The 71,223-nt window shown below is 44.7% G+C and overlaps 3 protein-coding genes and 1 non-coding gene across 5 annotated transcripts; 1 reads left to right on the top strand and 3 right to left on the bottom strand.

The window, feature by feature from the left end:
- Positions 1–5,817: 5,817 nt before the first annotated feature.
- On the bottom strand, positions 5,818–13,992 carry TEKTL1 (tektin like 1). The gene is made up of 7 exons (XM_060092109.1): positions 13,423–13,992; positions 12,102–12,206; positions 7,588–7,786; positions 7,034–7,200; positions 6,803–6,898; positions 6,600–6,713; positions 5,818–6,066 (listed from the first exon to the last, which is right to left on the bottom strand). The coding sequence occupies exons 1-7, from the start codon at positions 13,990–13,992 to the stop codon at positions 5,818–5,820; spliced, it is 1,500 nt and encodes a 499-aa protein (XP_059948092.1).
- A 19,989-nt stretch (positions 13,993–33,981) lies between these two features.
- Positions 33,982–54,885, top strand: SLC1A6 (solute carrier family 1 member 6). Of its 2 annotated transcripts, XM_060092108.1 has the most exons (11): positions 33,989–34,069; positions 35,981–36,075; positions 39,428–39,639; positions 40,440–40,577; positions 42,093–42,297; positions 43,077–43,119; positions 43,541–43,884; positions 47,121–47,354; positions 48,924–49,118; positions 53,003–53,137; positions 54,329–54,885. In XM_060092108.1, the coding sequence occupies exons 3-11, from the start codon at positions 39,435–39,437 to the stop codon at positions 54,522–54,524; spliced, it is 1,695 nt and encodes a 564-aa protein (XP_059948091.1). In that variant the 5' UTR covers positions 33,989–34,069; positions 35,981–36,075; positions 39,428–39,434; the 3' UTR covers positions 54,525–54,885. The 2 variants fall into 2 exon arrangements, with proteins under 2 accessions (XP_059948090.1, XP_059948091.1); XM_060092107.1 differs by lacking the exon at positions 35,981–36,075 and having other exon boundaries at positions 33,982–34,069.
- TRNAW-CCA (transfer RNA tryptophan (anticodon CCA)) lies at positions 47,940–48,012 on the bottom strand. The gene has a single exon. It is a non-coding gene; the product is annotated as a tRNA-Trp (tRNA).
- Positions 54,886–61,064: 6,179 nt separating the features above from the next.
- LOC132486907 (olfactory receptor 7C2) lies at positions 61,065–62,021 on the bottom strand. The gene is given in 6 exon segments (XM_060094450.1): positions 61,065–61,528; positions 61,531–61,674; positions 61,677–61,719; positions 61,721–61,791; positions 61,794–62,000; positions 62,003–62,021. Coding segments are annotated over 6 exon segments (948 nt in total).
- Between the last annotated feature and the right edge of the window lie 9,202 nt (positions 62,022–71,223).

Genomic DNA, 71,223 nt, shown 5'->3' with positions numbered 1-71,223 from the left:
TCGCAGATGTGACTGAGGATCTTGAGATGGGGAGGGTATTCTGCATCACGCAGGTCGGTCCTGTGTAATCACAGGTTTCCTTACAAGAGGCAGGCAAGAGGGTCAGAACCAGAAGAAGATATAATGGCCTAAGCGAAGAGTTAGTGTCAGATTTAAAGATGCTGCTGTGCCCTTGAAGATGGAGGAAGAGGTCACAAGTCAAGGAATGCAGGCAGCCTCTAGAAGCAGGAAAAAGCTAGGAAATGGGCATTCCTTCAGAACCTTCAGAGGAATCATGGCCCTGTGGACACCTTGATTTTGACCCAGTGAAATCCAGTTTGGACTTATGACTTCCATAACTGTAAGATCTAAATTCGCATTGTTTTAAGCCCCTAAGTTTGTAGTCGTTTGTTACAGCAGCAATAGGAAGCTCACACAGAAATAAAACTGACTGAAGCGCCAGGTGTCAGAATACGGTGGGGGAGTTGCAGGAGACTGGGCGGGGGGAGCGGGTGGTGAGGTCACATTGATATGGTCTGAATGTTTGTACCTCCCCCCAACTTCATATGTTGAAATCCTAGCCCCCCAAAATGATAGAATTAGGAGGTGGGGCCTCTGGGAGGTGATTAGATCATGTGGGTGGAGGCTTCATGAACGGGATTCATGTCCTTATAAAAGAGACCCCAGGGCTCCCTGGTGGCGCAGTGGCTAGGAGTCTGCCTGCCGATGCAGGGGACATGGGTTCATGTCCCGGTCTGGGAAGATCCCACATGCCGCGGAGCGGCTGGGCCCGTGAGCCATGGCCGCTGAGCCTACGCATCCGGAGCCTGTGCTCTGCAACGGGAGAGGCCACAACAGTGAGAGCCCCGCGTACCGCAAAAAAAAAAAGAGACCCCAGAGAGCTTCCTGGCCCCTTCCACCATGTGAGGACACAGTGAGAAGGTGCCTGCTATGAGCCAGGAAGAGGGTTCTCACCAGAATGCAACCATGCTGCCACCTTGATTTTGTACTTCCCAGCCTTCAGAACTGTGAGCAATAGCTGTCTGTTGTTTATAAGCCAGGGCTATGTTTGTGTATTATGGGGAAACACGGCAACAGGTGGTCCAGTTAGGAGGTTGTAGGACCATCCAGGCAAGAGCTGATGGTGCCTTAAACTGGAAGGTGAAGGGGATACATGGGGCAGGGGATGGAGGAAAACAGATGGATTCAAAATTATTAGGAATAAAATCAACAGGGTGTTTGATTGCAAAAAATACCCCCTAGTTCTCAGCATAGTGGCTTGCTTCAGCTAATGCTACTGAATGATGTTGACTGAATGACTAAATGAATGACAGGGATGCACCCAGTGTCCAAGGGAGAAGTTGCAGGACCCAATTATGGTTTTCATGGGCCTGAGGACCTTTCACCTTCATGGACCCCTTCCTCTGTAAAACAGGATAAAAAATTATTATTTTTTTTAAATTTATTTTTTAAAACAGTTATTTATTTATTTATTTAGGCTTTGTTGGGTCCTAGTTGTGTCATGCAGGATCTTTCATTGCATCATGCGGGCCCTTCATTGCAGTTTGCTGGCTTCTCTCTAGTTGTGGTGCGTGGGCTCCAGAGTGCACGGGCTCTGTAGTTGTGGCACATGGGCTCCAGAGTGCATGGGCTCTGTAGTTGCGGCATGCGGGCTCTCTAGTGGTGTTGCATGGGTTCAGTAGTAGTGGTGTGCGGGCTTAGCTGCCCCACAGAATGTGGGATCTTAATTCTCCCAGCAGGGATTGAATCAGCGTCCTATGCATTGCAAGACAGATTCTTAACCACTGGACCAGCAGGAAAGTCCCTAAAAAATCATTTAAAAACTGCATTTGTATAACTTATATGAGGTCCCTAGAGTAGTCAAAATCATAGGGACAGAAAGTAGAGTGGTGGTTGCCAGGGGCTGGGGGAAGGTGAGGATAGGGGATTATTGTTTAATGGGGGTAGAGTTTCAGTTCTGCAAGATGAAAAGAGGAATGAATGGCTGGTGATGGTTGCATAACAGTGTGAATGTCCTTAATGTCACTGAACCAGACACTTAAAAATGGTTATGATGGTAAATTTATGTTATGTGTATTTTACCACAATTAAAAAAATTGAAAAATAACCTGCATTGGTATAAAGATAAATATAATCCAGGCTGAAGTTATAATTTTAATAATTTAAATATATATAATATTTTATATAATCATATCATATGACATACTATATTGTACATAGTGTAAATATATTATATATTATATACTTATTTTTATATAGTTATATGTTTCTTCTGACTTTAAAGAAATTAAAAAGAAAACATTTTTGTGGGCCCCTCCACCAGTGTCTGCTGTGGCCAATGCAGAAGTCAGCCCTGGGAAATTGGCAGCAGGGAGGGAATACATTTCAAACATGGTGTGCATCAGACTCATTAGAAACGCAAATTCCTAGACCTTGTCCCCTGAGATTCAGATTCTGAAGGTCTGGAGTGTGGCCCAGGAATCTGTATCATTGAAGGGCACTGTAGGTGTTCTCATGCAAATGACACCTGGACCATTCTTTGGGGGCAGTGCAGTATCCCCATGTGGGGACATCCCCACACCTTTGAAAGTCCAGACTTAACCCCTCACTTGCTGGGTGGCATTTTAAGTCTTGTCACTGCTCTATTTCTTCATCTCTAACATGGGGATGATGATATTCACCTTTTAGTGTCACTGAGAGGCTCCCTGGGTGCCCACAGCTCGACTTACGGGCAGCAGCCAAAATCTCAGCTCTGAGGGGATTCTGCAAATGCTGTTGGGGAATATTGGGTGAGCTGAAGTGACAAACTGGGTCTGTGTCAGCTAGGATGAGGGTGGCAGGTTGCAACCCAGAGGGTAAGGCATTGCATGCAAGGTGTGCATCCCCATGCAAGGTTTGCGTCCCCATGCAAGGTTTCTGGGGAAGATGGATGGACAAAGATGCAGACAAAGGGGAAAGTCCCCAGTCCCAGGAAGGACCTGGAAGGGGCTCAAAAGTCAGAAGGGTGGTGATGACTCTATACGCCAGGAGGATGGATGGACTGTGCCAATGGGCTCCCTTTCTCTTTTGTTTTGACCATTAGAGAACAGTGGCCAAGAGAGGAAGAGGGGATAGAGGCATTTATTCCCCTGGCATCCACATGGCATTTCCTTCCTTCTTGCACTTAGGAACACCAGACAGTACTTTTCTCCTTCTGACCACCTTGCCCCTTCATACTTACGAGTGGTAAATGTGGATCCTCACAATAAGTAACACCTTGGGTACTGTGTTATCCCTTGAGGTTTCCCTACATCCTGCCTACACCCCTGCAAATACAGTCCATTCTCATTACTCATGGAGGTTACGTTCTATAAAGTTGCCCAAATACTGAACCATCACTCCCAGGAGAAACACAAAAAGTAGATTCTTGTGAGCCTCTGGTCCCATATTTGTCAACTGATCCATACATAACCTTGTCTTATGTGTGTTTCTGCTTAAAGATGACTTATTTAATTATATATTGTTCAATAAAAATATTATATGTTAATGTGAGTCATTAATATTGAACTCAAGGGCAACAGCGCTATAACTTATGCCTGAAGTGAACCTGTGTAACACACGCATTTTCTCTGTAAGGCACGTGTCAGCCCTCTTGCACTTAGGAACCTGAGACAGCACTTTGGCACGATGATCAGGAGCTGTTTAAAACAGGGAAATCGCGAGCAAAAAGCCGAAAAATACAAAAGAAGTGCCAAAAAGTAGACTCGAAAAGGACGCTTGTTTAGGGATGAGACCTGAAACAGGAAGGCAGAGCCTTGCCTTGCTGTACCTTCTGGGCTTGTGTGGTCCAGACGCAAAAGTCTTCTTCTGCTCTGTGCATGCTCTCAAATGATCGGCGAAGTGCCACGGTATTGGGGGTTTCGAATAAACTTTAGTGAATTAGGTGAATTCACAAATACAGAATCTTTGAGTCATGGGGATCAGCTGTTGTTTCTTTGTTAAAATTCCTTCAAATTGTGTGGGCTCTCCGCTTCCTGTTGGCATCCTGATGGGTACAGGGAGGAAGTGCCTGAAGAACATTCCCAGGGAAATTAGAATCCCAGGGAAATTAGAACCCTAGGGAGCCCCTGATGGTCCCCAGGCTGTGGAGTCCCTCTTGAGATAAGGGAGCTGGCTGTGAAGCCCAAGGACTCTGAGTCAGATACTGCTGGTTTGAACCCCCAGCCCTACTCCTCAGCTCTGTGATCCTGGGCACTCAGCTCTCCCTTTCTTCTGTGTATTTTCCTGTCAAATGAGCATAATTTGCTCCATCTACACTAGGTTGTTATGGGGAGCCCATGGATGCTTATAGTCTGGAGCAAGAGAGAGCGAGCGTGGGGCTTCCCTGGTGGCGCAGTGGTTGAGAGTCCGCCTGCCGATGCAGGGGACGCAGGTTTGTGCCCCAGTCTGGGAAGACCCACATGCCGCGGAGCGGCTGGGCCCGTGAGCCATGGCCGCTGAGCCTGCGCGTCTGGAACCTGTGCTCTGCAACAGGAGAGGCCACAGCAGTGAGAGGCCCGCGTACCCCCCCCCCAAAAAAAAAAAAGAGAGCGAGCGAGCATGGATTCAGACCCAGGTTTAAATCCTGCTTTGTCCCTTGCTGGCTCTATGACCCTGGGCAAATGAGTTCACCCTCCTGAACTTCATTTCCTTCTCTGTAAAATGTTGACTGGGCTCGGTTGTGACCATGTGACTTTGCCAAAAGGATAGGGCGATTTTTAGCATATGCATGGCCAGTCTCATGAGAGAGGAATCATGTGTGATTTGGTCCTTGCTGTATCCCCAGCACCTAACACAGTCTCTGGCATGAAGCAGCTGCTTGGGAAATATTTGTGGCTTGAATGAACACCCCTTATTCTATGTACACTACACCCTGGAACCTCTCTGTGAGAGCAGATGATTATCACAGCTTGGTATGAAGAGTTCTGTGATGGGAGGGCGTCCAAGAGAACAGAGAGGAGAAATTGAACTATGCCTGAATGGGTGGGTGCAGTCAGGTGGGCTTCCTGTAGGAGACCACTCTAGAGCTGCATCCAAAAGGAAGATATTGGCTGCACTTGATCAACTTGTGGGCTCCCTGAGAGCGGGGACCATGTAAGCCTTGCTCACTGCTGCACTCTCAGCCCCTGGTTCAGAGCCTGGCACTTTATAGGGGCTTAATAAAGGATGCTGTGAATTTTGAAGTATCCCCTCCCCCAGGTAAATGGAGAAAAGGGCAATGGGAAGCAGGGAGGGCTCAATTCCACCTCTGCACTGGAGTTGCTTGGGGTCTGGGAATATAAACAGCCTCCACTAGAGAGAGCTCCAGGGGAAGCTTCATCCCTGTGTGTGTGTGTTTTGTCAATAAAGGCAGAATCCGAGTTCTGCTTAGACAGCAGGCTGTAGAGTTAGGTATTAAAATTCCATCTCTTCTACTTACTAGCTGCATGACCTTGGGCATCTGCTTAACCTCACTGTGCTTCACCTTCCTTAACTGTAAAATGGGAATAACAATTCACCTGCAGTTGAGGATATTTTATGAGGCCAGAGAGGAACAGTGACTTGCCTAAGGCCACACAATCTGAAATCGGGGAGCCAGGATTTGAACCCTAGAAATATGGTGGCCAAATCCATTCTATTAACTTCCAGGATACACGACCTATAAAGTGTTGTAGGGTAAGTGACCAGTAGGTGCCTAATAAGTGGTAATTATTACGTTATTTTAAATTATAATTCTGCTAGAGGGAGCTCAGAGAGAGGATGGGTCAGGAGAGAGGGAGGGCCGCTGGGCTGTGGCCGACTGGGGCTACGGTGCGCCTGTCACTTGCGGGCGATGCTGGACTCCGCGCGCGTTGGTGTGCGTGGGTCCCAGTCGTTGACCAGGCGCTGCGCCTGCTCATAGCATACGTGCGGGTGCCGCTGGCGGAGGCGCAAGCGCACCACGTTGCAGTCCACGTCCTGCCCGATCTTCTTGCAGTTGAGGCTCCAGGTGAGGTCCCTGCGCATGGAGAGCAGCTCCTCCAGGTTCTCCTCCACATGCGAGATGCGGCGCTGCAGTTTGTCAGTGCCCTGGAGACGGGGAGGGGCCGTGTTGAGAAACAGGTGAGCCCCAGCGAGGTGCTCTCTGGGAAGTGAGGACATACCTGAGCCAGGTGTGCGTGTGAAAGGACAACAGCTGAAGAGGGGACGGACCTCAGATGGGGGGGGCGCACATTTGAGTCAGGTGTGCATGTGAAAGGGCCTCGCCTGGGAAGGAGCACAGCTAGGAGAGGCGAGCCTCGAATGGGGTTGGGAGTTACACACCTGGGCCCGAATGTACTTGGAAAAGAACCTGTGACAGGGTGGGTATGAAGGAGGGGATGCACCTGCAGTTGTGGGGAGGCGCAGACCTTGGATAGAGGTGGAGCAGAGGTTGAGGGAACTTATTTGAGACAGGTGTGGGTATTGAAGAGCATCCTTCTGGTCGAGGAGTTGAAGGACTCACAGACCTGAGTGAGGGGGTCTTACCTGGGCTAAGTGTGCTTGAGAAAGGAGTCTTACCAGGGCAGGGCCACGCCTGGAGAGGGTGGGCAGGCGCGGAAGGGGGACGGACAGGGGCTTACCTGGGCGAGGCGCGCAGCCTCCGGGAGTTGGGTGCCCACGTGTCTCTGATACATGCGAACCAGAGGTCTGTCCAGTTTCTCTCGAGTCTCCAGGTGACTTTTTGACAGAGGACCCTGGCGGAGTGTGGTGTGTAGAGCCGTGAGGACCAGCCTACCCGACGCCCCTGGCCGCATCCCCGCAGACCCCTTTTCCCAAACCGTACCTTGATGAGGCCGCGGGTGATGTGCATCTCCTGGTTGAATTTCGTGCACCGGTGGATAGTTCCCCTCATTAGTCCTAAGGTCATGTTCAGTCTATCCTGGGTGGGTGGGAGCACAGGGAGAATCACATCGGCCTCCTGTCCCCTCTCCTCCTGCGTCCCCCTTCTCCCTCCTCGGTGCTATAGCATCCTAGCCTCCAGCCGCCAACTCGGAGCGGCGCCGGCGGGGCCCACCTTCAGCTCCATGGTCTCGCGCATTTTCTGCGCTAGCGAGGCGCACACGCGGTCGCTTATCTGCTGTTGCCGCTCTCGGAGGTCCTCCTCGTTCTTTGCCATATCTAGCAAAGTGTCCTCGGACTCCATTAACAGTCGCTTGGCTTCGTACAGCGCCGTGGCGCACTCTGACGGAGTGAGGAGGAGGGACGCGTGTGAGGTGTCAGGGTCTCCTTTTCCCAACCCAGGCTTTCTGCGTCCCCCTCTCTATTCTCAGGTGGTGGTGGGCCCTGGGCAAGGGGGCTTTACTGATGGACTGGGAGAAAGTCCAGGGGAGGGGCCAAGAGCGGGGTTAGTATGAGTAGCATCAGGGTGTGACTGAACGAGTCGGAGGGTGGGAAGCAGTAGTGCGCAGGGGAAAGAGCTAATCAAGAACATGCGCTCTGCTGGAGAATGGCACCCCGATCTCTTGGTCGAGGGGGGCGGTTACCCGGGGAAGGCAGCAGCCAAGAAGTGGGGGAGAGGTGAGTACCAAGGAAACCCACTATAGTGGACTCCTTTCTGTGGGGTTTTACCTGGGGTATAGGTGCCCACAGGGTCTGGAGGCGGGGTTTTCAGGCCCTGAGTGTGCGGCGTGGGAACTCGGGAGAGGTTCACCCAAGAGTGGCGGCCGGCCTGCTCCAGAATCTTGTCCAGCGGCTGGTTCATTAGCTCCACAGCTTGGAGCCTCTCCTTACAGCAGAAGACCAGAGTGTCGCGGCAGGAGGCCAGGGTCTTGGAGCGAGGAAGGAGAGAGAGGCAGAGGTCAATTGTAAGCTGGGAGATTGGGGGAAGTGACTCGTGATCTCTCAGCGAGTGGCTGCAAAGTGTTTTGCCTCCAAATTGACTTTCCCCAGTTCTTGTTGCAGCCGGAAAGGAGCGACCCATTTTCAAGTGGAAGCTCAGATGCCCAATACTCTCAGCCTCTGTCCAGAAGCCTTCAGTGGTCCCCGGGTGGGGAGTAAGGAACAGTAGGGGCTGGTGGCAGCTTTCCTGTTCCTAGTATTAGTTGCTTGGGTTCTGTGCCTGGCTCTGCTCTGGCACCCTGAGAAAGCCTCTCCCCCATCAATTTCCCCATCTGTGAAGTGGAGAGGTATTTAGCTGTACCTACACTTTGGTCTTCCTGTGCCATCTCTTCTCCTCAATTGCATTCAGGGCTCATCCCACCCCCATCCTTAGTCTCCAGGTCTCCCTTCCTCTTTTCTACTCAGTATAGAGCACCCTCAGCTGTCTTCAGAGTTCCTCTTTCCAGGCTCTACTGCATCTGGACCCCCATCCCTACCCAAATCCTACTTCCACTATTATAAAATATATTGCATTCCTTAGATATATGTGATTATTTGAAAGTCATATTAAAACAGAAGACTTCATATATATATCCATATAAACACCACATTCATCAAAATATAGAATATTTCCATCACCTCAGAAATTTCCTTGATGCCCTGTACCTCTTTCCCACTAAGCTGCTTAGTAGATTAGTTAAGGGCTCAGTAAACTACAGACTTTGGACTGGCCATCTGGTTTTGTAAAGAAAACTTCATTGGAACATGGCCATGCTGATTCATGTACATATTGTTTCTGGCTGTTTTTGTGCTCCACTGGCCAAATTAAGTATAGATCTTTCTCGAGTTATGACAGGGTTACATCCCAGTAACTGTAAGTTGAAAATAGTATGTTGAAATGCATTTAATACACTTAACTTACCAAACATCATAGCTTAACCTAACCTACCTTAAACGTGCTCAGAACGCTTATATTAGTCTACAGTTGGGCAAAATCATCTAACACAAGGCCTATTTTATAACAAAGTGTTGAATATTTCATGTTATTTATTGAATACTGTACTGAAAATGAAAAAAGAATGGTTGTATGGGCACAGAATGGCTATAAGTGTATCCATTGACTATTGCATGTAATTTATCGAATAATGTACTGAAAGTGAAAAACAGAACGGTTGTCTGGGTACAGAATGGCTATAAGCGTGTCAGTTATTTACCCAGTGGCTGACTGGGAGCTGTGGCTCACTGCTGCTGCCTGGCATCATGAGAGAGGATTGTACTGCATATTGCTAGCTGGGGAAAAGATAAAAATTCAAAATTTGAATTACAGTTTCTACTGAAAGTGTATCACTTTTGCACCATCATAAGTTGAATCATTGTAAGTTGAGGACCATCTGTAATTGTGACAGAGACTGTATTGCACACAAAGCTTAAACAATTTACTACCTGACTCTTTAAGAAAAAGCTTTTGAAATTTAGAACTTCATATAAATGGAATCATACAGTGTGTACTTTTAATGTCCAGCTTCTTTTGCTGAATATCATATCACTGAGATTCATCCATTTAGGTAAAAAATGGATTTAAAAAGTCTTTCATTCATTAATGAATTCAAATATTCATTAAGCCCTTCCTGTATGCTGGGCAGTGTGCCAGGTGGCAGGGATGCAGTGGGGAAAAATGATCCAGTTCCTGACCAAAGGAAGTGAGAGGGTCAGCATGTGCAGATAAGATTGGATAGTGAGTGAATCAGAGAAATGGGGATTATCTGAAAGGGTGCATGGGATCAAAAGAGGTTTTTTTTTATTGTGGTAAAATAGACATAGAAATTTGCCAAGTAAACCATTTTAAGTGTACAGTTCAGTGGCATTAAGTATATTCACAATGTGCAACCATCACCACTGTCCATTTTCAGAACTTTTCACCATCCCAGATAGATCTGTATCCATTAAAGGATAACCCCCCATTTGTTCACTGGTGAGAATGATCCAATAAAGAAAGAAATATTGATGATGCAGGAGAAGGGGAGAAGGTAGGTGTGGCAGGTAGATAGAATTATAGAACTGGCACAGGAAAAATGAGAGAAGTTTTCCTCAGTGGTTTCCATGCATTGGGGCCATTCATTGAGAATGAAGAAGGAGCAGGGAGTTGGAGAGATCTGAAGGAAGAGAAGGTATGAAATAACTTGCACAGCGGGACAGCAAGCCTTCTAGAGACACATGGTGAGATCTCTGGGAAAGCTCTGAGTGTCAATTTGAGATCTGAGTTCATGATTTTAAGTTGAAGCATGTCTATTTGGTGTGAGCATTTTTCTCCTGGGTTTATATCTGTCTGTCTTTTCCCACCTCCCAATTTCCCTTTCTCTCTTGCAAGCCCTTCCCTAAGGGGGCCACAGGGTCTTCTCCCTTGTCTGTTTCAGACTTCCTTGCAGGGTTTTTCAGGATCACCAGATTTAAAGGAATATGACAGCGGCCTGGGGGTGCCGTAGGTTGAGTGCAATTAAGGTTCAGCACCACGGACAGTAGGTGCACCAGCTCCTAAATCCTTTTCCCCAACTCCACTCTCCCAACCCTGGCCGGTCCCTTCTTTGAATGCCCCTATAATATGAACTCCTTGAGGGCAAGGCCAGTTCTGTACTGTTCACAACTTTGTCCCCAATGCCAAGCACGGTGGTTGGGACACCAGGGTACTGGATTAATACTTGTCAAATGGAAGAGTCAAAAGTACACACAGCCTCCATGAAACATAAGTACTCTCCCATCTCCATTAGTGATCTCATAAGGAAATCCTTGTTGCAAGAGTGAAGGATTCAGTGGGAGACCATCTCTGGCTGGAGCTGACAGAGACAAGCACATAGTACAGTGTAAAGAGCTCAAGACGTCTGAGTTGAATCATGAGGAAGTTCTCCCACTCTTGGGTACCTATCCAAAGGAAATCAGGACCTCAAAGAGAAATAGCTCCCATGTACATTTCAGCATTATTCACAACAGCCAAGACATAGAAACAATCTAAATGTCTGTTGACAGATGAATGGATAAAGAAAATGTGATATAATATAATATATAATACAGTAATATAATAATATTAGTAGTAATTACCAGTAATAACAATATTACTATATTTTATTAATACTATTACTATACTAATAATATATAGCAATAATATTAATAATTAATATATTATGTAGATATCAATATACTATAGTATATAATAATATATAATATATAATGAAATATTATTCAGTCTTAAAAAAGAAGGAAATCTTGCCATTTGTGACATCATGGATGAGCCTGGAGGATATTATGCTACGTGAAATAAGCCAGATGCAGAAAGGTCTCACTTATATGTGGAATCTAAAATAGTCACATTCAGAGAGGGAGAAAGTAGAATGGTGGTTGGCAGGGGCTGAGGGGAGAGAGAAATGGGGAGATGTTGGTCCAGTTGTACAAAGTTTCAGTTATGCAAGATGATTAAGTTCTGGGGATCTAATGTAACTATAGTTAACAATACTGTCTTTTTTTTTTTTTGCGGTACGCGGGCCTCTCACTGTTGTGGCCTCTCCCGTTGCGCAGCACAGGCTCCGGAGGCGCAGGCTCAGCGGCCATGGCTCACGGGCCCAGCCGCTCCGCGGCATGTGGGATCTTCCCGGACCGGGGCACAAACCCATGTCCCCTGCATCGGCAGGTGGACTCAACCACTGCGCCACCAGGGAAGCCCAGTACTGTCTTTTATAATCGAAATTTGCTAAGTGTTCTCACCACACACATGAGGTGATTATGGTGATTATTTCACAGTGTACAAATATATCGAATCCTCAATTTGTACATTTAAATATATACACAATTTAAATTTGTTAATTGTATCTTGCTAAAGCTGGAAAAAAAAGACACCTGAGCTGAAACCACAGCCCTACCACTGGCTAGCTCCATGCCTTGGGTGAGGCCCTGTCTTTCTGAGCCTCAACTTCCCCATCTCTAATGAGGGGATCATAGTTCTATTTCACAGGAGGATTTTAAAGACTTAATGACTGCAGAGGGCTTGGCACAGAGGGGGATGTTCATTACTATTTTGAGGCCCAACTCCATCTCTCAGAGCTCCAGTCTTTCCATTTCATAAAGTAGAAATACAGTGAATGTCAGGTCAGGGTGGGGCAGGTGTGTGGGTTGAGGGATTTGCTGTTGCTACAGTCCCCAAGGTTAGAGCAGTTTGCCCATTCGGTGGCCAAGGATCCCCCTCCAGCTCCCTTAAAGTGGCCCCAGGTATTCCCAACCTTGAGCAGGGTCTCTGATTTTTCCATATCTTTCTCCAACTTCCTCTTCATGCTCTTTAGCTCCTCTTTCTCCCAGATAAGCATACTGTCAGCTTTGTCAGGGATCTGGAAAACAAGGAGAGAATCTTTCACACCTTTGGGAAAGGGCTGGAGGGAGAGCTCTCCTTCCAGAGTAGTAGAGGGTTTGCCAACCTCATAAACTCTGGCTTTGGGGAATGGAGTTGGGGGCACTCTCGCCTTTTGGGGATCTCACTCTCTGAGAAGGCTTTACCTTTTAGGGGGTTCTCACTTGGGGTAGGTCTTACCCTCTAGAGAGCGGGGCTGGGGGCTTCTCCCTTTTACAGGTAGGAGCCTAGTGAGCTGGGATGGAAGTGACTTAACCTGGGGAAAGGTTATCATCACTTTCTGGGGCTGAGGGTCCCCCTTCCTTGGTGATGGTCTTATCTTCTCTCCCTGGCTAGAAGTGGAGGAGTCTCATCATAGGGATGATGAGGGTTTGCCTTCTTGAGGTCTTACTATCTGGATCTGAGGGCTGGGACTAGGAATCCCACCCTGTGGGTGGGGTCTCATCTCTCCCCAGGGAGGCTGGAATATTCTCCCCTTTTGGGGTGGGGGTCTGGGGTTTCACTGTAGGGGGAGGATTTCACCAGGCCTGGGACTAGGGGTCTCACCCTTTCCCCCTGGCTAGGGGCTTAAGTCTCAGGTGCAGGGGCTGGGAGTCCAAGGGTCTCAATCTTTACGCAAAATCCGCTCCTTTCCGCCTGGGTGAGGCCCCGGGAGGGGTTCTCACTCTCTGAGGCTGGTGGGGAACTTTGGTTAGGGTTTTAAAAATAAGCATTTTGAGGAGAGTTTCATCTGGGTTGGGACCAGGACATCACCCACTCTGCTCAGCTGGGGGCTTCGTGTGTGTTTTCAGTGGGATTGGGGCACTGAGGGTCTCATGCCTGTGGGAGGGTCTCACCCTCTGTGCCTAGGGACTGGATGAGTGATTTCATGTGTGGGCTGGCGGGTGTAGACTTTACTCTTTGGAAAGGATTTCATCTAGTCTGACTCAAGGGTCCGCCTTCTCTCCCTGGCCGGGAGACTGGGATAGATTCCCGCTCTGGGGCAAGGGGCCTGAGAACCTCATCTCTTTAGGAGGATCTCCGCCTCTGGCGCTGGGAACAAAGGCACCTCATCTTGGGGTATTTTCCTGTGCTCTCACTCAATGGAGCTGGGACGGGTTGGAGAGTTCTCTCTATAGGGTGGGTTTTGCCCAGGCTGAGCATCTGGGAGCGGAGGCCTGTCTTTGCGACTGAGCTGAGGGGAATGGTGGTCCCACCTTCTCAGACTTGGGCCGGTAGCCCCGCAGCTTGACGCTCTGCTGGTTAATAAGCAGTGCCTTGCGCACTTCGCTGAGCCTGTGGTCGGTAGACTCCCGCTGGCGCTGCAGCAACCGCAGCTGCCCATTGATCTGCTGCTGGGCGCGGCTGAGGCGGGCGGCAGTGAGGCGCGCCCCACGAGCGTGCGCGTGCACCACCTCGGCCGTCTGCAGGGCCCGCGCGTCGCGGTGTAGGGGCAGCGGCAGGCGCGCGTGCCAGGCAGGCGGCTTCATCTTGCCCTTCCACAACGTGACGCCCTCACCCGGCGGTGGCTTCTCCGTGGTGCTGCCACCTTTGAGCGTCTCCACGCGGAAGCGCCAGGGCAGGATGTGGGCGTCCCGGCAGAGGTGGCGCGCCATGTGTGGGTCCCGCGCACTGTCCTTGGGTTGCCACATGGTCACCGCCTCTTGCCCACAGCGGTCGGTCAGCTGGTGCGCCTTCTGTGTCAAGGCCTTGGTCGCCTCGCGCCATGCTGGAGGCCCAACACGCGTGTCCTGGCTGTGCTCAACCGGGGGTATCAACACGGGCATGGTCCCTGATTGGTGTCCTCGCCTGGCCCGAGGTCCTCTCCAGGAGGGGCAGGGACCCCCAACGACACGCAACTCCTTCCTGGCCTGAAGAGTGAGAGAAGCAGAACGCCCATCACCATGACGACCGTGGCAACAGAGCAGGCAGAGTTCCAAAAGTGGGGGAGGGGAAAGGCTACAGGGAAGGGTTGGATGGACTCTTTGCTTTGGAGCCAGGCAGAGGTGGCTTGGAATCCTGGCTCTTTGAGAAAACCGACCGCATCTAGCCCACCCCTCACTGTTGCTTCTTACCCTCCAGGAACACGGGCCTTCTTCCAGCTCTGAGGACATGCTAAGGTCTTTCCCACTTCAAAGCTTTAGATTTGCTGTTCCTTCTGTGTAGTATACTCCTTTCCACCTCCTTCCCATGGCGGGCTCCTTTTCAGTCTTCAGAACCCAGCTTAAATATTACCATCTTAGGGCCTCCCTGGTGGCGCAAGTGGTTGAGAGTCCGCCTGCCGATGCAGGGGATACGGGTTCGTGCCCCGGTCTGGGAGGATCCCATATGCCGCGGAGCGGCTGGGCCCGTGAGCCATGGCCGCTGAGCCTGCGCGTCCGGAGCCTGCGCGTCCGGAGCCTGTGCTCCGCAACGGGGGAGGCCACAACAGTGAGAGGCCCGCATACCGCAAAAAAAAAAAAAAAAAAAAAAAAAAAAATTACCATCTTAAAGGAGTCTTTCCTTAGTGCAATATCTAAGCCCTACTCTCTCCCATCACTCAGGATTTTTAGTGCAAGCCACAGCAAAGGAAAAGATGGTTTCCCGGTCAGAATCACAGCCAAAAAATACAAAGACACATGGTGGCTCCTGAGTACACCATGGCTACCACTGCAGAAATCTCAGCCGCTGGTTGGCTGTCCCTGGGAATGGCACTGTTACTGCGACCAGCAACTGAGTCAGTTCTCTATAGTACCTGCTTTTTTGCCTCCTTAGTTCCCAGGGTCCAAGGTGGCTGCATCTAATTGCCTGAGCCTGTGTCACATGATCATGCCTGAGCTACAAGGGAAGCTAGGAAAGTGACTCATGTCTGAACTTCCTGTTTCTATGGCGGAAGGAGGTCTTTGTTTTCCACCCACCAAGACTTACATGATATATAATTCCTCCAACGTAGGAAGCCTCTCAGAGTCTGGGGAAGAAAAAGAGACAATTGTCCTCAATCTCTCTCCCATAATTCTCCATCACATCACCTTGTTTGTTTCCTTCTAGCAGTGGCACCTTTATCTGGGCCATTGATAGGCATCTCAAACTCGACAGGTCCAAAACCATACTTTTGATAAATCTCCCTGATCTTTTTCCTCTGCTAGTGTTCTTTGACTTGATAGTTTACCCACCATCCACCCCAGTTGCTCATGTTAAAATCTTAGGAAGCTTCCTTAATTTTTTTGTGTCCACATCCAATCCATCAGCAAGTTTTGCCTGTCCTACCTTCAAAACTTATCTCCAATATGATCTTTTTTTTTCTCCATTGCTACCAGCGGCATTCTTATTCTCATTCACACCATCATCTACCTGGTCTCCCTGTCTACCCCCTCCTCCCTTGCCTCCCCAAATTCATTCTCCACACTACAGTCAGCACTATGTTTTAAACTAGAGCACATCACTTTCTCGCTTAAAAACCCTTCAGTGAATCTCATAGTACTTAGAATAAAATCTGAGATCTTTACTCAAAAGTGTCACTTCCCTGAACTAACTCATCTTCTATCTTCCACCCCCAGGTCCACTCCACACTGTACTCCAGTCTCTCTGGCCATCTTTGTGTTCCTCTAAAATGTCATGCTAGTTCCTACCTCAGGGCCTTTGTACTTGCAGTTACCCTTTTGGCTGAATCTCTTTCTCTCAAGATTTTTGCCTGGCTGGGTTCTTGGTCTCCTTCAGGAAGGTCTCACCTCTTAGCCAGGTCTTCCTTGACTACTCAACGGCAGCTCCCTTAGTCTTACATTCTCTTTACATAGTGTCTTCATAACACTCACTACTACCTGAAAATGTCTTATCCATTTATTTGCTTACTGAAAAATTTTTTTGTCTCCCCCACCTACCCTGGAAGAATCCAAGAGTCTCTAGAACAGGAACCTTGCTCTCAAGTGCCCAGCACAGCTCAGGGCACACAACAGGTCCTCAGTACACATGGGATGAAGGAATGGATGGCCTCAATCACATGCTGTGATAATTTTACTTGCTTCTTTTTTTTTGAGATGAAAGTTTCATAAATAAAATTAACCATTTAAAAGTGCACAATTCAGAGGCATTTAGTACATTCACGACGTTGTGCAACCACCACTTCTACCAGGTTCTAAAACATTTTTATCATCCCCCAATAAAATCTTGTTCCCAGTCCCCTCTCCCTGCAGCCCCTGGCAACCACTATCTACTTTCTATCTCTATGGATTTGCCGGTTTTGTATATTTCATTTAAACTAATCATACACTGTGTGACATTTTGTGTCTGGGGCCTCTTTCACTTAGTGTGATGTTTTTGAGGTTTGTCCAAGCTGTAGCATGTATCAGCACTTCATTCTTTTTTATGGCTGTATTCCATTATATTTATATACTGCAACTTTGTCTACTCATTGATTCATTGATGGACATTTTATGTATTTTTTACTTGTCTCCTTTGTCTACCGTCCCCATCAGACTGTGAGATTCATGAAGGCAGTGACCTTGCCTATTTTATATATCACTGAAACCCAGCACCCAGCACAGATGGTGGCTCATAGTAAGTACTCAATAAACATTTATTTAATGAATACATGAGTGAAGGAATGAATAAGTGTTTTCTTATTGAGTGACTGAGAAACGCAAGGAAGAGAAAGGAATGAATGACACTGGCTTTGCAAAATCAAAGGATCATTTAGTAATGGGGAGGAATAAGATGGAAAACTGAAGGCTCCCAGGTCAGCCATGCTGGACACCCACCAGGAAGAAATAGGGGTAGGTAACCTTTGGTGATGGAGGCTTGTTTCAAGGATTCTCAGGAATGCGGGTTTAGTACACACATTAGCCCCTGGGCCCAATGGTGTCTGACTCAACAGATCTTCACTAGAGTCAGGATAGTACCATGGTCAAGATTCTGGAGTCAGATGACTTGGGTTCAAATTATGATTCTGACACTTGCCATCTGTGTGATCTTGGGCAAGCCACTTGACTTCTCTGTGCTTCCGTTTCCTCATCTGTCAACTAGGATAATAGGATTGTGGCATGGATTAAATGAGTTAATATGAATGACGTGCTTAGCATGGTAACTGACACAGAGTAATCATTATGAAAGTGCTTACATTTCATTTTTATTAATTGAATAAATAGACGAATGAGCTATTTTAATACCAGGCCATGCAGAGAGGGTTTCACAAGAACCAGGGAGATAGCTCATTTGGGACAATATTCTGGACTCAACCATCCACCTTTGCTCTGTTCATTTAATGCTTTTATTTTCCTAACTGGAGGATTTCACTGGATTGGGTTGCTGCCTGGTGTATGGAGCACATCTATTGGGCAGTGTTTGTGCTAAGCTACCCAAGGGACACCTGTGTCAGACCTACATATGGAGGATTTTGGCTCCAACTTGGATCTTTGGTGAAATTCATTAGGGCGATGGGTGAGGGTGTGGTCTGTCCCATTCTGGCTTTTAATTGGTTCTCCTCTTTCTTGCCAATATACTCCTAGTGTGTATTACATCGTCTGAGCATTGAAATTGGTGCATACTACTGCCCATTGCTCAGTCTGCCAACTTCTCCTCATTTTCATCTTCCAACACAAGTTTGACTATATCAACTTCTAAAACTCATCTCCAGTTCCTGGCTTCGGTGGCCCGTTTTGGACACATTTTTTTTCCTCTCCTTACACACATGCCCATTTTTAGGAATAGGTGAACCATCTTCTGCACTGCTTTCAAAGTTTGCTGGTCAGAGCCTGGGTTGGAAGGTGCTAGAGACGGAAAGTTTGTGTCCTTCCAAAACTCATATGTTAAATCCTAATGTCCAATGTGATGGTATTTGGAGGTGGGGCTTTGGGGAGAGGATTAGATCATGAAGGTGGTGCCCTTGTGAATGGGATTAGTGCCCTTTTAAAAGAGACCCCAGAGAGCTTCCTCACCCCTTCCACCATGTGAGGACATAGCGAGAAGAAGCTGTCTATGAGCCAGGAAGCTCTCACCAGACACAAAATCTGCCAGTACCTTGACCTTGAACTTCCCATCTTCCATAACTGAGAAATAAATGCCTGTTGTTTATAAGCCACCAGTCTGTTATTCTGTTATAGCAACATGAACTCAGTAAGACAGCAGGTGCCTGGAAGGAACCAGAGCAGGGATGGGGTTGGCTCTCAGTCTCCAAGAGATTGAACTATGTGTGGCTGAACAGAAATAATGAAGTTTAAAAGATGCTACAGAAACACTTACATACATGAGTTGAGGGCTGGGAAAATGTTTCACTACTCTCCAAGCCCAAATACCTTCTCAAGCTAACAGATAAATGTATTTTCATGATATGAAAATAATGTATGCACATTGTGTAAAACACAGAAAATATGATGAGGAGAATAAGAATCATCTGTAATTTTACCATCCAGAGATAACTATTCTGAACATGTTTTGATTTCACTCTAGCCATTTCTCTATCTCCCCCCCTCCATATATATAGTTACAGATGTACACATCTCCCTCCTCCCAACATACTAAAGCTCAAATATTTCTAACTCAGGCCAGTGGGGAATAATATTTGTAAAATTAGCTCTCTGATTTTTATAACGAAGAATGCTTTACAGAGATTCCTTTTGGTAGCCATCTTTGGTGGGACCACCTGTTCTATATAATGAGTCCTACAAAGTGGGGAGCAGAATTCTGCCCTTGCTTTGAATAGAGTGAAAATGCAGAATGTATGAAGGAGGATCTTCTAAAACTTCTGGCTTTTCTTTCCTTTTTCTTTTGATGTTACATGGAGATGCCCTTCACTCTGAAATCTTGGCAGGTAATTATCAGAAACCCTTTTTTAGGTCCCCCGATGTCTTCCCTTCTGGGGCACCAGTTTCTACTTTTAGTAGGTGCCCCCTTTCTCTTGGAGATAATCACATCAATTGGTCTCTTGTTCCAGGGGGATATGACCTAGAATCAGTTTTGTCTTTGAGAAATGAGGTCGCTTTCCTGGGGGAGGTGTCAGGAGACTGTGGGAAGCCCCAGGCTGGGAGAGGAGGTTCTTCCTGGTTTTTCCTGGTCACCTCCTGCAGAGATGGTGACCGTGCTGGTCAGTGAGGGATAAAGACTGGTCCGTATGTCTCTAGCCCCCATCAGTCCTCTGAAATTGTCTAGGCAAAGGTTATCAATGTCCTCCTGCCACTGACCAATTCCTAGTTTCTTTTCCATCCCATTCAACTTGACCTCTAGGCAGTATTTGAAATTATCAACCACCTGTAAGGTGAATATCCTCCCCTATACTCTTTCACACTCTTCCCTTTTGCCTTTAGTCTTGGTCCTTCACTGGCTGGTTGTCTGCCATCCACCCTCAAATATTGAGTGTTCTTTAGGTGAGTTAAGCAGTCTTGAAGATGGCTCCTAGTGGTCCCCACCACTGATCTTCATGTCCTGTGTAATTCCCTCTTTTTGAGGGTGGGCTGAACCTAGTGACTCACTTCTAACCAATAGAATATAGTGAAAGTGATAGGATGCCCTTTCTGATATTAGGTTATAAAGAGATCATGGCTTCTGTCTTGCTCACTCTTTCAGAAAAGGAGAGGCCACATGGCAAGGAACTGAGGGAACTTCTGGTTATCAGCCACTGAGGACCTAAGACTCTCAGTCCAATATTCTTGAAGAACTGAATCTTGCCAATGACCCCATGAGTAAGCTTGGAAGCATATCCTACCCCCGTCTAGACTTGAGACTAGATAGATGCCCTGGCTGACATCTTGTCTGCAGCCTGGTGAGAGACCCTGAGACAGAAGACCCAGCTAAGCTCTGCCCAGATTCCTGACCCACAGAGACACATGTAATAAATGTGTTGTTTTAAGTTTTATGCTGCTAAGTTTTGGGATAATTTGTTATGCAGCAATAGCTAGCTAATACATTAGATTTCCATTCTCCATTCACTTCTCATCCATCACCTTCTCCCTGGAAAATCTCATCCACATTAGTGGATTTGGGTATCACTTATTTGGTTAGGATGACTGTGGCTTTAAGACCAATGGGTAGGTTTAGTGAGAGGAGCCTCAAGTTTAGAATAGCATCCAAATTCCTTACCATGATCTACAGAATTCCAGTTCTTTACCATCTGTTCTACCTTTTCTTCCCCCTATCCCATCACTTTGTCCTTGGATCATGAAGCCATGCTGGTGCTCAGATTCCTCAAACTTATTTAATTTCATGGTCTTTGTACTTGCTTTCTCCCTCTCTAGAATATTCTTCCCTCTCTGGAATGTTTTTCACCTGCATTTTTGTATGGTTTACTCCCTCTCATCTTTTAGGTCTCTGCCCAGGTATTATCTCCTAAAGGGCCTTTCCCTGACCACCTGAAGTATCACACTGCCATGTTGTACTGCATCTCTCCTACATCAGTTGGTGATTCTCTCAATTCCGTCCCTAAATATCAGCTCCTTGACAGGGACCTCACCTGTCCTAGTCATCACTGAATCCCTGGTGCCTAGCCCAGTTTCTGGCACAAAGCAGGTTCTTAATACTTATTTGTTGAATGACTGAATGATGGTGGCCCTACCATGCTTGGACTTAATTCATGTGTGGACCAACCAAAGACTTTCTGCTGCTTCTGCCATGGGCATTCCTGTTCTGGTTGCTCAACCTCCAAGCGTCCTTCTTATGAGGGAACCCAAATTAGGTGGGAGGCAGGGCAGATGAAGGGCCTTGCCCACTTTCGTGGGTTGAAGTGTGTCTTCCCCAAAAGATATGTTGAAGTTCAGACTCCTTGTACCTATGAATATGACCTTATTTGGAAATAGGGTCTTTGAAGATGTAATTAGTTAACATGAGTTTTTACTGGAGTAGGGTGAGCTTTTAATCTAATGACTAGTGTCCTTGTACGAAGACTATGTGAAGAGATAGAAACACAGACAAGGAAGATGGCCATGTGAGCAAAGAGGCATGGACTTGAGTGATGCCTACAAGTCGAGGAATGCCAAGGATTGCTGGCAACCACTAGAAGCTGGAAGAGGCAAAGAAGGATCCTCCCCTAGAGCCTTGGAGGGAGCATGACCCTGCCAACCCAGGGTCAAACCAGTTTGGTTTCAGAATTCTGGGCTCCAGGACTGTGAGAGAATAAATTCCTATTCTTTTAAGCCACGCAGTTTGTGGTAATTTGTTATGGTAGCCCTAGGAAACTAATATAATGGTGTCTGTCCCTTTAAGTCTGGGATCCCCTGACTACTTCTGGCCTGTCTCTACATAAGACTTCCTATCACCTGTGCACACTGGAAGCACCTCTTCAATGCTCAAAATGCAGAACCAGAGAGAATCAGCCATTTCTTCTCCTGGCTGTCTGAGCTCCTCTTCTAATTTCTAGGTTTCCCACCCTCACCTTCACCTTCCTCTCTTCTCCTGCTGGGGCCTCCTTTAAACCAAACTCACCAGATCCCCTGAGGCATGGAGCTCACTGATATGGTCCACAAAGATCTGCCTCCTTGGGTTCAGAGCAGGTTGGAGGTAGATGGAGAGAGAATGTGAGGGTCCACCAGAAAAATCTGTCTTTCCTAATGGATTGATTGATTGATTGAGTTATTTGACAAATATTTACTGAGCACCTGCTCTGTGTCAGGCACTGGGCTAAGAACCAGGAGAAGAGAGTGACAAGACAAAGTCCCTTCTCTCATGGACCTTCCCATCCAGTGGGGGAGACAGAAAATGAAAAGCTAAAACAAACCACCAAGGTCATGTCAGATAGAGGTAATTGTTTAAGTTGCAGTGACAAATCATAATAATGACAGGCAGAACAACAAACTGCCAAAATGACATATTCTTATTTTTTTTATTGTGGTAAAACATACACAGCATAACATTTACCATCTTCACCATCCGGACGTGCAGGTCCAGCGGCCACGGCTCATGGGCCCAGCCGCTCCACGGAATGTGGGATCTTCCCGGACTGGGGCATGAACCCGTGTCCCCTGCATCGGCAGGTGGACTCCCAACCACTGTGCCACCAGGGAAGCCCCATCTTCACCATTTTTAGTGTACAGTTCAGTGGCATAAGTACATTCACATTGTCATGCAACTATCATAACTGTCCATCTGCAGAACTTGTTCATCTTCCCAAACTGGAACTCTGTCCCCATTAAGCACTAACTCCCTATTACCCCTCCCCGGAGCCCCTGGCACCCACCATGCTACTCTCTGTCTTTATGAATCTGACTGCTCTAGGGACTTCATATAAGTGGAATCATAAAGTATTTGTCCTTTTGTCTCTGGCTTGTTTCACCTAGCATAATGTCCTCAAAGCTCATCCACATTGTAACATATAGGCATGATTCTAATTTTGAACTGGGAAAAATATCCCCACTTGGAAAGTAACCCACCAACATTTTTTTTTCTGTTTCTTTTTTCTCCCATCAACATTTTTTTTAATTTTTAAAATTTTTATTTTTTTATTTTTTTTGCATCTTGGAGTATAACTGCTTTACAATGGTGTGTTAGTTTCTGCTTTATAACAAAGTGAATCAGTAATACATAGACATATGTTCCCATATCTCTTCCCTCTTGCGTCTCCCTCCCTCCCACCCTCCCTATCCCAGCCCTCCAGGCGGTCACAAAGCACCGAGCTGATCTCCCTGTGCTATGCGGCTGCTTCCCACTAGCTATCTACCTTACGTTTGGTAGTGTAAATATGTCCATGCCTCTCTCTCGCTTTGTCACAGCTTACCCTTCCCGCTCCCCATATCCTCAAGTCCATTCTCTAGTAGGTCTGTGTCTTTATTCCTGTCTTACCCCTAGGTTCTTCATGACATTTCCCATCAACATTTTAATGATGATTATGAATAGGATTTTGGTGACTTTTTTGTTTCCTTCTACACTTTTTGCATTTCCCAAATTTTCTACAATGAATATGCATTACCTCGATCATAAAAAAAGTCTTTAAAAAATTTGCCCTCTGTTTATCTCTCTCTCTTCCCTGCTAGCAATGCTGCTAGGGCTCCCCAGCTCCTGGATGTGCCACTGAAGACACTTCTACTACTACAGTCTACTCATTGCCTGTTTATTTTTTTATTGCCTCTTCTAAATACCTCTCTAGACAGGAAGTCTCAGCAGGAAGCAGATATACCCTCAAACTGGATAAGTTGAGGAGAGTTTGGTGAAGGTGTGGTTGGAGAGCAAGGAAACCACGTGGGATGGCACAGTAACAGAGCTAGCAGCACCTGGTTAACAGTTGTCCATCCCTGGAAGAACATTCTGGAGAGGTGGGAAGCAAAAGCAGAGAGAGAGGAGGGAGCAGTTACTTCTAGAATTTGGAGAGAGCCACCTGCCAGGACCTGTGGTCTACAGCAGGGGTCCCTAATTTTTTGGCGCCAGGGGCCGGTTTCGTGGAAGACCAATTTTCCATGGGCCGGGCGGTGGGGGTGGGTGGTGGTCCAGGCAATAATGTGAGCAATGGGCTCCCTAGCCCGCCACTCACCTCCTGCTGGGCGGCCCGGCTGCTAACAGGCCGCGGACCCAGTACATGGCTGGGGGTTGGGGACCCCGGTCTACAGTCTAGGAGCACAGCCATCTGCAGTGAGTGTGTAGGGAGGAACCTGAGGGAAAAAATACCCTGGCCTCACTCTCCTCCATCCCTCTGCCCTCCTGAAAGGGTCTCCCTTGCCAGAATCCAACCACAAGTCAGAGAGCGAAGGGAGCCTGTTGGTATGATCCATGAGGGTCAATGTCCTATAGGACACAGAACGAAGGGAAGATGGAGAGTGTCTTAGGCGGCATTATGGAAGTTCTCCAGGGCCATTTCTCATTGAGATAGAGGTCTGAGCACAGTGCTGGGCTTCCCCACTCAGTACAATGCTGGGCACAAAACAGGTGTTCATTAATGTTGAATAAATAATCATGAACTAGAAGGAGACAGATTTTTAAATTGTAAAACACACTTAAGGTTTACCACTGTAGCCATTTTTTCCAGCTTTATTGAGATATAATTGACGCATAAGATTGTGTAAGTTTGAGGTCTACAATGTGTTGATTTGATATATTTATTTGTTGCAAAATGATTACCACCATAGCCATTGTAACTATTTTAAAGTCATAAGTTAGTTTTATTCTTTTTTTTTTTTTTTTTTTTTTTTTTTGTCTGCGCCACACCACATGCAGGATCATAGTTCCCCAACCAGGGATCGAACCCACACCCCCTGCCTTGGAAGTATGGAGTCTTAACCACTGGACCGCCAGGGAAGTCCCTAAAGTCATAACTTAGTGATGTTAAGTACATTCAAGATGCTGTGTAGGTATCACCACTACCTAGCTCCAGAAATTTTTAATCACCCCAAAAGGAAACCCTGTACCAATAAAGCAGTCACTCCCCATACACTCCTCCCTCTAGCTCCTGGTAACAACTAATCTGCTTTTTGTCTCTATAGATTTACCTATTCTGAATATCTCATATAAACATAAATGCAGGCTGAATTTTGGAGGTAGGTAACTTACACCTTCATCTCTGACTTTCTTCTCCCCTCCCCCCCTGAAATTCTGCTTGTAGTTTCAGACACTTTGCTTAGCAGGCCACTCTGGTAATGAGGGTGGGGTCGGAGTATGGGGGCCTAGCCTTCCTCTTCCCCCTCCCTTGCTCCCTCTGGAGCCCAGGGGATGAGGGGGCAGCTGCCAGCGGATAATGAGACCCCTTTCTCCCTTAATGACTCTGGGGGCTGCGGGGATGCCGCAGGCTAGCTCTGCCCTAATTAATTAATAGGGAGTGCTTTCCACAGAGGAATTAGCCTCGATTCCTCCATCTCAGGCTCCTCTTGGCTCAGCCGTGGCTCAGGCCCCACCCCACAGCTGGAGCAATCATCTGGGACAATCTGGGGATGCTCTATCAGGGCTGGCCTGCGCTCCTAATACTAGGGCCAGAGCTGGAGCCTCCGGTCAGAGTGGACCTGGGGTGGGCTCACAATCTGGCCACACCATTTATTAACAATGTGGGCTGTAACTTAACTTCTTTGAGCCCCCTTTACACCTATAAAAGGGAGCCAGTAGCCTTTCCCTTATTGAAAGAAGAGAGAGAGACACAGGACCAGGCTGAGGGTGAGGAGAATGAGGCACTCACCTGGGCTGCAAAATGTTTAGGAGAGCCAAAAGAAACTCTGTAATTAAGATAAATGATATTAGAATATTATTATTGGAATATTAACTTTGAGAAGTGATAGATATCTTTATGGCCTTGATGGTGGTGATGGTTTCATGGGTGTATACTTGTTCCCAAACTCATCAGGTTGTATACGTTAAATACGTTCAGATTTTTACATGTCATTTTACCTCAGTAAAATGGTTAAAAGAAAAGAAAAGAATAGGGCAGTGAGATGTGTGTAACTGTAATTTTGAAATAATGAAATAAGTCAGATTTTTTTCTTTATAAATTATTATTTGGGGATATAGTTAGGTTATCTTTTCCCCATTCAGAGATAATAAAGATATTCTCCTAGAAAAAAGATAAATAATATTCCAATGTGAATAATTAAAAAGTCACCCAAAATTAATGCAAAAATCCATGGTAAGCAAAATATCAAAATGTTAAAGACAGAAATCAGTAAGAGTATTGAGCTGAGCCATATGGAAGTCTGAAGCACAAGGAAAAACCAGGAATTCTGATCCTGTCTTTATTTGAAATGTTGGTATTTTGTTAATTGTGGTTTTTTGCATTAATTTTGATTTTTAAAAATATTGCATTGAAATATTATTTATATTAAATATCGAGTTTTTTGGGCACTCCTTTACTTTTCCTTAAATTGAGGTGAAATTCAAACAACATGAAATTAACCACTTCAAAGAGTACAGTTCAACTACTCAGCCATAAAAAAGAATGAAATAATGCCATTTGTAGCAACAGGATGTAACTAGAAATTATCATATTAAATGAAATAAGTTAGAAAGAAAGATAAATGCCATATGAAATCACTTATATGTAGAATCTAAAATATGACACAAATGAACGTATCTATGGAACAGAAACAGAATCACGGACATAGAGAACAGACTGGTGGTTGCCAAGGGGGAGGGAAATGTAAGCTTTTATATATAGAATGGATAAACGACAAGGTCCTATTGTATATCACAGTAAGATGTTACAAAAACCCAAAAGAACTTTTGGGCCAACCCAGTATATTCAATATGCCACGATAAACCATAATGGAAAAGAATATTAAAAATATATAAAAATATTATACCTATAATATGTATATTATAGATACAACTGAATTACTTTGCTGTACAGCAGAAATTAACATAACACTGTAAATCAACTATACTTCAATAAAAAATATTAAAACCGGGCTTCCCTGGTGGCGCAGTGGTTGAGAGTCCACCTGCTGATGCAGGTGACATGGGTTCGTGCCCTGATCCGGGAGGATCCCACATGCCACGGAGCGGCTGGGCCCGTGAGCCATGGCCGCTGAGCCTGTGTGTCCGGAGCCTGTGCTCCGCAATGGGAGAGGCCACAGCAGTGAGAGGCCCGCGTACTGCAAAAAAAAAAAAAAAAAAAAATTAAAACGAAAAAATAAGTACAATTCAGTGGCATTTGGTACATTCACAATATTGTTCAACCATCATCTCTATCTAGTACTGAGCATTTTCATCATCTCTAAAGGAGACCCACCCCCATCCCCAGGAAACCACTAATCTGCTTTCTGTCTCTATGGATTTGCCTGTTCTGGACAATTCATATAAATAGAACCATACAATATGTGAACTTCTGTGTCTGGATTTTATCATTGTGCATAATGGCTTCGCGGTTTATCTACGTTATAACATGCATCGGTGCTGGCTCATACATTTTGTACCCATGGTGAGTGCTTCACTTGCCTCAACCTCGTCCAAGCCCTGAAGAATTATAGCAGCTAATTTTGTTTTTGGATTCCAATCTTTTTTATTTTAATAACAAATGCTCTCCTGTCTGTGCTGTGATGCCGATACCATGCTCTTTATTAAAATGATGTTTTTATTGCATACTAGCAGAGGACCACGGGGCATGATGGCATTTTGAGTACCCAAGGAGAGGACCTTCTTTTTTCATTGTGTCCTTTTCTTTCTGTTTTATCTTTCTGGACCCAGATCCTCTTTTCTAAACTCATCTTTCCTTGGCTCCACCTCTGAGGACCCACTCCTCCACGCCCACCTTGGGTCCTGAGCGCCGCCCCTTCCTGCCGCTGCCACCCCTCATCATCCAAACTCATTCTCACACATCCTTTACTCTCTCCTAACCACCTGCTTTTCATTCTTGCACATCAACCCCATCAGCCCACTTCTAGCTTCTCCTGCCTTCACTCTGTGTCCCTTGCTTTTGCCTCTGCTTCTCTTTGTGTCCTACTGTCCAGTCTCATCCCTCCTGCCTCCATGTTTCCTTCAATCTCTAATAGCAGCTAATTTTTATTGACCCCTTCATGTACGCTTCATTTTAAAACCTGAGATATAACTGACATATAACATTTTGTAAGATTAAGGTGTACAACATGTTGATTTGATACATTTATATATTGCGATATGAGTATCACCATAGCATCACATCACCTAATTATCATTTCTTTTTTTGTAGTGAGAACATTTAGGATCTACTCTCTTAGCAACTCTGAAGTTTTTAATACAGAATTGCTGATGATAATCACTATGCTGTGCATTAGATCTCCAGATCTTATTCATCTTCTGGTTCATGTAACCCTCACTACAACTCTACAGATGCAAAGGCTGTGAGCATTCCCATTTTACAGATAGGAAAACTGAAGCTTGGAGAAGTAAAGCAACCTGTTGTAAGCCTACAGAGCTAATTATTGGGGGGAATGGATGGAATCCAAACTCAGGTAGCCTGATTCCAGGTGCAGTGCCCTTAATACTATGTAGGGAGAGTACCCGGGCAGTGCCTGGCATAGAGTGGGTTCTTGCTACATGCAGAATAGCTCAGGTCATGTGGATCCAAAAAGGGTAGGCTCTGCCTGGGCCCAGACTAGGCTCCCTGATTTGCTTCCCAAAGGCTTCCTAGCTGGGGATAGGTAGATTTTGAATAGCCTGTTGGAATATGTTGGGGAGAGATGCACACACTACCATCCTTGCTCTGCATCAAACTCCCCAGGCATGTCCTGCTCATAGCTTTTGCATTTGCTGTTCCCTCTGCCTGGATTGCTCTTCCTCCAGATATCCTCATGGCTCTCTCCCTTATCTCCCTTGTGCCTTTGCTCAAATATCACCTTCACACCCAGACCTTTACCCAGTAAAGAATGTTACTCCTTCCCTACCCTTCATACATTCTTTTCCTGATGATTTTTTTTCCATAGGGCTCATCACCATCTGACAACAGTTTGCAAAGTGTAGTCTTGCAGAACCCTAAGGTGTGGTATCCCTGAGATTCTTTCAGGGGGTCGTTGTGGTCAAAACTATTTTCATACTAATTTTTAGGATATTAGGATACCCTAATTTACTAGGTTACTATTTGCTTTTTTCACTATGCTAATGTATGCACTGATGGTACAAAAGCAATGGTAACAATTGTAACATTTTAGCATGGATCTTAATGGTAACATCTTAGCATGGATCCAGGCAGCAACACCAACCTGTGCTAGGAATTGTTATATTCTTTGCTGTTGCACACTAATGGTTAAAAAGTCCAACGAGGGCTTCCCTGGTGGCGCAGTGGTTGAGAGTCCGCCTGCCGATGCAGGGGACACGGGTTCGTGCCCCCGTCTGGGAAGATCCCACATGCCGCGGAGTGGCTGGGTCCGTGAGCCATGGCCGCTGAGCCTGCGCGTCTGGAGCCTGTGCTCCGCAACGGGAGAGGCCACAACAGTGAGAGGCCCGCGTGCCGCAAAAAAAAAAAAAAAAAAAAAAAAAAAAAAAAAAAAAAAAAAAAAAAGTCCAACGAAAGCCAGTTTTGCTTTATCATGACCTTGATGAAGCAATCCCTGGTGGCGCAGTGGTTAAGAATCCACCTGCCGGGGGCTTCCTTGGGGGTGCAGTGCTTGAGAGTCCGCCTGCCGATGCAGGGGACACGGTTTCGTGCCCCGGTCCGGGAAGACGCCACATGCCGCTGAGCGGCTGGGCCCGTGAGCCATGGCTACTGAGCCTGCGCGTCCGGCGCCTGTGCTCCGCAACGGGAGAGGCTACAACAGTGCGAGGCCCGTGTAAAAAAAGAATCCACCTGCCAATGCAGGGGACACAGGTTCGAGCCCTGGTCCAGGAAGATCCCACATGCCGCAGAGCAACTAAGCCCGTGCGTCACAACTACTGAGCCTGCGCTCTAGAACTTGTGAGCCACAGCTACTGAGCCCATGTGCCACAACTACTGAAGCCCACATGCCTAGAGCCTGTGCTCTGCAATAAGAGAAGCCATCGCAATGAGAAGCCCGTGCACCGCAATGAAGAGTAGACCCCCCACTCGCCGCAACTAGAGAAAGCTTGTGCACAGTGACGAAGACCCAACACAGCCAAAAATAAATAAATACATTTATATAAAAATTTCATTTGATTAAATCACAGCTCTTGAGTGCATGTCTTTATTTGCTCCGATTTTAATTGGAGTATTCTTTTTTTTAGAGCCGATTTTTTTAGAGCAGTTTAAGTTCACAGCAAAATTAAGCAGAAGGTACAGAGATTTCCCATACACATCCTGCCCCTACTCGTGCACAGCCTTCTTAGCTCTCAAAGTCCCCACCAAAGTAGTGCGTTTGTTACAACTGATGAGTCTACATTGACAGGTCATTATCACCCAAAGTCCACTGTTTACATTAGAGTTCACTCTTAGTGTTGTATGTTCTAAGGGTTTGGAAAAATGTAAAATGGCCTGTATCCATCTATACTATCATACAGAGTAGTTTCACTGCCCTAGAACTCCTCTGTGCTCCATCTATTCATCCCTTCCTTTCCCCTAATCCTTGCCAAGCACTGATCTTTTTACTGACTCTGTAGTTTTGCCTTTTCCACAGTGTGGATTCCACAGGAATCCCTCCATGTCTTTTCATAGCTTGATAGCTCATTTCTTTGTAACTTTGAACAATATTCCGTTGCCTGGATGTTCCACAGTTTATTTATCTATTCACCTACTCAAGGACATCTTGGTTGCTTCCAGGTTTTGGCAATTATGAATAAAGCTGCTATAAACATCCATGTGTAGGTTTTGTGTGGACATAAGTTTTCAACTCCTTTGGGAAAATAGCATGGAGTGAAATTACTGGACCATACAGGAAAAGTATGTTTAGTTTTGTAAGAAATTGCCAAAATGTCTTCCAAAGTGGCTGTACCAGTTCATGTATTTTTAATATCCAATACGATGAAATGAAAAGTATGCATAAAGCATTTTTGTTTCATGTTGAAGTACCGTGGTAGCTGTTCCCAGAAAAAAAACACTTGTGTGATTATTCGAATTGCAAGCTGAACAAGCCACTTTTTTCATGGAATACCATTTTAAGACAAACCTCAGTTATTCCAACATGGGTATTTGGGAGACATTTTCACAAAAAATGAAAGAAATGGGTCTGTCACTTCAAGGAAAACAGCTGATGGTATTTGTTGTCAATGATAAAATTTGGACTTTTAAGTGAAAATTAGAATTTTGAAAAACTTATATTTGCTACTGTAATCTTGACGGCTTGCCAACCTTTAAAGACTTTTCTGATGAGATCAGTGGTCATATTAACAAATATTACTTTTTGATATTGAATAATGAAATGTGTTAATATTTGGATGATTTGTGTAATTCAGGAACTAATCTTTTTCAGATGACTAGTGAATGATGTTTAAAAAGATGCACTCAATAGATTTTAATGTTAATAGAATACTAAAGGTTCACTGATAGTTTCAGATTCCACTTTGCAACTATCCTTTAAAACGTGTCAAGTTTTGGTGTAGTCTCAAAGAATAGCCACGATAACTGAAAAAGCTGATTAAAATATTCCTGTCTTTTCCAACCACCTGTCTGGGTGTTTCTGTTTAGAGACCCCTTATTTAATATATATTGTTGATTCATTAACGTTGAATTCACAGCCAACAGCACTGTAACTCATGCCTGAATGAAGTTTATCTAACGCATGGATTTTTTCCATGAGGCACAGCACAGTCTTCCTGTGCTAAAGAACATCAGACAGCACTTCAGCACTGTGTCTGGGGCCACTTCAAACAGCAAAATCAACAAAAAGCACAAAAATGGGAAAAATGCAGCATTAAACAGACCATGGAAAGGACATTTTTTACAGAATGACACCTGAAACAAGAAGGTAGAGGGTTGCCTTGTTTGACCTTAGCTGGAAACTTCACCTTAGCATATCAACCAGTTCAAATTTTTTACCATGCTGAGCATGTCTGCTAAAGACCACAAAAGTGCCATGGGTATCTATTTTGGGGTCACAGATAAATTTTAGCAAGTAGGTGAATTTGCAAATATGGAATCCTCACATAAGGAGGATCAACTGTATGAGAATCTTGCTTTCTTTTTATTAAGCTAGTCGTTAAACAATTTGTAAAAGTGTAAAACATTGCCACTCTTCTAATAATTCTTTTCTTGTTTTGGAAAATATAGTTATTTTCATAAAAATCTGCTATTTATGTTAACATGTAATGAATTTACTATTATGCTAAAATGAATAAACAAATATTGAAATACTTTCTCAGATTTATTTCCAATAAAGATTAATAGGTATAACTTATACAGACAAAAACTCTTTCCAATCCTCCATCATCATTTTTTTCCCCTCCGTGATTTTTTTTAACCAATAGACACAATTTCTTAGAATAGTTTTAGATTTACAGAAAGATTGAAAAGATAGTGCAGAGTTCCCATATCCCTTCACCCCCCCAAAAAATTTCCCTTATTATTATTCCCCTATCATGAATATCTTCCATTAGTAGACACACTTGTTACAATTAATGAGCCAATATTGATACATTAGTATTAAAGTCCACACCCTATTCAGATTCCCTCAGTTTTCTCCTAATATCCTTTTTCTGTTCCAGGAACACATGCAGGACCCCATATTACACTAGACAACATGTCTCCTTAGGCTCTTCTTTACTTGTTTTAGACTTTCCTTGTTTTTACGACTTGACAGTTTTGAGGAGTACTGGTTAAGCATATTGCAGGATGCCCCTATTGGAATTTGCGTGACTTAAAAAGAATCATGATTAGACTGGGGTTGTGAGTTTTGGGGGGGTCTTCCTTAATTTTAAGAGTGTAAAGTGGTTTCAAGATCCCATAGTTTGAGAACCACTGGTGTTTCTTCTTATTTTGTGTGAAAGGGAAAGGGGTGCTCTGTCTTCCAGCCTCTAGCACAGCTTGAAGCATAGTGGGTGGATGAACGGTAAATATGTGTGGAGTGAATGACTGTATGAACCAGGACCTCAGGGGCAGCTCGAGGCTCAGAAAAGGATGCAGAATCATCTGTGCACAGCTGGTGACTGAAACAGAGGGAGTGTGAAGGTTTCAGGGAGGAGTTGCAGGTGTGGCCCAGGAGAACCTGACATCTAGGGCAGGGGTTCAACTTCAGCCAGACATTGAAATCATTTGAGGAGCATCAAAATATGCCTGAGCTCCTCGCCCAGGGAAGCTGATGAGATTGGTCTGGGGTGCCACCTGGGTATCAGAATGTTTAAAGGCTCCCCTGGTGATTCTAAGGTACAGCTAAGTTTGAGAACTGCTTATCTAGAAGGTATTGTGTCAAGGAGAGTGGGGGCTGTATGCACAAAGAATTGGAATTGGGGTGGCTGCTCCCTGGCTGTGTGACCTTGGTCAAGTTACTGAACCTCTCCGAGAGCCTGTCCCCTCATCTGCAAATGAGGGTAATGATATCTACTGCATAGGGGTGTGTAGATTAAATATGAGTAAAAGAGCCTGCCTAGACTAGGAAGTTGCCGTCAACAATTGCTCAGTAATAATAGCAAACATGTATTGGGTTTTTATCACACGCCATGCTCTGTGCTCAGCTCTTTAAAATGGCAATTCGTTTTCAGGAGTGGTAGGAGATATTGGAAACAGCCAAGTCAGTGCCATTTGGGAAGAAAAGCAAAATCAACATTGCCCGGTGTATCCTAAAGAGTGCAAAGAATAATATTAATTACAATACGAACAGCAGTGATTTGCCTCCCAATTGCACAATGCTTCACGCTGCAGGGAGTATTTCCATGCTCACGCACTTCAATTTTCTCAGCTTTAATTTTCTGTGGGGTCGGCAGAGTCATCTCCGTTGTTTAAACGAGGAGACCGGGCACAGAGAGGGAGAGGGGCTGGCTCAAGCTCATACAGCGGCCAAGTGGCCAAGGATGGAATGTGCGCCCCGAGGGAGAAGAGAGGCAGCCGAGCCCACGCAGAGGCTGCTCTCACTCGGACGCTCACGCCCGCGCCTTCCCCAGACCTCCGTTGAGGATGCGGGCTTGGGCCCAGTGGTGCCAGGGCCTGGTCCCCGCTCTCTCCAGGGATGTTCTGGCCTTGGGAGTGCTCAGGAGGCGGCGGGAGGCTGGGGCTCGGAGGCGCGGCTCTGAGCTGGGGGGCGGGGGCTAGACGAGAGAGAGGCCAACCACCCCGCCTACCCCAGGATCCCCTCCCTCCCCAAACAGGCGGCGCCCTTTCTCCCGAGCTGCAGCTGAGCCAGGGCTGGGCGCGGGGGAGGCTGGGGGCATCCCGGAGGGGATCCCGCCCCCGCCCCCCACCTCCAGCGACCCGGGGCCCCCACACCCACGTGAACGCAGGGCTGGCGCCGATCCCACTAGCTGCACAGCGCGTCGCGGCTCCGCGCGGGTACCTCGGCCTTTTGGTCCTGGAGCCGGCGCTGCGCGGTCTCTGGCGGGTCCCCCCTGCCCTGGCCGGGCGCTTCTCTGGGCTCCGGCTTCTGCCTCCCGGCGCAGCGCGTAGGCGGACACGCGGGCCGGCCGCCCCCGCAGCTCCTGGCCCTGGTGAGTGGGAACACCACGGCTCCTCGAGGGCGGGGGCTCTGAGGTTCGGGGCAGGCGGGATCCGAGGCCGGCTTGGCCTACCCTGGGGTCGGGCGGGTGGGGCGTCCCCTGCGCCCACGTTCCCATCTCTCGGCTGCTCTTTGTCTCAGCTGCTCCCGGACTCTTAGAGTCGTAGCCTCCGCTCATCTCGCCGTAGCCCTGATCAGTTTCCTATCGCCTTAGTTAACCCAGATTCTCCCTGCCCATCTCCCTTCTCATCCTGTCCCTCTATCCCTGGCCTCTACTGGTGGGCAGGTTTGCATCTCTGCCTGATGCCTGGTCCTTTTCCAGGGCTTGGTTCCCTTCCCTATCTGGGGCTTATTCCTCCAACTCCGGAGGGACCTGGTTGTGACAGACTTTGGCCATCGCTGCGGGGGGCGGGGGGCTGGGTCCGAAGTTGTGTGTGGGGTGGTGATGGTGTGTGTGTGTGAGACTGAATTTATGAGTAGGGTTGCCTTCCCAAAGAGGTGGATGGGCCTGAATGTTTAAATGTGGGAAGGAATTTGGATGTCTGAAGTTTTGTGTCCCAAGTTGTGCGTGTGTGTAGGAATGGCATTTCTGCAAATGTCATATGGAGTGTAATTTACAAGGGTTGTTGTGCAAGGACGTGAAGGTGTATATGTATGGGGTTGTGTGTCTGAGGAGGGGTGTGGGGTTTTGTGTCTGACGGCATTCATGAATGCGTCAAGTGTGTGTGTGTTTGTGCGTGTAGGAATTGTATGACTGATGCTGCATGAATGGAGTTGCATTTCTTTTTTTTTAAAATTGAAGTATAGTTGATGTACAATATTATATAAGTGACAGGTGTGCAACATAGTGATTCACAATTTTTAAAGGTTGTACTCCATTTATAGTTATTATAAAATTTTGGCTATATTCCCTGTGTCGTACAATATATTCTTATAGCTTATATATTATAGCAATATAGGTTATTTTATACATAATAGTTTGTACCTCTTAACCCCGACCCCTAAGTTGCCCCTCCCCCCTTCCCTCTCCCCACTGGCAACCACTAGTTTGTCCTCTATACCTGTGAGTTTGTTTCTTTTTTGTTATATTCACTAGTTTGTTGTATTTTCTAGATCCTACATATAAGTGATATCATACAGTGTTTGTCTTTCTCTGTCTGACTTATTTCACTTAGCATAATACTTGGAGTTGCATTTCTGAAAGTGTGTGGGTTGTATGTTGAACAGTTCTGTGTGTGTGAAACTGTGTGTGTGCAGTTGTGTCTATGTCAGTTGTACACAAGAGGTGTGTGAGGTTGTGTGTTCAAGTGTGTGTATGTGGTGTGTGATGTATGTGATTTCCTCCTTGTCTTTCCCTCCCTGCACTCACTCCTCAGGCTAGCAGAGTATTGAGATAAAATGTATGGAAAGCATCCTTGTTTGCCCACTGTAGGTTGCTTCAGCTTTAGAATGTAGGAGTTCCTTCCTTTTTGCCCCTGGCTCTGAGAGATGCCCCTCTCATCACATCTAAGAGTCTGGAGGTTGTGAGAACCAGGTGGGGGACCCATCCTTGAATCCCTGAAGATCCTGGAACACTAGAAGGGCCGTTTCCTGAGTAGGAAGCCTAAGAAGCAGGGCCAAGAGAAGGCCTAGGACCAGGAGAGACTAGAAAAGAGAGAACCCAGGATGAGGGGAGAAGGCCCCCGGGGGTCCAAGAGAGACTGAGAAGGGGCCAAGTGGAGGCCAAGATCCTGGGAAAACAAGTTCAAGTCAAGCATTTCTTGGCAAGTAATGCAGTCAGGACCGAGCAATGTTGCTGGGAAGACCGTCTCCCTTGTCAACATTTTTCTCAGTCCTCAGTCATGTGTCTGTTGGATTTCTGCTTTTTATTAACCTTGGTTGTCATCTATTTCATGCTCACTAGGTGCTGTTCTAAGTGTCGCGTGAATTGGGCCATCAAAGCCACACAGAAAGTGACCAGTTCCTGAAAGGTGGAGTGGGATTTGAAACAGAGCTCATGTACGCTTTTCCTCTAGGCCAGGGATCTCCAAAATTTTTCAGTAAAGGGCCAGAGAGATTGTATGGAGACCCATAAAATCTCTGTTCCAACAACTCAGCTCAGCGCTTGTAGCACAAAACTAGCTGTAGACAGTACGTAAAGAATGAGTATGGCTATGTGCCTATAAAACTTTATTTACAAAAACAAGCAGCAGGCCAGAATTGGTCCTTGGACTATGGCTTGTACATCTCTGCTCTGTACCATTTTTTGTAAGGAAGAGATAGGAAATAGACAAAACTAGCTCTGGAGTTTTTTGTGACTAGTTTGGATCTCAGCTGAACACTCCCTTGGGACCCATGGGCAGCTTCATGTTATTTCTTGGTGACTGAGAACATACATCTTAGAGATGAGGGAATAATTACACAGTTCCCATGTAGTCTGTGGTCTCCTGTCCGGGATTTTTCACAGCCAGCTGAAAAAAAAATCACGGTTTCAAGTGACAGATCCTTTGAAGCAGGACCCCAACTGGGGTTTGACATTGGGAACCAGGGCTTAGAGCTGGAGGAAGCAGGACCTGGAAAGCTGAGGCAGATAACCCCATCCTTGGGATATGGGGAGGGTGAAAGAGGACAAGAAACATAGTGATCTCAGAAAAGTAGCTGCTCAGCCAGCAGCAGCCAAAAAAAAGTTCAGGGAACTACCTATTGGTCTGTCTCTGAAAGACTCCCAGCCTGATCTGGATGGATTCAGGCACTGGGGTTGGGGTTAGGGCTTGGAGGGGGTTGGTGGCAGGGAGAGGTATCTGAAGCACTGATATCTCAGAGAGAAGCTGGGGGAGGCCAAGTTCTCCTTACCTGTACAGCCACCCCAGGCAACCCAAATATGCACAGTCTAGCACAGGATACAATATTTACTGTCTTTCCATGGCTTGGGGAGTTTTTTCTAGGAGTTAAATGAATCTAGCATATCTGTCGGGAAGCAGAGAGCCCACTCAAAAAGGGGAAGTGAAAATTAAGGACTGTTTACAGGGTTAAACCAGTAAAGTTGGCACAGCACTCAGAGATCTGCAAGAGTCGGGGAGCTGTAGGGAGGGAGCAAGACGGGGACCTGGGGAGAGCTGTGGCTGTAACAGAGGACTGCCTTTATTTTTTATTATAATACATTTTGATATATAACATTGTGTAACTTTAAGATGTACACCATGTTGTTTTGATATATTTATATATCGTAATGTGATTTCCATTGTAGCAGTAGCACCTCTATCATGTCAAGGGAGCCAAGAACACTCAATGGGGAAAGGATAGTCTCTTTAAGAAATGATGTTGGGAAACTGGATAAGCAGATGAAGAATATTGAAATCAGACCCCTATCTTACACCACTCAAAAAAATTAACTTGAAGTGGATACAAGTCATAAACATAAGGCCTGACACTGTAAAACTGCTAGAGGAAAATGTAAGGTAGAAGCTGCTCAACTTTGGTCACAGCACTGATTTTTTTTTTTTTTTGATATGACACCAAAAGCACAAACAACCAAAGCAAAAACCAAGTGTGACTACATCAAACTTAAAAGCTTCTGCACAGCAAAAGAAACAACAAAATGAAAAGGCAACCTACAGAATGGGAGAAAAATTTTGCAGACCATATATTGGATAAGGGGTTAATATCCAAAATATATAAAGAGCTCATACAACTCAATAACAAAAATCATAAACAATCTGATTGAAAAATGGGCGGAGGAACTAAATAGTCATTTTTCCAAAGAAGATGTCCACATGGCCAAGAACTGCAGAGGATTGTTCAGTGGGAGCTGTGGCCTTAGGTAGAGGAATACAGTCAAGGCCAAACAGGGGCCTGGCAGGGGATGCTGAGAGAATGCTCCACCTACATCTCCTCCCACCTTCCATTCTCCTGCTGTTTTCTATTGGCCAGACTGAAAGGGCAAGGGAGCCCGGGCAATGCCAACTGTAGTGGTCAGCCTTTTGCCTGGGGATGAATCTATAGGGATAACAGAATTGTCAATATGCCTACAAGAGGGGTGTTGCCACCTTTTGCTGTGAGATCAGTATAGGTAAGCCTGCTTATCTTTCTGGAATAGGAGGTGCCCAGGGCCCACGATACTTTTCGGGACACCCATGCAAACGTTTTTGCTTCTTTTAAAATCAGAACAAAGAATTTAACTTTCAAGTCAAAGAAAATGTTTTAATATGTAATATTACTGTTCTCATCTAAAAAATGGGGGTGAAATTTACACAACAGAAAACCAACCATTTTCAAGTGGCATTCAGTGGCATTTAGTTCATTTGCAACATTGTACACCAATCACCTTGATCTAGTTTCAAAATAATATATTCCTTTTTATACCAATTTGGCATACCAAATTATACCAAATATAATTTTAATATATATTTTAATGGAGGAAGGGGCCATGAAGGCAAATTTTCCTCAGACTCATGAAGGCAAATGTTCCTCACAATTTCCAAGCTGCCCTATACATGGAAGGTGTTTAGTTGGTAAAAGGATAGGCAAGTTTTATTTCTTATATGCATTTTATTTAATATGTATTAAGATATAATAAGCATTTCAAGTAATGATCTAAAGTTTCCACTTTGGATTACATTTATTTAGGTAAGTAAATAAGATGACATGGATATGGCTGAATGTCAAGAGTCTGAAGTTTGGGAAACAGTGCCTGGCACCCCAGAGTGACTCTGGACATCACATTTTTCTTCAAAAATGGATCCTGAGGAGGTGCTGGGATCAAGAATTATCACCATTTCCATGCCATGGGACTCTCCCTCTCCCTGTTGCCCACTTGGGCATTCACACAGAGCAGCTGCATTTATTGGGCACGAACGGTTTGCCAGGCACCTGCTGATTCTGTCGTTGTGGAAAGCCCATTTGGTGGCACCTCCAGGCTAGACACCAAACTGTATTAATTTGGGGGGCTAACCACAGAGTGCCTTGTTTAAGGCGCTGAGTGAAGTTGATGCTCAGCAAAGATTTGTTAGTCTGGTTTGTGAGCTGCGTCAGCTCTCAATTACTTGTCATGATCTCATGAAATGAGGGGGCTGGAGTTAGAGAATGGCAAAAACGTCCATTATATGGTGACCTACTTCTCTGTCTCTTCCCAGCCATGCCTGGGAGTGATTCTGAAGACCTTGATCTTTTTCTGCCAGGACATGACCCTTGAACCCCTGGCAGTGTTCTCAGGTGGCCCAGCGCAGGCACATCCCAACAGACCGACACCGCCCCTCCCCTGCTGTTTGGACTCTCTCTGAGTTCATCACCAGCTTCTTCCACCTTTCCCCTCTTCCCACATCCGCCTCCTGTCCGGCCCCTCACCAGGCCCGGGCCCCTTTGTACCCCGCAGGTAGACGATGAGCAGCCATGGCAACAGCTTGTTTCTGCGGGAGAGTGGCCAGCGGCTGGGCCGGGTGGGCTTGCTGCAGCGGCTGCTGGACAGCCTGCGGCAGAGGGCGCTGAGAACGCGCTTGCGCCTGCAGACCATGACGCGCGAGCACGTGCTGCGCTTCCTGCGCCGGAACGCCTTCATCTTGCTGACCATCAGCGCCGTGGTCATTGGTGAGTCGTCTGGGAGGGGCGGGCTCTGCCCCTGGAGGGCGAGGACTTGAGGGAAGTTTCCCGCACAGCATATGTCTTCCCTCCACTTACTTCTTCTCACCTGCACAGGTGCACACGTCCACCATTCCCCGTCCCCAGGACGTGCTCACACAAATAGGTATACATTCTTGCAAACACATCTGTGGGTACACACAATGTCTCATCTATATGCGTGTGTATATACAGGCATAAGTGTACACCATACAAACGCACACTTTCTGCATTCGAACACACAAACATGAACACATTTTTATGCGTGCACAAAACATACAGGTGCAAAAAAGTAAACACACAGTTGCACACATATACTAGAACTTATAAACACGTTCACACACACATGCATTCCTCTGCACACACAATGGCACACTTAAGAGCTTGAATACATGTGTACCCCCGTGCTTGAACACAGTAACATACACACACCAGTCATACCTGTATACACACATAGGAAAAACATGTGCATCTCAGATACATGGACCCTCATATACAGGCACAGATACATGTGCACAAGTGAGTACACACTATCACATATGTGTGCATATGTACACATGAATGTGTGCAGACATTTACACACATATCAACATAGTAACACATAAATTCACACATTCCACAATGTACACACAAACATGCACATTCATAGAATGTTTCTCTCTTTCTTTCACCTCTACCCACACACACGCCCTTCTTGGGATGGATGGATGGCCCCTGCTTGGGACCCAGTGACCAAATTCAACTCTACAGACCCCTCATTTTGGCCCTAGGGGTCAGCCTGGCCTTTGCCCTGCGCCCGTACCAGCTCAGCTACCGCCAGGTCAAGTACTTCTCTTTCCCTGGAGAGCTTCTCATGAGGATGCTGCAGATGCTGGTGCTGCCACTCATTGTCTCCAGCCTGGTCACAGGTGAGAGAGCCCAGGCCAGTGTTGGCGTCCAAGACCCATCCCAGAGTCCAAGCTGAAACCTGGAGCCATGGCTGTTCCAAGCATGGGACCACCTCCCCAACTCAGGACCTCAAACATGGAGCATGCACGTAGCTCTGAGTCTTTGGCCAAAGCCCTGATCCCAATCAGACCTGGGTTCCAGAACCCAGATGATCTGCAATACTTATCTCAGTACCTTTCCTGTACTTTTCCTTGGAGGTAAAATACCAGCCTGAGAGGGGCTTAGTATCATCCAGAGATGAAAGGAAGGCTGTTGTGGGGCAGCCAGGGAAGGTAGCTGGGATGTGGTGTGGAAGGTAATGGAGTGGGACGTGGATGAAGGTGTTTGAGATACAGATGACAGGGTGGTGGGTGGAGGGGGGGTGGAAGTATGGATGGCCTATGCAGGGGTTGGCAAACTTTTTCTGTAAAGGGCCAGGTAGAAAACATTTTCAGCTTCAAGGACCATGTGGTCTCTGTTGCAACTCTTCAATTCTGTTGTAGTGCAAAAGCAGCAGCAGATTAGTTTGTAAACAAATGGGCATGGCAGTGTTCCAATAAAACTTTATTTACAAAAACAGGCAGCGGGCCAGATTTGGCCCATGAGTGGTTGATTGCCAATCTCCAGATTTGGGGATGGGTACGAAGGTAAAGGGAAGGAAGAATGATTTCTTGGGTTGGGTTTCCTTAGAAGCAGAGACTGAGAAGGGGCTATTTGCACAAGTGATTTATTGAGGGGTAGCTCTCAAGAGAAACCTATGAGGAAGTGAGGTGAGCAGGATGGGATGGGGAAAGAAGCTAAGTAGAAATGTGGGTTCAGAAGAAGGTTGGCCTCTCAACCTGATCCCACGGGGAGCTCTGGAGAATGTGCAACACTACAGAATTGTTCTCCACAACTCTGCCACCATCTAAATCAAAGGAGCTGGCCTTTTGAATCCCTGTACCAATCAGTCACTGGCTGTAGGTCTCCCATGGGGACTTGGTGGGTGAGTAAACTCCTGTTCTGCTGAGGGCAGCCCTCAAGAGAAGGGGGCAGCATGAGTTGTTAGCAGCCAACATGCTCAGCTGTGGAAGGATAGGTGTATCAGCATGATAAAGGGTGTCTTGATAGGGGACCAAAAGTATCTACTACAGATAGTGTATAGTGAGCTGGGTTGGAGGGAGGTGTGATTTTGGGGTGGATAGGAGGATGAAGAGAGCAATGCAGATGAGCTTATGGTGCAAAATAGGGGTGAATAGAGGATGGAGTGGGGGTTGAAAATGTTGGCTTGGAATAGAGAGAAGGTTAGTGAAGTGGTGCTTGGGATAAAGGATGGAGTGGAAGGTGTATTTGGAACATAGAATGGGAGTTGGAGGATGGCGGTGTGGGGTGGGGCAAAGGAGGAGGGATGCTTGGTGGAATGGTTGTAGCAGTGTGGGGAGTGTGGAGCAAATGGATGGGAGAGTGGGTGGTGGGGTATGGTTGGGGCTGCTCGGGCTGTACCACCTGTCCTCCAGGTATGGCGTCCTTGGATAACAAGGCAACAGGGCGGATGGGGATGCGGGCAGCAGTATACTACATGGTGACCACTGTCATCGCGGTCTTCATCGGCATCCTCATGGTCACCATCATCCATCCTGGGAAGGGCTCCAAGGAGGGGCTGCACCGAGAGGGCCGGATCGAGACCATTCCCACGGCTGATGCCTTCATGGACCTGGTCAGGTGACGTCCTTTCTAATTTTGATGGGAATTCCAGCCCTACATGTAACAACCTATACTCAAGGGGAGACAAAGGGGACTGGCTAATCCAGCCTGGAAATGCAACACCCAAGTTGGGCCTAGTTTTTTTGGTACCTATTTTCTGTCCTGGAGCCTTGCACAAATCCTCTGAGAGCAGCTTACTCCTAAGGATATGATCTTTTGACCCGTAGGCTAGGGAGGCTATAGTTGCAGCATCTTGAGATGGGCTCAGGACAAATAGTATTTGTCTGGTGTTCCCAAGATCCATTGGAAGGTGAATGATTCTCTTAAAGTAGCAAGATTTTGCCTGCCAGAATCAAGGCTGGTCATAGTTCTACCCTAGTCACTGACTTGGGGGGAACCTAGCGTTGGAAGAGCTCAGGAGCTTTCCGTGTTTTTTTTTTTGGAGACATCACTGTGTGTGAATTGAAGTCCCTGAGGTGGCATGAGGTCGTACCAAAGGGCTCAAACAGGCCTGAATTTGAGGTCCATCTGTACCCCTTAGGAGCTGTGTGCCTTTGGGTCACTTACATAAATTCTTTGTGCTTTGGTTTCTTTGTATGTAAAATGGGGACATCAATACCACTCACTTTTAGGATTATTGTGGTGTTTAAATCAGATCACATAGGTAAGGCACTTAGCTTGGTTTTCAGATGTTGGCTGCTATTATTACCGTTGCCATTGCAATTATTATTACTGTTATCAGTCTAGATTCTCTTCTAAGGTCTAACCACGTTCATTCATCTGATGTTTTTCTGCAGAAATATGTTTCCGCCCAACCTTGTGGAGGCCTGCTTCAAACAGGTCAGGGGGAAGTACATAGTCTGATCAAGGAGGTTTGGAGGGTTGGGGGAGCTTGCTGCTGAGTGAATGGTCCAGGAGTGAGGGATGGGAAGAAGGACCTGACAGAGCATTGCCCAGGGGCTTTTGGAAGAGTCTGAAAGAATGTACTTCCTATTGGTGTGGAGATCAAGGCAAGGTTAGAGAGAAGGACTTAGGTCAAAGGCTGCCTGGGGATGGTAATGGAGGAGGAACCAAGGCTTCTGATCATAGACAGTTGAGGAGACAGACCCCAAAACCTGTCTGAGCATTGCCCAGGGAGCTTGTGAAAAATACAGAATCTATACTCATTCTTCCATTCATTGGTTGTTCACTCCCTCATTAACCTGTTTATGCACTCAATTTGCTATGCATTTGTCTATGGCCCAATATCTCCTTATTTCAGTTTAAGACGCAGTACAGCACGAGGTTGGTAACCAGGACCATTGTGAGGACAGAAAATGGATCTGAGCTGGGCACCTCCATGCCTCCTTCATCCTCAATGGAGAACGGAAGCAGCCTCTTGGAAAATGTCACACGGGCCATGGGCACCTTGCAGGAGGTGCTGAGCTTTGAGGAGACTGTGCCTGTGCCTGGCTCAGCCAATGGCATCAACGCCCTGGGCCTTGTGGTCTTCTCGGTGGCCTTTGGTCTGGTCATCGGTGGCATGAAACACAAGGGCCGAGTCCTGCGGGATTTCTTCGACAGCCTCAATGAGGCTATTATGAGGCTGGTGGGCATCATTATCTGGTGAGTGCTGGGCTGTGACAAGGGTGGGGTGTTGGTGGTGATGGCACACAGAAGAGTGTTGTCAGGGCTGGGAAGTGAGGCTGTGGGGCAGCTCCTGAAGTGGTTGTTGGGACCACTTGGCCAAAGTCATTTATATATGCATCGGTTAGTTCACACCCTCACTCATTCACTTACTCATTCATTCATACCTTTGTGCAATGATTTATTCACTCATCCACTCCCTTGTTCATCTATTTATTCACTCATTTATTCATTTGTACTCAAGCTTCTGTGCACTGTTCATTCAGTCCATCATTTATCTATCTTCTCATTCTTCTATGGATTGGCCAAATTATCCATTCATTTATTTATTTATCTTCATTCTTCCATGAATTGGTTCATTCATTTTCCCATTCACTTGTTCATTTTTCTGTGCATTGGTTAAGTCACTCATTCATACGTTCATTCACTCATAAATGCATTCACAAACTCATCCATGCATTAGTTAATTCTTTGATTGATTGATTGATTTACTCACCAAGTCATCTATTCATTTGGACTCATTCTTTGACTCACTTGTTCATCTCTACATTTGTTATTCTCTCATTCACTCAATCAAATATTCCTTGCATTCATTCATCCATTTGCTTAACCCACTCATTCATTCACTCACCCATCATTCATGTCTCATTTGCTCATTTTCTCACTCATTTATCCGCTCACTGATTATTCCTTAATTGACACATTCATTCATTCATTCTTTAAATCCCTTCATTCTTTCAGCAGACATTTTCCCAGACTGACTTTATTTTGAACTCTGGAATACAGAGATACATGGAATTCAGTCCTTGTCCTCAAAGATCTTTCAAAGTCTTGGAGGAGACAGGCACATATTAGATAAATATAATACAAGAGTCAAGAGACATTAAAAAAGTATAGGGAATATGGATAAGTAAGCAGCCAATGAGAGATATGCAGTGAACTCTGTCTGGGAAGGTGAGGAGGAAGTCATGGAGACATCCACCTCTTAGTTGGGTCTTGAAAGGTGAGTGAGAATCCAACAGGACAAGAAGAAAGGAGAGGCACTTCAAGCAGAGGGAATAGAACATGCAAAGCTCGAAAGAACCTGAGTTGTTTGGAGAATGGTAAGGAGTTCAAGAAGGTGGGAGCCTACCTAGGGAGTGGTGGTGGAAGATGTTAACGAGGCTGTCTTCCCAAACTGGGGAAGACTTTGTACATCATCCCAAATAATTTGAAAGTTGGGTGGTGGGCTAGAGGCTAAGTTGAGAGCTTGGAAAAGCAGCTGAGGGGATTGGGAGGGGAAGCTTATCAAGGACGAGCAAGAAGATTGAAAAGGAATATTGAAAGCTCAACTGAATTGGGAACCATGAGTTTATAGCGATGTCCTTGGCACGTTTGGGAAAATATCCGTATGTGCCAGGTGGCTGAGTATAGGAGGAAAGAAGTCATATGCAATTGATCCAGAGTTGAGGAATTCTGCAGAGTGTGAGAAAGGAAAGATGGAGGTGAGGGATTTGAGAAAGGAGTTTACAGGTTATTCACAGAGGTAGGTCTGGAGTTGGAGACAAGTCAGCAACCACCCACCAGGGCTAACCTCAAGCCCAGCTTGGGGAATACAGGTGTGACTGGAGGAGTCCCCTGTATCCTCATTCCCACAACCTCAGCTTGGGTCTCATCATTTCTGACCTAAGCTGTTGCACCACCTCCCCAAGCAGTCCTCACCTCCTCCAATACATCCCCCATGACAATGACCAAGTGTAGACTTCAATTTCTAAAGAGAGAGAAATAACAAAGGGATCCTGGTGATGGGTGAATTATGGCATCACTGGCAGAAACTCACAAAACTAAGCAATGGGCTGTTTTGAGTGGAAAACAGGTGAACCCCCTATGAACTTGCTTCATCTGTCTTCTCTACTCTTCTTTTCACTCACTGCTCCAGCTATACTGGTCTTCTTTCTGCTCCTCCAGTACTTCTAGCTCACATCCATCTCAAGGTCTTTGAACTGTGCCTGCAATGCTTTCCCCTCAAACATGCATGGTTCCTTTTCATCATTCAGGTATCAGCATAAATGTCACCTCTTCAGAGAAGCCCTCCCTGACCACTCATTCTTACAGCCCCACTCACTGATTCTCTTTTGTAGTTATCACCACCTGAAGTTTTTAATGACCTATTTCTCTGTGTATTGCATAGTTCCCCCATTAGGATGTAAGCACCATGAGGGCAGGGACCATGTGACTGGAACATAGTAGGTGCTCAATGGATATCTGAGTGAATGAACAGATAATTTAATAAGACAGGTTATTTATAATTAATTTTTTATTGGAGTGTAGTTGATTTACAATGTTGTGTTAGCTTCTGCTCTACAGCAAAGTGAGTCAGTTATATATATATATATATATATATATATATATATATATATATATATATATATATACATATATCCACCCTTTTTCAGATTTTATTCTGTATAGGTCATTATAGAATATTGAATAGAATTCCCTGTGCTATACAGTAGGTTCTTATTAGTTATCTATTTTATATATAGTAGTGTGTATATGTCAATCCCAATCTCCCAATTTATCCCTCCCCCACATTTCCCCCTTGGTATCCGTAAGTTTGTTTTCTACAGCTGTGACTCAATTTCTGTTTTGTAAATAGGTTCATTTGTACAATTGTTTTTTAGATTCCACATATAAGCAATATTGTATAATATTTAAGACAGGGGGTTTAAGATGTCTGTGGGAAATCCAGGTGAAATAACTTAGGGCTGGTGAATGAGTGAGAATATGTACTTATAGGAAAGAGAATAGGGGCATACAGGTTACAAATGTAGAGCAAAGAGTCGGGGGAAGTGAATAAGGGAAGTTAGAAGGCCAGAGATAGGGAGTGTCTGGGCAATGTCTAGGGAAAAAACCCTGAGGACAGTGATTATTTCGGGGGACTTGAATCGGGGGGTGGGTGAAGGAGAGACCTTATAAGAATGTATATGTTGGAGTTGTAGGAACTCTTCCGCTCTCTGCAGGCGAGCTGTGGGTAAGCAGGAAGAAAAGGTGGGGTTTATTTGTGGGACCCAGCCCCACTTGTTATTGTGTGGGGAAGGTTGGAGTGGAGTAGGGTGCTGTATGGTGTGTGTTGCCTGGCTCCAGGGTCTATGTCGCAAAGCCTGGGGGATGCTAGCTCCAGGCTTGGAGGGGAGGTCATGAGGGAGGCCTGACAGGTGTCTGGCTTGGCCCAGGTATGCACCTGTGGGCATCCTGTTCCTGATTGCTGGCAAGATCCTAGAGATGGAAGACATGGCCGTCCTGGGGGGTCAGCTGGGCATGTACACCCTGACCGTCATCGTGGGTTTGTTCCTTCATGCCGGTGGCATCCTGCCTCTCATCTACTTCCTCATCACCCATCGGAATCCTTTCCCCTTCATTGGGGGAATACTGCAGGCCCTCATCACTGCCATGGGCACGTCTTCCAGGTATGGCCTTGCTCCTCACTACTGGTACCCTTCCTAGGTTCACTCTTTGCCTTTCACAGGCTCTCTTAGGAGTCCTGCCCTCTCTGCCACTACAGAACCTCATCTGGGGGCTTCCCTGGTGGCACAGTGGTTGAGAGTCTGCCTGCCAATGCAGGAGACGTGGGTTCGTGCCCCGGTCCGGGGGGATCCCACATGCCGCGGAGTGGCTGGGCCCGTGACCCATGGCCTCTGGGCCTGTGCGTCCGGAGCCTGTGCTCCACAACGGGAGAGGCCACAGCAGTGAGAGGCCCACGTACCGCAAAAAAAAAAAAAAAAAAAAGAACCTCATCTGGGTTGTATAGTAATGTCAGGTGCTCTTGAAGGTCTCCAGGTGGCTCGACACCTGGGCCCTGATCTTTGTCCTGGGCTGGCTCTCCTAACCCCTTTCCTTCCTTTTCTGTTTCTCTATTTATTTGTTTATTTTTAAAATATTTATTTATTTGGCTGCGCTGGATCTTAGTTGCAGCATGTAGGATCTTCGTTGCCACGTGTGGGATCGTCATTGTAGCATGCGGGGTCTTTTTAGTTGCGGCATGTGGGATTCAGTTCCCTGGCTAGGGATCGAACCCAGGCCCCCTGCATTGGGAGCATGGAGTCCTAACCACTGGACCACCAGGGAAGTCCCTGTTTCTCTATTTAATATGGAGGGAGAACCAGCTGCAAATTTTGAGGTTAAGACAAAGGGTCCAACATGCCTCATGATCTCAGTCATTTTCTACCTCATAGGGTCTCATCTCCCCTTGAGATGGCCTCTGGGAGCCCCCTTGGCTTCCTTCTTTTTTGTGGTTTCAGGGGTTTCATAAAGAGCTCCCCTCTTCACCATCAGTCAAATTCAAAACAATCTGAGATGTATCACTAGAGCCAACCAGATGGAAGAAAAGTATCATTTTTATTGCTTGTAACACCTATTGGAGAATGTGCCTTTTGATCTGTGGCCAAAGAGGATTGGTGCCATTGTACCCCAGAATTAAACTCACTGGGTTGCCACAGGCATGGACACCCAAAGATCCCCTTTGTGGGTTCAGGATTCTCACTGCATGATATAAAGCTGACCAGACAGAGCACATGTTTTATGGACCAGCTGATCCCACATGGGGAGAGAGAGACCTAGAAGGTTAGTGTAGCTGAGGTCACTCCCTGAATAAACATGGGAAGTGGGGAATAGGAGTCTTCTGTAATACCCCTCTCTTAGCCCTGAGGTGTGGGAGCTGAGAAGGCCCTTTGCCTCCTTTCTGGGAGTGGATAGTTAGAGTGAACTGGTGACATGAACTAGTGTCTAGTAAGTAGCCCTCAGCTATTGGCTTTAGGTGGGTCAAGAGACCTTCAGCCTGGGGGACCTCATTGCTGTGTGCTCTCTGTGTCATGAGGAGTTCCTCTTCCCCACGCACAGTCATCAGCCTCTGAAATGTTAGACACCTGCCATCTTCCCCTTGCTCTAGCTCCCACTTTGCCTTCCAGTGTTCTCAGGGGGAGCCCTCCCTTGGCCCATTGCCACCACTTATTCTCAGCCCTTGGGGTTCTCTCTCCCAGCTCTGCAACACTGCCCATCACATTCCGCTGTCTGGAGGAGGGCCTGGGTGTGGACCGCCGCATCACCAGGTTTGTGCTGCCTGTGGGGGCCACCGTCAACATGGATGGCACTGCCCTCTATGAGGCCCTGGCCGCCATCTTCATCGCTCAAGTCAACAACTATGAACTCAACCTGGGTCAGATCACAACTATCAGGTGAGTTGGCCTTGGGTGGGACCTGCCAACAGCTGAGACCTAAGAAGTCATTAGCTTGGCTGGGGGTGTTGGAGGGGAGGGAGTCACAGCAAGAAGTAAAGGGAGCCTTTGGATGTTGGAAGGGGGATGTGTTGAGGGGTGCAGGAAAAAATAAGACATGGTTCCTGAACTCAGGGAAGATCCAGTCTAATGAAGGAAAAAGACACACTGATGATGATGATGATGATGACGGTGTTGGTGATGATGATGTAGATTACAGAGGTGATAGTGGTGATGTTGTTGATGGTGCTGATAGTGGTGATGGTAGTGATGGGGGTGATAAGGGTGGTGATGGTGATAGTGGTGATGATGATGATGGCCAACATTTATCAAACACTTGCTGTGTTTCATACACAGCATTAAATATTTTACAAGTGTGGGCTCTTTGAATGACATCTCATGATGTCCCATGCATAGTTCCATTACTGCCCTTGCCAAATTAAAAAAAAAAGATTATCTGCTTATTATGGGTAGCGTAAGAGTTTTGGGAATCCAGAGAAGGATTATCTGACTCAGCTGATGCTGTATAGCTTTCTTTTTCTTTCCATTTTCTTAGCCTCTCACGGAATAATTTCCACATGCAAACAGGTGTCTCTTCCATCATCTTCTTTTCAAAGTTCGCTGACCTTTGGAATTGCAGCCACCTACCCTTGGGGCCACGTCCTGGACTTTGCCTCTGCTTAGCCTGCTCTGACATCTCGAGTATGTGCATCGTGGCCACAGTCTCCAATCTCTCCATCCTCTTACTTTACTTCCCCTATATATTTTCTTTAATTCCATGAAAAGTTTTGCTTCTTCAACTCCTCTCATTCCCTCCATTATGGTTTCACTTTCCCTTTATGTGTTTTAGTTCAGTGCCTCTCAAACGTTTATGTGCATACTAATCACTTGGGAGTCTTGTTCAAAAGCAGACTCTGATTCAGTGGGTCTGGGTTGGGGCTTGAGATTCTGCATATTTCTAACAAGTTCAGAGGTGATGCTGATGCTGCCGGTCTAGGGACCACACTTGGAACCATGAGCTTCCAGACTAGAGTATGGAGCTTCATTCTTTCATTTTCTTGAGAGCGTCTTTGACATCCTTACCCCTTAGTCTTTCCAAATCCTCAACATTGGGGATTTCAACCAACCACTTTATCTGTTCCTATGTCAAGGTGTCTGAACCCAGCTAGAGAAAAATCTGCCCACTGTGGTGATTACTGCAGTGACCACTGCAAGACGACGCATTACATTATCAGCTAAGTGTATTTCCACTCAGCAATCCCTTTATATCAGTGATTCAAAGTCTTGGCTACACATTAGCATTACCCAAGACCACCTACTCCCTGAGGCTCTGACTTTGCTATGGTGGGGGTAGGGTATAGGCATTGGTATGTTTGTGAAAACTGCCCAGGTGATACTACTGTGCATCCAGGGTTGATAAACCACCCAGTTGGTGGCACCATTATCCATCCCTCATTCCAAATCTTCACTCTATTTATCTTCCAGCTCCATTCTCCAATTTTCTTCCGTGTAAAAGATTATATTGCCTTATACCTCAGGGGTGTCACTGAGGTTACTACTGGGTGTGAACGGATGCAACTTTCTGCTCCCACAACTCAAATTTATTGTGGTATGCATCCATCCATGCTTTCTTTCCCCTGATCTCAGTTTAAGCATGGATCTGTTGCTCTATTCAAAACTAATTCCTCTACAATTCCCCAAATCTCATCCCTCCTATCTTCTGACTCTGTCAGCTATTCCATTGCTTACTTGCATTTTCAACTCCACTGCCTCTACTTGACCTTCCTCTATAGCATATGAAGGCATGCTGATGTCTCTCACATATTATAAAAATAAAGACCTTAGACCTAGAATGCTAATGATCTCAGGGAAGCTGGACTCCAGTGCCCATGCTCTTTAATGGAGCATCCTACCCTCCCTAACAGCTCTCTGCCCCTCTTGGCTACATAGGGATTGTGAATAAAGGCAGGTACCACAATGTCATGCAGTATAGTACAAAACTGGCTTGGCTGGAAATACTGATAACTGGCGTCAGCAGCAGGATGGAGTGCTCTCTCTTTTTATAGGGGTTCTGAGAGACCACTCTGCAGATATGGAAAACAGGCTGAACTTGGGTCCCAATGGCTTAGGGACATTCAGGGATACAGCTTAAATCTGGGCACTATGACTGGTAGCATCTGGAGGTTCTGTGAGATGTTGAGCCCATGTGAAGTCCCTTCTACTATGGGTAGAGGAAGTCCCAGCTACCTTGTTACCACACAACCCAGAGATCGCCTCTGAGTCTTTCTTCAAACAATCTTCCTTGCCTTTACAACAGAAGGCTGTGGTATGAGAAGCCTTTTCTAGGGGAAAGCAAGGATGCAGTGAAGATGACATGAAGATAATTTCAAAGGAACACGTTTTGATTTGTTTGTTTGTCTAGCTTAGGGTCCCAAACATTGCAGTGAGCACTTTTCATGGGAACTTCCACATTCTGGGGAGTAGAGAAGTCATCAAAAAGGGTAAGGACTTTTGAGGGGTGTTCTTAAATGGATCAGGGAACTGAGCATCACTTCTAGCTTCTAATCTATGCAAAGAGCTTGGTGGCAATGGCCAGCTTGAGACCCATCAGGTAATTGCTTCAGAATTTAGAGGCAGATTGTGATTGGATGGTTAGAGATTCCTAGTTTGGACTGAAACTTAACAAAGTTTGAGTTGGATTATTGGATCCAGGTGGAATTAGCTGGATCTTATTATTCCATTGAGAGCATGATGCCTGCCTCCCAAGGGCATGCACAGATCACTGTTTATGTCAGGGCCAGCTCTCAGAAGAGATATTCTCTCTCACTTAAGATAATAGTAATAATAACCCTTCTTGGGGCCCTATTCTCAAAGCACTGTTCTATTTTACTGCTCATAATAACCCCTCAAGGTAGGTATATGTCTACCATTCTATAGATGAGGGAATATAGGCTCTGAGTTTATGTCCAAGGGTGTACAGCTGACAAATAAAATCTGCTGGACCCCAAAGTCCATTCCCTGTTCGTGAGCCCAAATGTTTGCTCAATCACTGTTCTGTAAGAGATATCATCTGTGTTAAGCATCTTGAGTAGCTCTATGTTCACGACTATAGAATTTGGGAAAGGACTTCAGAAGCCACTGGGGGGGGGGCGTCAACCTCAGGGCCCTAACACCTTTCCTGGCAAGCCCAGTGGTTTTATAATTCTTCTTAGCACACCATGCTAGACATCCGAATTGATGCAGGAGCTAAAATCTAGCCTACTTGTGATCCAATCTGACCCTCTACTTGATGGTAGATCACCATCTCTTTCATTTTCTGTGTGTTTTACCTTTTAGTTTTCCAAATCCTTATATGTGTAGATGTCTAATTTTTTTAAATTCACTCAGCACCATAGACAATTTCTTCTTTTGACTCTAAATTTGGTCCACCTTCCAGAGTTCTGTTCCTGGCAGCTGGACCTGTCTATACTGGCCTACCTAATTCTAGCACATGTGCACATGGGGAACTCAAGCTTCTGTTTTACGGCTGCTGCCCAGGTTGATTCTTCTGCCTTCTTCCAGTCCCCAGAAGCAACTAGTTAAATCCTTACTCTTGCATCTGCAATATGAATTGTTTAAAACCTCTATCACTGGGTGGACGTCTAACCAGATCCCAGCAAAGGACGAGGGAACATAACTGCGTTGGCATTCAATGAAAGTCGCTTTGGATTTGCTCTTTATTTTTGGGAATTTGATTTAAGATGCCCTGGGAAACTGACCCCTTCCCTCCTTTTGTGTCTCTTCTGACACTACCTCATCTCTCCCTTCCCTCCTCCTGCCTCGCTGTGTTCTCTCTCCACGTGCAGTATCACGGCTACAGCAGCCAGCGTTGGGGCTGCCGGCATCCCCCAGGCAGGTCTGGTCACCATGGTCATTGTGCTCACCTCGGTCGGCCTGCCCACTGAAGACATCACGCTCATCATAGCTGTGGACTGGTTCCTGTGAGTGCTCTTCAGACTCTGGTACTATCTGCCCTCGGACCCACCACTCTCCCTGCAGCACTCCCAACACATGGGCTCTTATTCCAGCAAGGACAGAGTTCTAGAATTTTATTTATTTATTTATTTATTTATTTATTTATTTATTATTATTATTTTTTTTTATCTTATATGACAAACAAAATCTATTTTCAGCTCTCGAGGTGAGTTCTAGAATTTTAGAATGAAAAGGTGGCCTGGGGGAATATCCCAAGACATGTGGATCCCAAATTCTGTAGAGTTAACCTTGGGAAGTGGGGCAGGGAGGAGGTAAGCAATGGGGTCTTTACCCGTTATCTAGAAAAGCCCTGCTGTACCTGTTTTATGTAGAAGTCACCAAAAAGGTGATCCTTGGGGGCAGAGCTGGCTTGCAAATTTAAGAAAAAATTCTCAACTTTAATTTTTAATTAATTAATTTATTTATTTTTGGCCACGCTGTATGGCTCGAGGGATCATAGTTCCCCGACCAGGGATTGAACCTGCACCTTTGGCAGTAAAAGCGCAGAGTCCTAACCACTGGACCGCCAGGGAATTCCCTCAACTTTTAAAAATAGGAGGTTTACATATAAAAATCTGGACTTTTGTCCCCACTTGGGAGCTGTCACCTGGATCTGAGTCTCATTTAGAAGGTCTTCAGTCTGGCCTTGTTTACTCACAGTGGTTACCTTCCTCATCCTGTATGCTGTTCAGCTCATAACCCCTAATTTTCTATACCAGACGTATACTTTTTTTTTTTTTTTTTTTTTTTTTGCGGTACGCGGGCCTCTCACCGCCACGGCCTCTCCCGTTGCTGAGCACAGGCTCCGGACGTGCAGGCCCAGCGGCCATGGCTCACGGGCCTTGCCGCTCCGCGGCATGTGGGATCCTCCCGGACCAGGGCACGAATCTGTGTCCCCTGCATCGGCAGGCGGACTCTCAACCACTGCGCCACGAGGGAAGCCCCAGACGTTTACATTTTTTTTAAAAAAGAATTGCATTGCTAATAACAAATGTGAGCATATCAGAGCTTGGTCCACCCTGTGTTAGACTGGAATGTGAACCCCAACTTCTAGGCACAAGCACCTCCTGGCTGCTGCACCCTCTTCTCTGTGGAGCTCTTCAAACCTTGATTAACGGTGGCTTGTCTCTCCCCACCCCCACCCCCGCCCCCTCCAGTGATCGACTTCGCACCATGACCAATGTGCTGGGGGACTCTATTGGAGCAGCAGTCATCGAGCATTTGTCTCAGCGGGAGCTGGAGCTGCAGGAAGCTGAACTCACCCTCCCCAGCCTGGGGAAGCCCTACAAGTCTCTCATGGCACAAGAGAAGGGGGCGTCCAGGGGACGGGGAGGCAACGAGAGTGCCATGTGAGAGCCCCCAGCTCTGCCGCCTAGAGGAGGGAAGGGGGCTGGGGAGGGAGTTCCTGGGGACGACCACTGCATGAGTGACTGTGCACTGAACACACATGTTCTTTCCAGCGCGTCTGGGGGAAACTGAGATAAAAGAGCAGGGATGAAAGATGTCTAAGGGCTCTGTTTCTCTCTGGGCGTGTGCTGAGAATTTGTGGGAGGGTGATGAGCAAGGCAGGGGAGGAGATGTTTTCCCTGGGATTGGGGGTAAGGGGAGCTTCAGGGTCCACAAGGTGAGCGATCAGCTCATGTTCCTCATTTTCTCAAGGAGTGGTGGAACTCAAGAAGGTAAAGGAAAACTACTATTTCTCATAATAAAACAATATCCATGACCTCTGTGTCGGGAGTCCCTATGACCACCTTCAGGTTTGATGATTTGCCAGAAGGACTCACAGAACTCGAAAAAGCTCTGATGCTCACATTTATGGTTTATTGCAGTGAAAGGACAGAGATTAAAATCAGCAAAGGCAAAAGGTGCAGGGGGCAGGGGCCAGGAGAGACCAGGTGTGAGCTTCCAGTTGTCGTGTCCCAGTGGAATTGCATGCACAGCTCTTATTTCTCCCAGCAATTATGTGTGACAACACATATGAAATACTGCCAACCGTGGAAGCCCACCTGAGCCTTGGTGTCCAGAGATTTTATCAGGGTCTGTCCTGTAGGCATGGAGTTCCTGCTGACCTTCACAACTCTTTAGTCCCCCCAGAGGTCAAACTAATACAGCATTGCTAGGGTCCCAGGTAAACAAAAACAGGCATTCATCATCAGCTACACTGTCAGCACAGACTACCTGGCATGGATTAAGGCCCCAGGTAAACAAAGACACTTTTATCAGGCAGGATATTCCAGGGGCTTAGAGATCATCTTTCAGGAGGCAGTCTAGGGCCAGTCCTTTATTTGGGATGTGCAGGCTTTGAGCACCCTTTATCCTCCGAGTTAACCCTTTACTTCATACACCCCATGGTTGGGAATAGGGTAAGCAGCTCCCATGGGGATGAGTAATTGGGACTTGTAGCCCCGACTCTTGACTTCTGGAACTAATTGGCCTGGACATCCCCATGCTGGTCTCAGGGGGCTCTGTGTCTCCTTACTACACAAGGGTGGACGTTGGACTTTTAGTGTTATTTTCTTACAGCCTAACAAACCAAGTGGGACGTTACATGAGACCTTACTAAAGGTGTGGGGAAAACACAAGTAAACAGAAGGGAACATGATTCTAGCTGCTATAGATATAACTCAACTCCATGATCCTTTTGTCCAAGAAACATGACATTAATTTTTTCTAAATCAAATCAAGCTTCATTTGAACACCTACCTCTCCCAAAGAGGGGAGGGAAATTAAAGCATGGGTATGTTTTGAGATGCTCCATCCTCCATTCCTTAGGATCCTAAGAGAACCCTTGAGCATAAGCAATTGAGAGAACTTGGGAGAAGAGCTCCAGAAATCTTTAATGTATTTTCAGTCACCATGGAGACAATTATGGTGGAAGTTTGGAAATAGTCCATGAAAAGGCAAAAGGCTCCTCCACTTATAAAACATCCTAGTCTACATTTGACCATGGGTAACTTTTTTTGAGATCCCAGTCTCAACCCAGAATTTCAGCTTCTAGCCCCACCCACCCCATGGTCAGTGTTCTGTGTCCCCAGAGGGCTCCTCTGGAAGCAGGGTAGATTAGTTTTCTAGGGCTAACATGACAAAGTACCACAGACTGGGTGGCTTAAACAACAGAAATTTATTTTTGTTTTGGAGGTTGGAAGTCTGAGGTCAAGGTGCCAGGCGGGTTAGTTTCTTCTGAGGCCCCTCTCCTTGGCTTATAGATGGCTGTCTTCTCACTGTGTCTTCACATGGTCTTCTCTGTGTGTGTGTCTGTGTCCTAATCTCCTTTTCTTATCAGGACACCAGTCAAATTGGAGTAGGGCCCACCTGAACGAACTCAATTTAACTTAACTACCTCTTTAAAGACCCTCTCTCCAAATACAGTCACATTCCATGGTATGGGGAGTTAGGACTTCAACATATGAATTTTGGGGGGACACAACTCAAGCCATCACACAAGGTGTGTCATACCATCAAGGGATGCATGACTTATCTCATCCAATCCTTGGAACCTGCTCCAGCTCTATTCTCTTTGTAAGTCTGGGTTTTAAAGAATAAAGGAGCAAGGGAAACATAGATCACTTTTTTGTTGGGGGGGATTGTGGCTTGGATTTGATTTTATCCCCTGGAGCAAGAGAAATATAGATCATTTTTGAGGGGAATTGTGGATTGGATTGGATAATCTTTTCATTCTTTCAATCCTTCATGCCAGCCAGAACAAGATAAATTTATCTCTGACCACAGAAGTTATCTGTTGTAAAATATGTGACCTGTTTTCTGGGTTTATTCTGAAAAGAGAAGATGGATGTAACGTGGGGTGTGATCAAAGGCAGGCTGGAAGCTACAAGCAAGAGATGGAAACTCATGAGGATGGAATAAAGCCTGTGACCAACTGTGTTGCTTCTGACCTCAGTGATGAGGGTATTCTGCAGAACCCAGAGCCCTTTGTCATGGAGATAAACACACACACTTGGCCCAAGAGGCAGAGAGATTCAAAGAGGATCTAGCAGAATGTAGAACAGTTGCAGCTTCATCTGTTGCTTCATGTCAGTGAGGCAAATCAATAGATCTTCAGTAGTATGTATGTGTGCGTGTTTGTGTGTGTGTGTGTGTGTGTGTGTGTATTTCCACAAATGGCAGCTGCTTCCTGTAACCCTCCAAATATTCCAAGAATCTTCCTTATCGTCTGTATTAGTTTCCTGTGGCTGCTGTTACACATTACCACAATGTGGGTGGCTTATAAGAACAGAAATTAATTTTCTTACAGTTCAGGAGGCCAAAAATCCAGAGTCAAGGTATCAGAGGGGTGCACGCCCTGTAAAGGCTTTAGGGGAGGATCCTTCTTTGCCTCTTCCAGCGTCTGGTGGCTCCAGGAGTTTCTTGGCTTGTGGCCACATCACTCCAATTTCCGCCTTTACATCATAGGGCTTTCTCTTCTTTGTGTCTTCTCCTCTTCTGTATCTTATAAGGACAGTTGTCATTGGATTTAGGGTACACCTAAGTAATCCATAATTATGTCATCTCAAGATCCTTAACTAATTGAAATTGGTGAAGACACTGTTTCTAAATAAGGTCACATTCACAGGTTCTGGGTAGGCATATCTTTTGTGGGGCTGCCAATCAAGCCACTGTATGGCTCAGGAAATGTAGCTCAGTCTATTTAAGACAAAGATTTTAGTGGTCCCAGGCAGTGGAGTTGTGAGTCAGGCAAGGGAAACAGCCATAAAGGGTATGTTTATCAAGCCAGTTACCAACATGGTCAACTGGGATTCCTGCTGGGGAACGACTGGAGCCAGTGTAATATATGTGCTTCAGACTTATCTCACCCAATAAGCAACTGAGTTATACACCAGCTCCTGTCAGTCTTTGGTTAAGGAGTGATTCCTGGGGCATTAATTCTCTGTGTACTTGGATAGGGAAGACTAGAGAAATTCTTCAGGCAAAAGATGCAGATGTGAAATTTTGAAGCCAGACAGAATGCACTAAAATGGAAAATGATGATGGGATATCTTGTATATTATGCTTCTCCATCCTACCTTCCTGGAATGCAGTTGCAATGGCTGGAAGGGCAGAAGCTAGTTTGTGATCATGAGGGTGAAAACCCCATGCTAAAGGTGGTAGAGCAGAAAAGTAGAAGGATCCTGAGTACTTGAGGGCCAGCCTAGAACTGCTTAGCTGTAGAATTCATGTTTCAGGAGGGAAAAAGCTTTTTTGGTTAGGCCATGTAGTCTGGTTTCTACCATACGTAGCCAATTGCATTTTAAAACAGGAATAGGAGAAATTTGCTAGCAACATATCTGATCGCCTTGACGGGGCATCCTTGTAGAGTGTTATAAAGAAAAGGCAGCATCCTTCTACAGTCATACTCTCTTGATAGAACTCTGTGAAATGTTCTCTATCTATATTGTCCACTATGGTGGACTAGCCATGCATAGCTTATTGAGCACTTGATATGTAGCTAGTATGACTGAGGCACTGAATTTTTAAAGTCTTTATTTATTTTTCATTATTTTAGACTTAGACAGCCATATGTGGCCAATAGCTACCATATTGTATTGGACGGCACAGTTTTAAGGAATATTGTCTTTGGGGTAATGGAGCTATTTTAGTAGCGTTAGGAGAGGGAAGAACAGAGCTCTGATCCCTGTCCTAGAGTGTAGTGTTCAAGTTTCTTTATTTGACCTCATATCTATGACTAAAATGAAACTGAGGGTTCCTTCTAAGGATGAGTATTTCTGGCTGAGACTCCAAAGCTGCTGTACCTCTATGACCCCTTGAGGAGTTACATTCTGCTTAGAGCAGCTGAGACCTTGAAGTGACAAAGCTCAAGCCCCGATTTATAAATGACTGAGGAAAGGAGCTTCTTGTCTTGGAGATAAGGGAAATCAAAACCACAATGAGATATCACTTCACACCTGTCAGAATGGCTATCATGGAAAGACCACAAATAACAAATATTGGCAGGGATGTAGAGAAAAGGGAACTCTAGTACACTCTTGGTGGGAATGTAAACTGGTGCCGCTGGAGTTTGTATATATAAACTGGTGTGTGTGTATACACACACACACAATGGAATATTACTTAGCCATAAAAACAATGCAATTCTGCTATTTACAGCAAGATGGATGGACCTACAGAGTATTATGCTTAGTGAAATAAGTCAGAGAAAGACATATTCTGTATGCTATCACTTATATGGGGAATCTGAAAAAAAAAAGAATGTGTACACAAAATAGAAAAAGACTCACAGATATAGAAAAGAAACTGTGGGTACCAAGGGGGAGAGGGAAGGGGGGAGGAACAAATTAGGGGTATGGGATTAACAGATACAAAGCACTATGTATAAAATAGATAAGCAATGAAGATATACTGTATAGCACAGGGAATTATATCCATTATCTTATAATAATCTATAATGGAGTATAATCTGCAAAAATACTGAATCACTATGCTGTACACCTGAAACTAGTATAATATTGTAAGTCAACTATACTTCAACTAAAAAAAAAACAGAAAAAACCAATAAGAATAGAAAACCTTATGATAAAAGATCAAAGTATGTAAATAAAAATTTAAAAGGAATAGATACAAGTAACTATATATATACGATACTGTGCTCACCCTGATCACAATGAAAGGAAGTCAGATTAAAATACTAGGGGAATCTTAATAAATCTTACTCTAGGGTTTGATTTATTTTCAAGCCTACAGCCTCAGAGACAGAATATTTCTTGGTGGGGGAGCTGACTTCCAGAAATAAGAGTTTTTATATTAGAGGGTTCCTGTTTCCTTGGAAATTGAGCTATTAGTAAAATAAGATTTGACTAGAGACAACATAATACTGTGCTTAAGAGAGTGGTCTGATTTTTTTTTCTCTTTTTTAAAAAATTAATTTTTATTGGAGTACAGTTTATTTACAATGTTGTGTTAGTTTCTGCTGTACAGCAAAGTGAATCCATTATACATATACAGATATCCACTCTTTTTAAGATTCTTTTCCCATTACAGAGTATTGAGTAGAGGTTCCTGAGAGTGGTCTGATTTAGACAGCCCTGGGTTTGAGCCTCCCTTCATCACATGTATGACCTTGAGCTAGTTATCAGATTACCATAATCTCTTACTTCCTCATCTGTAACTAGGGAAATGATAGTCATCACATAAAAACGTTATTAGAAAACCTCAATGAGATAATGTGTTTAAAGTGCTTAAACAGTGCTAGCATATACCTAGTGCTGCTATTTTTGTTATCTATATCAATATCAAAAATGGAATCTATTTTCTAGCTCATAATCTTTTATTAAATCAACACATTTGTACTTTTTGGTCCCGACTCTGTGTTTAATCATGCACTCATCCATTTTTCATGCCATTCAACAATATTCACTGGGCATAAACTTCTTCCTAAGAAATGTACGAGGCATTGCAGTTTCAAAGATGGATAAGATATAGCTCAGCAATTCAAGATATCCATATTATGGATGAGTAGAGAAATTCACTAAGTTTGATGTGACTGAAAGGAAAGTGAATCAGAAAAAAAGGCATTTTGAGTTGATTTCATTCACATAATTTCAGAAAACGTCTCTGTAAATGAGTTTGCAGGGCAACATTTCCATAATAGGTAAACATCCCGTCACTTCGAGGATATATATTAAATACATGAGAATCTATTTTTTTAAGAAACTTAAGTCATCACTGGATATAACTGAGAAAATAACCACGTTTTATTCATATGAAATTAAAATGATTACAAAGTGAAAAAGGGAACCTAAGATATAACCTGAAGGAAAGTAGAGAAGGCAGTGAAGACCCAAGGAAAGTTTTGCTTTAAAATATGAATATTAGGAAAGATAAACATATTAAATGAAGGAAGCCAGGATTTCTAGTCCTCAATATTATGTGCCTAGTTACTTATGGGAGTCCTATAAAGGCCCCATCATTGAGAGATGGTGCCCTGCTGGGGAGTCTCACCAGAGCTCCCTTCATGTCCCTGTTCCTCAGACTGTAGAAGAAGGGGTTCAGCATGGGGGTGACCATGGTGTACATCACCGAAGCCACCAGACTTATCCTAGAGCATGAAGTGGCTATAGAACTAAGGTAGACCCCAAGGCCTGTGCCCTAGAACAAGGAAACCACCGAGAGGTGAGACCTACAGGTGGAAAAGTCTTTGTACTTGCCCCCGGCTGATGAAATTCTCAGGACGAAAGAGAAAATCTGAGAATAAGAAAAGAGGATCCCAGAGAGAGGAAAAACACCTGGGACAATTGTCACAAAATACACCGTTATGTTATGGATGAGTGTGTTCATACAGGTGAGCTTCAGGACTTCAGGAAAATCACAAAAAAAGTGTGCAACATTCATGTTTCTGCAGAAAGCCTCAAAAGGGTCAAGGTCTTGAGCAGGGATCCCATGACACTGATGCACCAGGACCCCAGAGCCAGCAGCCCACAGAGCTGGGGGTTCATGATGACCGTATAGTGCAGGGGATGACAGATGGCCACGAAGCAGTCATAGGCTATCAAGTCAGGAGTAAATTGTCTAGGCATCCAAACACAATGAAAAAAAAATACCTGGCTGAGACAGCCTGCATAGGTGATAACTTTGCTCTGTGTCTGGAGGTTTAGCAGCATCTTTGGATTGTGGTGGAGATGAAACAGATGTCAGCAAAGGATGGGTTGGAGAGGAAGAAGTACATGGTGGTGGGGAGGTGGGAGTCTGAGACAATGGCCAGGATGATGTGCAGGTTCCCAGTGAATGTGATCAAGTACGTGGGTAGAAACAGCCCAAAGAGGAGAGGTTGCAGGTCTGGGTCCTCTGTGAATCCCAGGAGGAGAAGGTTCTGACTCCTGTTTGGTTTCCTCTTTCCATGAGTCTGTTGGGCTTGCCAACAAGGAGGAAAAAAGCAATACAAAATTTACTCTAAATAAATATTCCCCAGAGTGACAAAAAAATATCCTTAATCCAAACACAGGGAACTCATGAAGTCATTCATTTTGGCTAAGGATTGGCTTTCTTGGATGACAGATTGTGGTTACTGTTGCTACTTAGAAAAATTGTCTCCAAGTCCAGCAGTTCTCAAATTGTGGTTCCTGGCCAGCACCATCAGCAACCCCTGGAAATGTTAGAAATGCACATTTTTAGGCTCATCTGACCTACTGAATCTAATACTCTGGGTGTGAAGCCAGCACGCTGTGCTTTAAGAAGCCCTTCTGAGAATTCTCACACACACAGGTTTGAGGAGCACTGCTCTAGTGCTTACCTGCATCACTAAGCAATCATCCTTTCCCAGCTCCCTGGGGACTGCTCTTGTATTTTCTGCTTAGTGTTTATGAGAATGGGAAATTCCTTAACTCTAGGCAGATCTTCCAATCATTGAGAGGTTCTTTCATTGTGCTGCCTTTCTGTCATTTCTATATCTTAGATCCTCTGGACCTTGAGTGCTCCTTCTGTTAAAAAAATAATAACCCACGTTATCATTATTCATCATTTACATTACATTTGTATTATCACTGTCCCTATATAAATTCGACCAAAATTGAATTTCTAAATATAGTGTCCTAGAGCTTCTAAATATCAAGTTTGTCTTCATCTAAGTTCATCTTTTATTTTTAGCTTTACTGAAGTATAAAATGATTTACAAAAAATTGCACATATGTGATGTATATATATCTCTTTAAGTTTGGACATAGCCATTCACCCAATACCATCACCACAATCAAGTTAATAAACATATCTATCACCTCCAAAAATTTCCTTGTATTCTTTTGTGTGTTTGTTTTGTGTGTGTGGTAAGAGTCTTACAACCTGTCCCCTAACATTTTTTTTACATTCAAATAACTGTATTAAATGAATTGAATAAATATCTAATACTATCCCAAAGAAAATGTATATAATAACAATAAATTAATCACACCAAAATGAGTCTGTAATTTAAGATGAAATGGACAAAATCTTGGAAATAAAGAATAGGAAAATATACCTTTTAATACATAGTGAAGGAAGCAGTATTGAGGTTACAATTTTATCCTATATATAAAGGATTCAATCATGCTCATTAAAAAGATATGGTATCTTTAGTTGAATATGAAGGAATGTGTTCTACATCCTGAGAGATGATTGCTATTTTTATTTTATTTATTTATTTATTAACGTCTTTACTGGAATATAATTGTTTTACAATGGTGTGTTAGTATCTGCTTTATAACAAAGTGAATCAGCTATACATATACATATATCCCCATATCTCCTCCCTCTTACGTCTCCCTCCCACCCTCCCTATCCCATCCCTCTAGGAGGTCACAAAGCACCGAGCTGATCTCCCTGTGCTATGCGGCTGCTTCCCACTAGCTAGCTATTTTATGTTTGGTAGTGTTTATATGTGCATGCCACTCTCTCACTTCATCCCAGCTTACCCTTCCCACTCCCCATGTCCTCAAGTCCATTCTCTAGGTCTGTGTCTTTATTGCTGTCCTTCCCCTAGGCTCTTCAGAACCTTTTTTTTTTTTTTAGATTCCATATATATGTGTTAGCATATGGTATTTGTTTTTCTCTTTCTGACTTACTTCACTCTGTATGACAGACTCTAGCAACATCACTAATCATTAGAGAAGTGCAAATCAAAACTACAATGAGGTATCACCTCACACCGGTCAGAATGGCCATCATCAAAAAATCTACAAACAATAAATGCTGGAGAGGGTGTGGAGACAAGGGAACCCTCTTGCACTGTTGGTGGGAATATAAATTGATACCGCCACTATGGAGAACAGTATGGAGGTTCCTTAAAAGACTAAAAATAGAACTACCATACGACCCAGCAATCCCACTACTGGACATATACCCTAAGAGAACCGTAATTCAAAAAGAGTCATGTACCACAATGTTCATTGCAGCACTATTTACAATAGGCAGTACATGGAAGCAACCTAAGTGTCCATCGACAGATGAATGGATAAAGAAGATGTGGCACATATATACAATGGAATATTACTCAGCCCTAACATATTTTAAATTGTACAATATTGTGTTATTAATTATACAGACTACATTGTACACCAGATCTCTAGAATTTACTCATCTTGCATAACAGAAACGTCATACACTAAGAATTCCCTATTTCCCTTCTCTTCCAGCCACTGGCAACCAACATTCTATTCTCTTCTTCTATGAGGTTGATGATTTTAGATGCCTCATGTAAGTGGAATTGTACAGTGTTTGTTCTTTTCTGTCTGGCTTATTTCACTTATTATAATGTCCTCCAGATTCATCCAAGGTGTCACAAATGGCAGGATTTCTACATGGTATTTTAATGTATTTTATGTTTAAAGTCATTAATAATGATATTCTCCCACATTATATCTCTGATATTGCTATTTTATTAGGAAAACTTAAGATTTTTCTATACTTATAAGGTGGTGTGTGCATTTTCTAGATTCTCTTATTAATTTTAAGATTTTCCCTAATACTTATATACTTTTTTTTCTACTTGAATGGGGTCTTAGTGTATATATGCTTTTTTTAAAAAACATCTTTATTGGAGTATAATTGCTTTACAGTGGTGTGTTTGTTAGTTTCTGCTTTATAACAAAGTGAACCAGCTATATATATACATATATCCGCATATCTCTTCCCTCTTGCGTCTCCCTCCCTCCCACCCTCCCTATCCCACCCCTCTAGGTGGTCACAAAGCACCAACAATATTAATTTACAAAATCTGTTTATCTTTAGGTCTTATTGCATTGGTATGAAATTCCACAATACTGTTCAAATTTATGTTGGAAGAGTTGGAATTCTTATTATTCTTCCTTCCTTTCAAGGGAGTAATCCTAGAGTTTTATAATTTAATATGATGTTTATCATAATTTAGGATATATCTGTATGCATTTTAATCAACTTAACTTGCATTTTTTATTCCTAGATATCTTAGAGGGTCTTTTAAAAATACAAATAAATGTTTCCCAATTGATTAATTTAGAAAAAATAATGTTAAATCTTATCTCCACATTCCCTAATAAATTTCAAATGTTAAGTGTGGAGCAAGGAACCATATAAGCTATCAGAAGAAAATAAATAAAATACATAGGTAATATATACATGAATATATATAATCTTTAAAAGTAGAAGTTCTCTCTGAATAAAAAGTCTTGAAAGTGAGAGAGTGGCATGGACATATATACACTACCAAACGTAAAATAGATAGCTAGTGGGAAGCAGCCGCATAGCACAGGGAGGTCAGCTAGGTGGTTTATGTAGTCTACATAACAAGCAAACATAACAAACCTAGGAAAGGCAGAAAATTAAGATAGAAGCAGAGTTAGTGAATTAAAAAGCAGAAAATTTCTAGAATTGAGACATTCCAGAGCTAAGTCTTTGGCAAAAGCAAACATACAGGCAAAATTAGACAGAAGTCTAATGAATGGGATAAAAAGAAAGATAGAAAACAGAAATGTCTAAAACTAGGAATGAGAAAAATAAATATACATGTAAGAAAATGCTGAACTTTGCAAGAAAATATTAATTAAAACTCCATGTTAAAAATTGGAAAATCTCGGGCTTCCCTGGTGGCGCAGTGGTTGAGAGTCTGCCTGCAGATGCATGGGACACGGGTTCGTGCTCCGGTCCGGGAAGATACCACGTGCCGCAGAGCGGCTAGGCCCGTGAGCCATGGCCGCTGAGCCTGCGCGTCCAGAGCCTGTGCTCCGCAACGGGAGAGGCCACAACAGTGAGAGGCCTGCACACCGAAAAAAAAAAATTGGAAAATCTCAAGAAATGAATTTACTTTGGGGATAAGTGTCCAAAGATGATTCAGGATGGAGAGTAATAGATCAATAATTAAGGAAGGAATTAAGTAAACAACACTTCCTTCCAAAAATACCTTTGTGGGAACTTAGGGCAGGAACAATAGAAGAATTCCCCTTTAAGTATTAAAGAAGATAAGAAAGTCTAACATCATGATTACTATCAACACCCAGGAAGTTCCAGCCAATGCAATACAAGGAGAAAAACATACAAGTGATGTAAGTATCAAAAAAGCAATTCTTTGTTTGAAGATGACAGATTGGCCGAAGATAATAAATTGGCAACTGAAGATCTCTTTTGACTGAATATGATTTTAGTAAGGCAGTTGATACAAAACAAATGTGTAAAAACCGGTAGTCATTTTAAAGTGACCTTTGGTGGCACTCAGAATGTTTTGCAGCCATTGCTTATATCTAGTTTTGAAACATTTTCCTCACTATGGGAACTCTCTGTACTATCTTTGTAAGTTTTCTGTAAATCTAAAATGATTCAAAAATAAAAATTAACATTTAAAAAGTGGGTGCAAGAGAAACCGCCCCCAGCAGTGTTCATATGTACAGTTAAGTCTCTCAGAAAGTAGATCACAATCATTCTGCATATTAACAAGAATATAAATTTCTTGGAACAGGGACTGGAAACTTGCAAATACACAATAAATAAGCCCAAATTACTTGAGGACCTCCATGTAGCAAGTATTTGTACTAAATTTTATATGGCTTAGCTCATTTTATCATCATCATTATTGTTTTGACTTAACAAATGAGTATGTGCTTACAGTAACCCAATGATAATTATTAATATGTATAGGTGCTCACTAGGTGATAGAGACAATTAAAAAACTTCCCTTGCATTATCTCCTTTAATTTTCATATTAACCTTATGAAGTGGATACTACTATTTTCCTCATTTTACAAATGTGGAAACTGAGACAGAGAAACATTAAGTAACTTAATATCACGAAGCTGTTTGAATGGACTTATAAGTGCTAACTAGGCAGAAGCCCAGGGAATGTTTCTTGTTTGAATGAGTGAATGAATAAGATTTGATAGATAAAAGAATACAGGAGAATGTGATGGAGAATAGAGGTACTTGGCTCCTGAAAAGCGGCTAAGGTGGCTGGGTAAGAAAACCTGGAGAGATGTTGGGGGCTGAGAGGTCGGTTTCCATTAGGAAGGTGAGAGATGCTCAGAATAATTGGGCTCCAGAAGAGAGAGGAAGGAAGCTGAAAGGAAGAGAGATTGAGAGAGACTCGGGACTTGAATTGTGTACAATATTTTAAGTAAATGGGCTCTTAGCATTTTGTTATCCTCATTTGTGCCACCAAAGTTAATACCCTGAGAGGTCTGTCTGCCTCTATCCCTGTTTCCCACAGCACACACTCTAATGCTATCACTGAGCCTCTAGTTCCTTGGACACTTTCTTTCCTGGGTGATGGATGTTCAACTCAGCTTCCAGGAAGTGCAGGGAGGTGACATCAGGCATCAGTTCTCTGAAAGAGCACAGCTGAACTCCCTCCTCCCTTGGACAGTGGAGCTGTAGTGAGAGGCGTTAAGGGGCATATTTACTGTTTCTACAGCCTCAGAGTTTGAATTCTCACAATGCTCATTAAATTAATTGTTCCATGTTACTCTATTCTCTGAGCAATTTGGTTACCATGAGAGAAGAAGCCAAAATAGGAAAGAACTTCTTTTCTGCTTGCTTTGTACCCATGGGAGCATCTTGGATGTGAGATATGCGTATCCCTTCCTCAGGCCACTTAGTCATGGTGTTCTTTTCTCCATGGGTCTGACCTCCCTTGTCCTTTCCCATGAGCGTTTAATTTGAGATGGAATTTCTTTGTCTATCAAAGGCATGACGGCACATTTTTCAAGACTATGTGAATCTCAAGCATCTTGACTTGGAGTTGTGAAACAGGGATCTGGGTCACACCCAACTACCAACAAAACCAGTCCATTGACTTTGCCACAACTTCTGTTCTTACTATTGAATGTGCAATCTGGAGAAAGTTCTAGGCATGCAATAAGAGAAATACTGTGAGAGGTGGATTGGCTGGCTGAACAGTCAGACTCTGTGGGTATATACGGCTTTTCATGGTCAAAACTTGACTTCAGGGTCAAGTCCATTGGACAGTCCTCAGTATTCTAGTATTCTAGTATCTTTGTCAACTCACAAGGTAGTGACTTTTTTTTTTAACTATATGATACCTCTTATATGTGAAATCTAAAAAATAAAACAAACTAGTGAACATAACAAAAAAGAAACAGACTCATAGACATAGAGGAAAAACCAGTGGCCACTGGTGGGGAGAGGGAAGGGGGAGGGGCAAGGCAGGGGCAGGGGATTAAGAGGTACAAACCACCATGCATAAAATAAATAAGCCACAGGCTTCCCTGGTGGCGCAGTGGTTGAGAGTCCGCCTGCCGATGCAGAGGACACGGGTTTGTGCCCCGGTCCGGGAAGATCCCACATGCTGCGGAGTGGCTGGACCCGTGAACCATGGTCGCTGAGCCTGCGCGTCTGGAGCCTGTGCTCCGCAACGGGAGAGGCCACAACAGTGAGAGGCCCACGTACCACAAAAAAAAAAAAAAAAAAAAAAAGCCACAAGGATATACTGTACAGCACAAGGAATATAGCCAATATTCTATGGTAACAGTAAATGGAGTATAACATTTAAAATTGTGAATCACTGTGTTGTACACCTGAAACTTATATAATATTGTCAATAAACTATACCTCAATAGAAAAAAAGGGGAAAAAAAGAACACCAGTATACAAAGGAGTGACTGTTATAACTCAAATCAAATATTAAAATATTTCCAAAATATAAGAACAGTGGGACACTTAGGGCTTCCCCCCCTTTTATAACATCTTTATTGGAGTATTATTGCTTTACAATGTTGTGTTAGTTTCTGTTCTATAACAAAGTGAGTCAGCTCTATGTATACATATATCCCCATATCCCCTCCCTCTTGCATCTCCCTCCGACCCTCCCTATCCCACCCCTCTAGGTGGTCACAAAGCCCCGAGCTGATCTCCCTGTGTTATGCAGCTGCTTCCCACTACTTATCTATTTTACATTTGGTAGTAAATATATGTCAATGTTACCTCTCTCACTTTGTCCCAGCTTACCCCTCCCACTCCCTGTGTCCTCAAATCCATTTTCCACATCTGTGTCTTTATTCCTGTCCTATCCCAGTTTCTTCAGAACCATTTTTTTTAAGATTCCATATATATGTGTTAGCATATGGTGTTTGTTTTTTTCTTTCTGACTTACTTCACTCTGTATGACAGACTGTATGTCCATCCACCTCACTACAAATAACTCAATTTCATTTATTTTTATGGCTGAGTAATATTCCATTGTATATATGTACCACATCTTCTTTATGCATTCATCTGTTGATGGACACTTAGGTTGCTTCCATGTACTGCCTATTGTAAATAACGCTGCAATGACCATGCAGCACTACTTACATGTCTTTGAAATATGGTCTTCTCAGGGTATATGCCCAGTAGTGGGATTGCTGGGTCATATGGTAGTTCTATTTTTAGTTTTTTAAGGAACCTCCATATTGTTCTCCATAGTGACGGTATCAATTTACATTCCCACCAGCAGTGCAAGAGGGTTCCCTTGTCTCCACACCCTCTCCAGCATTTATTGTTTGTAGATTTTTTTTTTTTTTTGCGGTACGCGGGCCTCTCACTGTCGTGTCCTCTCCTGTTGCAGAGCACAGGCTCCGGTCGCGCAGGCTCAGCGGCCATGGCTCATGGGCCCAGCCGCTCCGCGGCACATGGGATCTTCCAGGACCAGGGCACAAACCTGCGTCCCCTGCACCAGCAGGTGGACTCTCAACCACTGCACCACTAGGGAAGCCCGTTTGTAGATTTTTTGATGATGGGCATTCTGACCGGTGTGAGGTGATACCTCACTGTAGTTTTGATTTGCATTTCTCTAATGATTAGTGACATTGAGCACCCTTTCATGTGCTTCTTGGCCATCTGTATGTCTTCTTTGGAGAAATGTCTATTTAGGTCTTCTGCCCATTTTTGGATTGGGTTGTTTGTTTTTTTGATATTGAGTGGCATGAGCTGCTTCTGTATTTTGGAGATTAATCCTTTGTCAGTTGCTTCTTTTGCAAATATTTTCTCCCATTCTGAGGGTTGTCTTTTGGTCTTGTTTATGGTTTCTTTTGCTGTGCAAAAACTTTTAAGTTTCATTAGGTCCCATTTGTTTATTTTTGTTTTTATTTCCATTTCTCTAGGGGGTGGGTCAAAAGGATCTTGCTGTGATTTATGTCATAGGGTGTTCTGCGTATGTTTTCCTCTAAGAGTTTGATAGTGTCTGGCCTTATATTTAGGTCTTTAATCCATTTTGAGTTTATTTTTGTGTATGGTGTTAGGGAGTGTTCTAATTTCATTCCTTTACATGTAGCTGTCCAGTTTGCCCAGCACCACTTATTGAAGAGGCAGCCTTTTCTCCACTGTATATTCTTGCTTCCTTTATCAAAGATAAGGTGACCATATGTGTGTGAGTTTATCTCTGGGCTTTCTATCCTGTTCCATTGATCTATATTTCTGTTTTTTGTGCCAGTACCATACTGGCTTGATTACTGTAGCTTTGTAGTATAGTCTGAAGTCAGGGAGCCTGATTCCTCCAGCTCTGTTTTTCTTTCTCAGGATTGCTTTGGCTATTGGGAGTCTTTTGTGTTTCCATACAAATTGTGAAATTTTTTGTTCTAGTCCTGTGAAAAATGCCATTGGTAGTTTGATAGGGATTGCATTGAATCTGTAGATTGCTTTGGGTAGTACAGTCATTTTCACAATGTTGATTCTTCCAATCCAGGAACATGGTATATCTCTCCACCTGTTTATATCATCTTTAATTTCTTTCATGAGTGTCATAGTTTTCTGCATACAGGTCTTTTGTCTCCTTAGGTAGGTTTACTCCTAGATATTTTATTCTTTTTGTTGCAAAGGTAAATGGGAGTGTTTTCTTAATTTCACTTTCAGATTTTTCATCATTAGTGTGTAGGAATGCAAGAGATTTCTGTGCATTAATTTTGTATCCTACTACTTTATCAAATTCATTGATTAGCTCTAGTAGTTTTCTGGTAGCATCTTTAGGATTCTCTATGTATAGTATGTCATCTGCAAACAGAGACAGTTTTACTTCTTCTTTCCTCATTTGGATTTCTTTTATTTCTTTTTCTTCTCTGATTGCTGGGGCTAAAACTTCCAAAACTGTGTTGAATAATAGTGGTGAGAGTGGGCA

This window comes from Mesoplodon densirostris, chromosome 3 (genome assembly GCF_025265405.1).
Source record: "Mesoplodon densirostris isolate mMesDen1 chromosome 3, mMesDen1 primary haplotype, whole genome shotgun sequence".
Lineage (NCBI taxonomy): Eukaryota > Metazoa > Chordata > Mammalia > Artiodactyla > Ziphiidae > Mesoplodon > Mesoplodon densirostris.
Note: the sequence above shows the minus strand (reverse complement) of the source record. Positions and strands in the feature narration are given on the sequence as shown.

Excerpts from the sequence above, each read along its gene's own strand:
- TEKTL1 (XM_060092109.1), bottom strand. The coding sequence starts at position 13,992 with ATGCCCGTGTTGATACCCCCGGTTGAGCACAGCCAGGACACGCGTGTT. Across the intron at positions 6,714-6,802 it reads TCACCCGCGGCCTCATCAAG|GGTCCTCTGTCAAAAAGTCA; the intron begins GTACGGTTTGGG and ends ACACTCCGCCAG. Across the intron at positions 6,067-6,599 it reads AGGCTGCGCGCCTCGCCCAG|GGCACTGACAAACTGCAGCG; the intron begins GTAAGCCCCTGT and ends CCCCGTCTCCAG.
- SLC1A6 (XM_060092107.1), top strand. The coding sequence starts at position 39,435 with ATGAGCAGCCATGGCAACAGCTTGTTTCTGCGGGAGAGTGGCCAGCGG. Across the intron at positions 43,885-47,120 it reads CTGGTGGGCATCATTATCTG|GTATGCACCTGTGGGCATCC; the intron begins GTGAGTGCTGGG and ends GGCTTGGCCCAG. Across the intron at positions 47,355-48,923 it reads GCCATGGGCACGTCTTCCAG|CTCTGCAACACTGCCCATCA; the intron begins GTATGGCCTTGC and ends TCTCTCTCCCAG.